Consider the following 72,089-nt stretch of genomic DNA (forward strand, 5'->3'; position numbering starts at 1 on the left):
AATAAATTAGTAGAAATCAGGGATATAAATTTACTGAATAAACTTGAACACTGAGGTTGTAACGAATTCAAATTATCAATGTCTGAACTTTTTCATATCATATTTGGAGCATTTTAAACAAAGTTTTAATGTTAAAATATGTTTGAATTTTAACTGTTACTTGTCATTTCAATAACAGTGGCAGAGTGCATGTATTTATTTCATTCCAATGCTTTTCTTCACAAGTTATATGTATCACTACAAATCTGTCATAGTTTTACATACTAGTTATCAGACTTATGAAGCTTAGGAATTGTCAAAATAAGATAGTTTTATATTTCTTTTTAGATAATCTGATACAGCTCTGCAAAAGGTTAAGCATATCTATTTCATTTTCAAAATTCCTTATGTTTACTGAGATATATGAGTATAGATATTAAACATAAATTTTCTGACTTACCACAAAAAAGTATATATATTCCTATCAGCCTCTAAGAATCACTTATGAAAACTGTCTGTAATGCACACAGATTTCCTTCTAAACATGTCCAGAATATCTGGTTGTAATTAACTTATCAGACTCATACTGTGACCTTACAGATAATGTTACAAATTAATTGATCTACAATTACCTTCTCTTATAGAAGTTCTTCAGTAACAGTTTACCAAAAGATTATAATCTTCTATAAAGTTCTTATCGCGAACATGCCGCGATCATTGGTCTTCCTGCGAATATTCCGCGAACTAGTATCAAACCAATCGGGGCATGATCGCGGTAGCAGCGAATATCCCGCGAATACTTCCTGCGAATAGGTATGTTCGCGGCATATTCGCAGCTTTTTGACCATTTCGTAAGGGTCCCGCCGCCACTTGTGATAATACTACTACTTATTCCGTACATGTGTTAACACAATTAATAACATCACGAGAATCCCGGGCTAACGAAAGTCCAATATTACGAAGGCGAGAAACCCGAGAAAAAACGCAGTCGTGTATTATAATTTATGAGAAAAACGGGCGTAAAATAGTCATGAGGATCAACAGAGTATTTCATAATCATATAGCAATTGTTAATAAATGTGGAAAAGTGAATAAAAACCGAATTAATTTAAGAATATTTTACGTCAATGGTTTATACGTAATTGTTTTATTGGTTATGTCATAAAAACAATGTTTTAAGTACGATATAAGCCTCAAACGATCCAATATGTAAAATACCGGACGGTCCTCAGCGCTAATGCGCTTCGGACAGTCCGGTATTTTACATATTGGATCGTTTCCTATACATATATATATATATATTGTTAGGTGTTATTTTTCGGACCCAGTTTGGATTTTCATGACTGTGCCAGTATTTATCAGTGAGTGTATATGAACCGGCGTGTCCAAAGTCTTTTGTTGTTTTATATGCAGCTAATCTGCTATTTGTGTTCAGCTAATGCAGCCTTAACAGCTGCAATGCTGACTCTAAACTATCACATTCCATTTTAGCATTCCCAGAAAACGTTTATACTTGATCTTGATCTTAATTTCGAAGCCTTCCGGCCGCAATAACTCATCGATGTCGTCTCGATCTCCGGTAAATATGTCTTGCAATGTAAATGTCTTTCAGGAACAAGCCATTTTGTTGTTGTTGTTACTGTTACCTTCACGAGAAAGATAAATCAAGGGAAGTAATTTCCAAATAAATTTAGTGTATTTATACCTCGTCACGGATAGCTCCAACAAAATTTTCCAAGTATAGCTAAAAGGGACACCCACTAGGTAGCGCTACACTCGTGCAGAAGATCCCAAATATTCTAAATTCTAAAGGTAAATGTGACCTTTTATAAGGAATTTCTGCCCTCGTTATTATTAAAATACATGTCTGCTCGCTTATAAACCTTTTCTTGGATGTATTTATTCTTTAAAATGATCAATCTGAGGACACGGCAATTGAAAAGCTTGTGGTTACTTGCCAACAAAATGGCGGACGCTAAACAAAAAAAGTCACTACTATTTATATACAAATTAATCATGATTTGTGTTGTAAAATATGATTCGTCCGCTTTTGAAGTTGCTCGTCATTGTGTATCATCGCTTTCATTTATAGACAGAACTTAGTCAGTTTTCAACCACTTTAGCAAGGATCATATCTAAATTTGAATTTAACAATAAAAATTTTGTGTTTGTGTTGAAAAAAAAAGATATGGTGAGTATATGAGATGTAATGTTTTTTAAGTACAGGTTTTGTGCTGCACATGGGCAGTCGAGGAAAGACCTTTGCTGGAGTTCTTAGTCTAGCCTTACTCGTTCGGCTTAAGGCATCGCCACAGTTGCAAATCAGTATCAGTTCATATTTTCAGGCCAAGTATTTTTCTCTTGAAAATTGCACTAAAGCCGTAACAGCCAGTCAAATTATCATCAACATAAGAAGCATATGATGATTTTATAGTACATATGCCGCTTGTAAAATGTTTGAGTCTCGTTTAGACCGAAAGTTTACCCTTAATATTGAAATCTTATGTGCAATCAAACTCAAAAAAAAAATATTACAAAGACAAAATTTAGTTCATTTCAAAGTACAATATGTATACTGGAAACTCTTACGGATTTTTGTCAAAATTGTTCCTGGTTATTGCATAAGACACAAAAAGACAACCCCATGTAAATTTAATTTAAAATGTTGTTTGTACATGCATTATTGACCACAGGTAGCCAGGTAAACCTGTACATAATCCTATAATATCACCTGTTTATATACATGTAAATTATGTGTAAACAGATAACACAAATTGGATAAATTGATGGTGTTGGGATTTTTGTGTGTAATTCAGTAATCAGGTAAAATTTCAAAATAATTTCTTTAGACTTTATTCTTCACGGTCTGCTTTACAATTGGCTGTAATTATCTTTTAAATGTATTGAATATACATTGAGTTTGACTGCACATAAAATTGCAAAATTTTGTCATTTTGGCAAGAGAAAAATATCGAATAAAGGCATAATACAGGTAGTGAAATGCACATCCTTTTACTTGCATATGTTCACATAGATATTTAAAACATTATTATGACAAAATTACTGACTTTATTGTCACCACTTAGTCATCTTTTATTTTATGAAAATTTGCATGTAAACTTCTGAGTCATATGGCTGCCACTGTGGGCGATGCCTTAATGGGATGCTTTATATCATGATTGATAAAGTGTCCCAGACTCACCAGTTTCGACGCACATAACAAGCAACATGGCCGCACTTTTTCATTCAGTAACATACGTGACTCTATTAGATGTTGCATGTGCACTAACCTTTTATGCATTGAATCATACCAATAACATGTTATTCTAAACAACTGACTGCCAGAAATCAAAAGGTAAACAACAACTAGTGTGGTCGGCCATACTTTTTTCTAACACACCTATTTCGACGCATCTTACATGATACTTGTTACGGAGCTTTTGATTGGCTTAAATATTTGTGCAATCACTGTAAGTAATGTGCTACACCATAACTATCATGGATGCTGCAATAAAACTTGACACAAAAGCAGATGCAAGTAGATAATCAATATTAATGCCAAATGATATAAATAAATCTGAAAACATTTTAACATTCATGAACATAAGGGGCTAAGAACATAAATAATCACTCTGCTTTTTTAAAACACACTGTCTGATGTCCCATAACTCTGACCTTCATTTTGGCCAAATTATGCCCCCTTTTGGACTTAAAAATTTTGGTTAAAGTTTTACATGCAAGTTACTATCTCCAAAACTAATGCAGATATTGATTTGAAACTTCACATGTGTCTTCGGGGTTATAAAACTAGTTGATAGCAGCAAGTCCCATAACTCTGACCTTCATTTTGGCCAAATTATGCCCCCTTTTGGACTTAGAAAATTCTGGTTAAAGTTTTGCGTGCAAGTACATACAGCTATTTCTAAAAGGCATATAGATTTGAAACTTATTTTTTCTTTTTCTAGATCAATTACCAACCTCACTGGGTCAAGTCCCATAACTCTGACATGTATTTTGAGCAAATTATGCCCCCTTTTAGACTTAGAAAATTTTGGTTAAAGTTTTACATGCAAGTTACTATCTCCAAAACTAATGCAGATATTGATTTGAAACTTCACATGTGTCTTCGGGATTATAAAACTAGTCGATAGCATCAAGTCCCATAACTCTGACTTTCATTTTTGCCAAATTATGCCCCTTTTGGACTTAGCAAATTCTGGTTAAAGTTTTGCGTGCAAGTACATATAGCTATTACTAAAAGGCATATAGATTTGAAACTTATTTTTTCTTTTTCTAGATCAATTACTAACCTCACTGGATCAAGTCCCATAACTTTTACATGTATTTTGAGCAAATTATTCCCCTTTTTGGACTTAGAAAATCCTGGTTAAAGTTTTGCGTTCAAGTACATACAGCAATTACTAAAAGGCATATGGATTTGAAACTTATTTTTTCTTTTTCTAGATCAATTACCAACCTCACTGGGCCATGTCCCATAACTCTGGCATGTATTTTGGGCAAATTATGCCCCCTTTTGGACTTTGAAAATTCTGGTTAAAGTTTTACATGCAGGTTTCTATCTCCAAAACTAATGCAGATATTGAACTGAAGCTTCACATGTACCTTCGGGGTTATAAAACTAGTTGATAGCAGCAAGTCCCATAACTGATATGCATTTTGGTCAAATTTTGTCCCCTTTTGAACTTAAAACTCTTTTGATATTTAACCTTTTTGGGTAATATATTCCTGCTTCTGGGACAATATTTCGAATAGTCGAGCTTGGCTGTCTTACGGACAGCTCTTGTTTATCGGTAAAAGTAACCATGATGTTTTCTGTCATTACACCGAGTAACTACGTCATCGGAAACCCCGAGTTAATCGAGAACGAGGTCAAAACAAAAATGGCGTCGAAATAGGTGTTCGTAAAATTACGTGGTGCGACGATGCTTTAGGGTGTAGCGGAAAGCCGACTCATTTTTAGCTCGACTATACGAAGAATATGGAGAGCTCTCCTACTCAACCCGGCGTTGGTATCCTTCCGCATCCCCACCTTGGTTAAACTTTTTTACACTTTTTCTTTTTATCTCTGTAATTACTTGATGGATTTGTTTCAGACTTAAAATAGTTATTCCTCATCATCACCCACATCATATGGCACAAGGGCCATAACTCTCACACCAATATTTCATGAATTATCCCCCCTTTTTACTTAGAATTTCAGGTTAAAGTTTTGATGCACTTTCACTCTATCTTAGTAATTACTAAATGGATTTGATTCAAACTTGAATAGAGGTGCGCGGTATTACCGGTATACCGGTAACTGTGGTACCATCTTCCCGTGGTACGATACCGCGGTACCATCGGGGAATACCGGTATTTTATCAACATTATCCCTACTTTTGTTTATTTTTAATTTACATTGTCTATGTACTATATAATGTAGCCTTCCGTAACAGCAATTGACACCATGCATGATTTTCCGATTTATTTCTCTGGAATTCCCATGCTACTATTATTAGTTTCCAAAAATAACCACCCAATGGTGCAATTGAACATGCGAACATGTATGATCGACCGCGTGATCCCCAATCAAAACCTTCGAAAACCTCCAGATTATTCCGTATAGATGGATGACGTCATGGGCGCACTTGTTTTTACTTTGAGTCTGGTAAATTCGGCAAGTCCCGACTTCTTGTTTAAATGATGATAGTTTAAAATATCCCAGTATGTATTTGCACGTATTAAAAAAGAAATAAATAGTATGGAAAATGTTGTCGAAATTTTTTATTTTTTGTTTGAAAACGATCTGATGAAGCCTTCATAAACGTTACTGGTTTATCAAACGGGTGCACGAATCGAACTTCAAACAAGCGCGGCCTATATACATGTGACCCAGTGCTTCCCTAGAGACAATATGGCGTCTTCCGACGAATACACGCTAGTAAAAAATACTAAGGGTCATTAATCTAACTAGTCATTAGTCAAGTTAATATTCCAGTGTATTTTTTTCTTTAATTCTAGTCAAGTAACTAGTCTTCTTTGTTGCTCATAATAAATTAAGTATTTCTGAGAGTTTTTCAATATTTTTATGACCACTACCATGGCTGTAAGTCTTACGATAAATATGGTGGTATACCGTGGTATATACCGCGGTAATTAGGAAAAAACCGTGGTATACCGTGGTATTTTTTTCAAGGCGGTACCCAGCCCTAAACTTGAAGTAGTTGTTCCACATCATCTCCCACATCATATGACACAAGGTCCATAACTCTGATACCAATATTTAATGAATTATCCCCCACTTTTATTTAGAATGTCAGGTTAAAGTTTTGATGCACTTTCGCTATATCTTAGTAATTACTAAATGGATTTGATTCAAACTTGAAGTAGTTGTTCCACATCATCACCTATATTATATGACACAAGGTGTATGACTCATGCACCAATATTTTATGAATTATAGCTTTATGCCCCCTTTTTGCTTAGAATTATACTTATTTAGTGTTTTGATATATTTTATCTTTATCTCTCTTATAACGTAATATTTTTGACACAGACTCGAGCTATTGTGCAATATCTTCATCCACCAGTGGAGTCATTAAACACTCCAGTTTCCTCAGATGTGCCCAGTTTCACTATCCAGCATTGAAATAGTCGAGCACGCTGTCTCCTGTGACAGCTCTTGTTCCTGCATTCCAATTTAAAGGATTGAAATTTAGTAGTTGTTTTCTGTATATCAGACAGAAAGCAGCTATTCTTTTCAAAATATTCAGCATTTAATTGAAATTCATGTGTTTTTTCTCTCTCCACCATTGTCCACAGGGTTTTTTCTAGCTAATTTGGGAACATAGCATGTACCCCCAAAATTGGGAATTTTGACGCGTAAATGTTCCAAATTGGGAAATATTTAGTGCCATAGGATATAATACGGATGTGTTTAAGCACTTTCTCATACACTTGTTTCACATTGTACAACCTCTTTAAAATACTTCCATCACAAAATTGTCCATAATTTGGTCAGTCTTTGTGTAATTTTGATGAAATTTTTTTCAGAATGTAGATTAGGAATTTTTGCACTCGTTTTGGGAAAAACACATACTTTTTGGCATTGGGAATATAACTGAATAACAGCTATAAAAACAGCCGAAAAAACCCCCCCAATTAAGACAATTTCCGAGAGCATTTTTCCCAATTCTACTGGTGTAGGTGGCATTCCCAAATTGATGAAAAAAGGGCCTGGGTGTACATGATCGACTCGGTAATCTAGTGGTGGAGCGCCTACTTTGAGTGCGGGAGGTTGTGGGTTTGATCCCTGGCCGCGTCATTCCAAAGACGTAAAAAATGGTACTAGTAGCTTCCTCGCTTGGCGCTCAGCATTAAGAGGATAGTGCCAGGACTGGTCAGTCCGGTGTCAGTATAATGTGACTGGGTGGGGTATCATGTCACGTGTCTACTGCGTGATATTCCTTTGAGACAGCATTATAAAGTTGGGCATTGTGCTCACTGCTGCAAGTAGACACCATTGTTTAATACGACTGAAATTTTTTTTGAAAAAGACATATCTGAACACACACACACACACACACACACACACAAACAGGATAGCTTTGGTCATTTTTTCCATTATTTTGTTTGGATAGGGCACCTTGGGCATTCTTCCACCATCAAAAGCTGAAAAAGTTGCCATATGAACTAAATTGTGTTTGTGTTACTCAAACCCAACAAAAAATTGAACCATTATATAGTTTGTGGTACTTATTTCAGATGCCAAACATAAAGCTACAGAGTTCAGATGGAGAGGTGTTTGAGGTGGATGTAGAGATAGCCAAACAATCTGTCACCATAAAAACTATGTTGGAAGGTATTCAAATTCAATAAAGTTTAAGCTAAGTTGCCGAGATAATATATTTCTTTTTTGGCCAGGTTGTAAATTTTCTCAGTGCAGTCTTCGACTTAAACCACAAGCTCGAAGCCCGAGTCGAGTGATTTGCAGATCGGTCGAGATCAAACCTTCACGCCTGACCGGGTGAGTTAATTTCACAGGATGACTTGACCTCTAAAACCCCTAATATCCAATATCCTTAGGACGGCCAGCACATATTTATGCAATCTCGCCAGGCATATGTATGTTTTTGACAACACAGAAAATGACGTTACTCAACCTTCAGCTATTTCCAGGAGGTAATAAAAAATGGAAGTAGAAATGCTCAACTTGAAAACGAAAAGCCACATTTGGATTCGTAGATAGTCAGAGGTCACGCGCAGGGGTCACCCAGTCTAAATGTATGCGTGTGGACTTCCTTTTAATAGAAAAACCTTGTGACCTCTCTAGAGACCATATTTTTCAATGGATCTTCATGAAAATTGGTCTGAATTTTTATCTTGATAATATCTAGGTCAAGTTCAAAACTGGGTCACATGAGCTCAAAAACTAGGTCACTATGTCAAATAATGGAAAAAACGACGTCATACTCCAGTCTTCACGAAAAACTCTCAAAGTACTAGCCAGCCGGACTACCAACATAGCAGAATTTACTAGCCCGAAAGGAATTTTGGTAGTCCGAACAGTAAATTATTAAAGGTGTATTTTTTATTTGTTTGGTGTCATTTTTATACTCTGTGTGATATTGTTTGATATTGCTTATTGCATTTTTATCATACATATGCAAATATATGAACATAACTGCAAAACAAGGTTCTTTTCTTTTTATTTTGGTTCATTATACATTTTATTCACGAGAGAACATTTCAAGCATCGAGGTGACATAATCCTCACTCATGTCACACTCTGACTCATCTGAGGAATAACCATCATCAGCATCATATTTGTCAAATAGAAAGGCTGGATTCATCACCTGAAAAAAGCAAGACATTTCTCTTAAATATTTTTGTATTGATTTGGCAAAATAATATTTATAATAGTATTTAATTTTCAAACATTATTTATTAATTCATCACACTTATTTTCTAAATTATTTAATTGAAACAGTTTCAAACTGTACCTGTACTTCCTCCTGCTGACTTACCTCCTCCTGACTGAACTCCTGCTGACTGACCTCCTGCTGACTGACCTCCTGCTGACTGACCTGCTGACTGACCTCCTGCTGACTGTCCTCCTGCTGACTGACCTCCTCCTGACTGACCTGCTGACTGTCCTCCTGAGTATCACTGGTTATCTGGCGATCCTCCTGAACTTCTGCCGCCAGATTCACAATGGTATCCACGACTGGAACAGGTTGCTGGGGAGTGGTAGTGGCAGCCCTCTCATACTGAAGTCGCCTTTTCCTGCCAGAGGGGGTCATCTGCGAAATCAATAAGTTTACAAAGTTATTATTTTAGATTAACATCTATCTAACTATATATAAAAGCGGTCAGATAAAAAAAACTTACAAATGTATGTTTAATCAAATATCATGGGTAAGTAATAACATTTCATGAATAAAACTCTTACCATCCAGTATTGGATTGCTGGATCTGGATTGAACTGTTCAATATCTGGAGATTCAAGGACAACTACCGTTAGGTCATTCAGGGTATCGTCATTAAGTCTCCCCCTTCTTTTGGTTTTGATGAGCTTCATTGCACTGAACGTGGTCTCATTTTTCACGGATGTTGGTGGTAATGAGCCCAAGAGATCCAGCACCCGGGTGACATTATTCAGTTTCTGACTTGCCAAACCCTTAAGAACTTTTTCCAATGTCAGAGTCCCACTTTGCAGCTCAGTAGCGTACCTAAAATGAAGCAGCAAAATTCAACATTAAACTATGTTATCCATTCAAAGAGCATACAGGATCCCAAAATGCAAACTGAACAGCTCTCGTGCTTAGTAATGTTTATTACCTCTTAGAAATATAATTTTGCTGAAATGATAACCTGCATTTAAGAGGAATGCATGAAAAAGAAAAGATGCCTACCTCTTGTACACCAGAGATCGCAGAATCTGCCATTCGTCCATGTAATCCTCCATGGAGATATCCTTAGCCACATTCTGTAGCTGTGTTGAGAAATAGTTTACTAAGGTGAACACTTCTTTGTCCCCAAAATCTGAAATGAACAAAATTTAACTGTCAATGAGTAATACAACACTGTTTTCATGAATTGTTTTGAAGTCGGGTAAAAAGAAACTAGGTTATATAATGAACATACTGCCAGTGAACAGAAAACAATTGTGAATGTGAACTTTAAAAATCCTGTTTATTTTGCTGCAGTTTACCTTGTAATATTCTTCCGCAATTTAGAATAATGATACTTGTGTTTGTGTCAAGAAAATTATGGGAAGAAATCAAAGAAAGTACAAGAATGAGAAAATAAACAGCAGAGCATGAAAATAAACAACAATTGTAAACATGGCTGTTTTGTTTTTTATTTTTGAATTTTGGACATGTTAATTTTTTTTTAAAAATCTGCTAAATTCAACATTATTTGAAAGGAAATTAGGCCCTTGAAGACAAAATATAAACTTAAAAATTCAAATACTTTAAGATGACAGTGGAGGATGAGGATCGTAATTAGCTTTCTGTGGCCTAAACTAGAAAAGAAAATAAGAAATCAACATATAAACTCAAAACATCTAACAAAACATATCGACTTGAACCACAACTGAACTTCTTAAAACCTGAAATTTCCTGCGATCCAGGAATGGGCCAGCTTTCAAATGCTGAGATCTGTGTTGCTTGAATGATGGGTGAAGTTTCTGGATAGCGTTTATCGAGAGCTTCAATGATGCTTTTGGTTAGTTTCGCATTTGATGGAGAGGAGGGGTTTCCTTTAAAGCGTACCTTTTCACACTGGAATTCCTTAGTCATGACAACTGAGGAGGCAGCTTCATCATCTCTACAAAGGCCGTAATGAAAATCATTGTTGAATGAAAATGAATTACATTGTGTAAATACCTAACCTATAATTTGTTTTGGATGTGGTGTCTAATGATATTAGAAATTATGCTAACCTGCCCATCATATTCAGCAGGACTGTCTTGGTTGCAGCCACTCGATTATAAGCATCAGCTAAGGAAAGTCCTGTAGTCTGCAGATACTTGGACAATTTCTGGAGATGCCGCACAACAGACTAAAAAAAGAAGAAGCATATGACACATTACTCTGAAAGTCTTTGCTTGGGAGTATATAAAAGTCTTTAGAGGTCATACACTACCTTTCAGACCACTCACCAGTTTATCAAAATTCATGGAAAAGTTTACATCTCAGGCAAAAACAAATCTATACTTGTTGGAGACCAGTAGCAGCCACTATGCCCTTGTCACTTAAGAAGTTAAAGGCATATGATTAGGACGGAACAAAAGTTAACTATGTTTAAAATACCTTCAGTAGTAGGATGTAGATGATCACGTGTCCATCTGATGCCAATTTCGCCAGTCCCTCTGCCTTTGGATTGTTGTGAGATCCGGTCTCGAGCTGAGCTCGGATAGCCCTGTAGCCACCCAAAAAAGCGTTGATGGCTCGCTCCATATGGGGCAACCACCTCGTACCACCAATCCTCGTGGGCAGAACCTGTAGAGGAACAGATGGAGAAATTGTTTGAAATTAATGGAATGAAAACTCCATGTACACACAAATATTTATACAAACACAAAAAAGTACTTTCATGTTCAAAAATGTGCATGATTTATTTGATTCTATCAATCCCATAATTTTTACAGCTTTTTAAAAGAAGTTAACAGTTTTAAGAAAATATAACCTTTTTAATTGTTTGCATACTGGTATTTATACTTAATTCATTTATCTTTTGCACTGACCTGTTTGATCTCCATTGTGGTAAATGCATTCTTCAACTGTTTTTTCATCTTTGGACTTCTACGATACAAATAGTACAGCCCAATCAGCAGCGTCAAGGTTTTGTCGTACAGTTTGCTGGTTGATGATGTTTTGATGGCATCCTTGAAAGCCAGCTCAAGCCGGTGAGCAAGACAGTGGGTAATGATACAGTATGGCTGCTGCTCCCGTATCAGTGCAGCTAGTCCAGACTTGAGGCCTGAAATAAATATAATTGTCAACCAAAGATATTCACAAATATTTTGGGTGAATAATAATAATTGATTTTAATATAAAGTTAAACCCTGATCAAATTAGACATACAAACAGGTTTTTTAGAAAAAAAAAATTCTGATGCTTTGTTCTATGTCAGAGTCAGTGCATTACCACTTTATGTCATTTATTTGCTGAGATTGATTAAAAATGTGTTAATTTATATAAATTGTTGTTACATCATGATCTCTTTTTTACATGACTTCTATAACATGTATAATAAATGCTTTTTTTTACGTATGTGATACTTTTAAACTGTGATATTTCATGACTGTGATAAATAGATCTATTTAATTATACTCGACTTTTGGCAAAATCAAACAGGCAAGGCAGAAATCTGCCCGTTAAAACTGAAACAACATGGTAATTCAGTCGCACCTTGCATGTTGGAGGCTCCGTCAGCACAAAATCCCACAAGCCTCTTCTCAAAAACATCGGAAATTCCATATTCTTCGAATACTTTTAATATCAGGTTATGAATGTCTCTACTTGTTGCAGACTCAGCGCTTCCAATATACAGGAATGTATCCTGTATCTGCCCCTGGATACAAGTTCTGACATAAATATTTTCCAAGTCCTCTCCGGTAAAGTCAGTGGCTCCATCGATGGTAAAAGAAAAAAAAGGTGACTGGCGAAGTTTCTGCAGCACTTTTTGCCTAGTAACTTCGGCAATGGCTTTAGTGAAAGAGGCTGCTGCTTTGTCGTTTAAGTAACTCTTTCCCACATCTAAGCCCTTGACCTTGTCTAACCGGCAGATGGTGTTATAGAAATTAAAACTCTGGTGTGATTTAGCAAGGGCATGAGCTGTCCTAAACTTTATAATTAATTTTTGATACTCATTTTGCTTGAGTTTTAACAGGCAATTTGCTGCCTCACTCGTTTTGGAGTGGGTGGGGGCAGATTTTGCATGATGTTCACCAGCAGCCTTTTGTTGTCCACGGCTTTCCTGGTGAGCGTTTAGTGTTTCCACTTTGAAATTAGAACACCCGGTGGTAAAAACACACTCGTTTGATGTTTTAATACAAAGGTGCAAAACATCTTGCCAGATTCAGAATTGTAAGTAAGCCACGGAAAACTTTTTTCCCAGGAAGGCTGGAAGCTCCGCGTTCTTTTTGATTCATACTTTTTTTTTGCGGATATTTTTTCCTTTTCGGATAAATGCCGCTTATTGGCCTTTCCGGGATGGCCCCGGGTGTATACATTAGTTGAAACATTTGTTTACAAATTTACCTTTCTATTTTCGTAAGGTAAAGGTCACGCTAGGTTAAACAGACTGGTTTTCCTTTTGCTTCTCGCTAAGGATAATTCAGCGAAAAGGAACGCTTAACCAGTCTATTTCCGCCGGTGCGCGTAATATCTACACTCGTGAAATAAACACCGTAGAAAACTCACGCTATGGATTTTTTGGGTAATTTTATACGTATTCTCTCGATTTTTTTTTACTAGCCTCGCGGACTAGTCACCTAGAGACAAATACTAGTCCGATCTAGGTTTTTACTAGCCTCGGGCTTCGGACTAGTGCCAAATTCGAAGACTGATACTCTGGGTCATGTGGGAAATGGTGAGCGATTCAGGACCATCATGGTCCTCTTGTTTTTAATTACTTCCCTTTTACATTACTATAAATAGCTTATATTTGGAACTTTTTTATTATTGGCCGTAGGGAAAAACCGAGACCACTTTTCTGTGGTACAACATGGATGGTACCTCCAATTTTTAGGTGCATTTTGACATATCTGTACCTTGTAAGAATTGTTTTTTCCTTTTGGTTAAATTTCTTCCCATTGTTGTTCCTGTCCCAGGGCTTTCGGTAGCTTCTGAAACTCAAGAGTCATTGACTCTTCAGCCTAAATTTTCAAGAGTCAAAATCAGATTTTCAAGAGTCAAGATCAGCTTTTCATGGGTCAAGCTACATGTATACTGTTATTAATGCAACACCCACAGACTTTATCCGAAACAAGTACATTAGTCATAACAGATTTTCTTAAGCAATTCATATTTTAGTTGTCTTATTTTGCACATTGCCTGAAAAGTGGGTGGGGTTTGGTGCTTTGCATGATTTTATTCTCAGCAAATTCTTCTAAATAAGAGCTGCTTTGGCAACAGTGATCATATTATCTCTTATATGCAGACGTTTTATTGGCTTTTTATTCAGATTATACTAGAAAAATCTTGTAAGAAATGATAAAAATGTCCGAAAATGGCGGTCTCGAAAACGAGTGACAAATACGGAAAACGAAAGTAACATTTGAAATTCTTGAAAAAATAACTGTTTTAAATTTCATTTTCTCATCTTACCACGTATAATTTCTGCTTATTTAATTTGTTTTGGCCCAAACAAAGCCTCGGCAATGATAATAAATTTGCTATAGACCGTGACGGCCGACCGGCTCATGTAATCGTATCGAGCACACAAAATAATTAACAAGTGGTACAAACACGTTAATCTAAGGCTGCATTGTTTATCAAGTAACTTTTACACATTGATCAATAAACACTTTTGATAATGACAAGGCATATTGTACTAAATACAAACCGCGAGATAATCACGTGTCATTTGGCGCGTGGCGTGACTGACATCTGTCGGTAGCTAATTAACATACGACGCTCCGCCTACTGCCATATTTCCGCTTGTGTCGGCGAACAATATTGAAATTCACTGGGATTTTGATTGACAGGGGGCAGAACTATCGGACTTGAGACGCATCAAACTAAATTACCGCGAGTCAAGCCGACGCACGTGGCGTAATTTATGCGGGTCAAATACGAGTTTTTCTCGATTTTTGCGGGTCAAAACCCGGGACCTCGGGTCAACCGAACGCCCTGTGTCCTTTGGACTTAAATATTTTTACAGATTACCTTCTTGTCCTCAAGTGCAATGATAAAAGGTGAGCGATATAGGGCCATCATGGCCCTCTTGTTTGCTATTGGGGAGTCAATTTTCAGTACTTTATTACGAATTGAAATTACCTGGGCTTTAGTACAGCATGTCAGCTTTTAATCTACGAAAAGATATTTGAGCTCTTGATAAACACAAATCCCACAAGGTACATTGATAATTTTGGAACTTCATCAGATCACTCAAAATGTCATTTTTGATGTTGTCTGAGAGTTTCAGTATATGCCTCAGATGTAAGATATAACCATATTTGAGAGCTGCAGACCTGGACATTTCAGAAATATTTTCAAAATAAGTTTCGTTTAATAAATGTTGTTTCTACGGAAGCGTGAAAAGGCCATCAGACGCTAATATGTTTTAGTACGTTAAGGCTGCGGAAAAGATATATGTCAGTTGTGTACACTTTTCATTACATTTTACATTCCACCATTTTTATGTACACTTTCGAAATTTTCAAAGGACGACAGAATCAATACACCATGACGTAACTTCAGTTAATGATGTGATTAGCTTCGCCCCGTAACTTATTGCGGTTTAACTTTGAGGATTAACAGCCTCCTAAAGACTGTCGCATTTCTTTAGATGTCATGTTTGAAGTGTGAAAGCATTGTGTTTGATTGTGTTACTGTTAGAGTTCCGTAAATGGAAACTGTAATTCAGATCAGTTAATTGACATGTTGAGAAGGTGCTAATTGCCGATAATAAAAAATACATGCATTTAGCTCGGATTTTGTTTGCTCCGAAGTTGGAAGACAATAGAACTAATTTTCGCAATGATATCGACAATTTCAGCACAAAAAATAAATGACTAAATTTTATTTGCAAATTAGTTTTTCAAAGTCAAGGTTAAAAACCTTTTTCCGATCAGTAATAAATTTGCTACTTACTTTAGTTTTTTTGAAAATTAAATCCTCCTTTTTCAGTATTAAAAAATAAAACAACTCTTCAATCTGTCTCCTATTTTAATTTAGGTTACAACTGATATAGATCTGTGTCACATTTTTATGAATAGCCTGAAATAAACATGCACATGTACAGTTAAACTTCAAAGAGACTGGCTATCAGCAGTGTCGGAAATTTTTCCTTTATTGCTTTTCGGCATTGCTCTTTTTGTGTGGGGAATCACATGATCAAAGTTATATTTTAAAGAACATGTCATTGAATAAATTTCCTGTCATGATAAGATATGAAATTTAAACATAGCCTATCATGACAGTTTGTGACTAATGAAAATTGTTAAATTATCATGTAGTTGACAATAATGATAGATATCCTGTAATTACAAACACTAAGGAAAATAATAAGTATCAGTTTTTATGCCCCCACTTGGGGGAGGGCATATAGATTTGCTCTTGTCCGTCCGTCCGAAAATGTTGTGTCGCACGTAGCTCTGAAAGTATTTGACGTAGAGTCACAAAACTTTACAGGAATGTTGGTCAGCATGTGTAGTTGTGCACCTGGGGTTTCGCGTCCGGATTCATTCAGTCATGTAGAAGTTATGGCCCCTGACTTTGTAAAAATTGGTCATTTTAATGTTGTGTCGTGCCTAGCTCCAAAAGTATATGACCTAGAGTCACAAAACTTTACAGGCATGTTGGTCAGCATGTGTAGTTGTGCACCTGGGGTTTCGCGTCCGGATTCATCCAGACATGTAGGAGTTATGGCCCCTGACTTAGTAAAAAATTGGTTGTTTTAATGTTGTGTCGCGCATAGCTCCAAAAGTATTTGACCTAGAATCACCAAAGTTTACAGGAATGTTGGTCAGCATGTGTAGTTGTGCACATGGGGTTTCAAGTCCGGATTCATGCAGTCATGTAGAAGTTATGGCTCCTGACTTTGTAAAAATTGGTCATTTTAATGTTGTGTCGTGCCTAGCTCCAAAAGTATATGACCTAGAGTCACAAAACTTTACAGGCATGTTGGTCAGCATGTGTAGTTGTGCACCTGGGGTTTCGCGTCCGGATTCATCCAGACATGTAGGAGTTATGGCCCCTGACTTAGTAAAAAATTGGTTATTTTAATGTTGTGTCGCGCATAGCTCCAAAAGTATTTGACCTAGAATCACCAAAGTTTACAGGAATGTTGGTCAGCATGTGTAGTTGTGCACCTGGGGTTTCAAGTCCGGATTCATGCAGTCATGTAGAAGTTATGGCCCCTGACTTTGTAAAAATTGGTCATTTTAATGTTGTGTCGTGCCTAGCTCCAAAAGTATATGACCTAGAGTCACAAAACTTTACAGGCATGTTGGTCAGCATGTGTAGTTTTGCACCTGGGGTTTCGCGTCCGGATTCATCCAGTCTTGTAGGAGTTATGGCCCCTGACTTAGTAAAAAATTGGTCATTTTAATGTTGTGTCGCGCATAGCCTCAAAAGTATTTGACCTAGAATCACCAATGTTTACAGGAATGTTGGTCAGCATGTGTAGTTGTGCACCTGGGGTTTCGCATCCGGATACATTCAGTATTCTGGCCCCTGACTAATGTCATGTAGTGGGGGCATCTGTGTCCCATGGACACATTTCTAGTTTGAAGTGTTCCTGATAATCAGAAGGTGGTTGTGATTGAAATCGTTGTAGTTTTAGGATACATCTATGTTGGCATATGATAGGCAGTATTTTAGATTTTCAGCAAAAGTTTCTTCAACATTATCCAATATTATTCATAAATTTATTTTGGTTTAGAGATTATTTTGATCATGTGATTCCCAGCAGTGCTTTGATGTGGGATGAAAGTTAACTGGTTGGACATTGCCAGGTGACTGATGTAATTTGACATAATTCATCAAGTGTATAAAAATGTACTTTAGATTTTTTTTGTGGATTTTCATTATGTAGAGGAAGAACAGTAAGATTATTGATTTTAATGAAATGCTGACTGTTGTTATACCTATATTAAGGTAACTTGACAGGGAAAACCAAGATGGCGTCACGAAATTAGGGTTGGTCATATTATTTACTCCTATAGACGATATGCTGCTACAGAGGTCTGAAGATGCATTTTAATCATTTAACACACACATAAACAATTGTAAAAATGCATTTAATTTATAAAAATATAAAATCAAATATTCTGAAACTCACCATGAAAACTAGTCAATTTTTGTGTGCATTTTGCGGAAAAGTTATGTATCCAAACTGAAAATAATTTATATCCTCATATCTTTGAATATGTCCTTCAGGTGCTCCACCTATGAACAAAAGAACTTATCCACTGAGTTTTATGCTATTTGCTCTGGAATTTCATCAGTAAATTATAAATTTCTATATTTTACACCCTAAAAAGTTGAAACCTGCCTGCAGTATGAGGGTCATTAAAAAAAATTCAAAGTGCATGTAAGTTTACTTTGTCCTTATTTCTGAGACTTTACATCCTCACATATTAAGAGTTTTCAGTGATGTGTTCATTTCTTAGTAATTCTACATGTTTGTATTTAAATTTTATAAAACGTTTACAATCTTTTCAATCTGTGTCCTAGTTAAAATGTGTTTGCTACTGTTTGAATATCCCTCAGTGTCAAAACTTTACTGACTTGCATGGAAATCTCATGGAAAGCGTGGATCTTAGGCCATAATAAATTAATATATGTTTAATGTAATTGATAAAGTACATTTTCTTGATTTTCTGTTGCCTCCCAAAAAATATAGAGCCAGTTTAGATGAGGATTTCTTCATTTCAACATGAAAGGGTCATAAAACATAATGTAATATACCCAAAATCAGCTATGTTTGGGTTCATTTTCCATTCATAGGACTGCATGAGTTTTACGATAAACATATTTTTGGAATTGCATAGCCCCTTGTTATTTATTTGCAACAAAATATTGAAATTTATAATTTACTGATGAAATTCCAGAGCAAATAGCATAAAACTCAGAGGATAAGTTCTTTTGTTCATAGATGGAGCACCTGAAGGACATCAGACCTGGGGTCAATTACTTTAAAATGTAATTAATTAAATTACAATTACATTGAGAAATGTCCAATTAAATTACAATTACCATTACATGCAATTTAGCAATGTAATTAATTAAATTACAATTACATGGGCAATTGTAATTAATTACATTCAATTACAATACCAAATGTGGTACTTCTTACATGAACACTGCAGCAAAGTTCTTACTTTGTACTACACAAACATGATAATCCACATGTAAACTGATTTCAGTTACTTCAAAATTGAATTTAAGCTCAAAGTAAAATCTGTGTTTGCGGGAGAACATTACTCTGTCTTTAATATTATTGCAAAAGGAGCTACAAGTCAGCCCTAATTAATAGTTAATACATCGTCTAGCAGAATTCGTCTAGCAGAATTCGGTTAGAGAAGATGCATGTAGTCAGGTAATTCTCTGAGGTCTGAATTTCTCTGAAGTTTATAGGATCATGGTTCTGCAATATGTTTCAAATTTAACTAGTCTAGTTCAGTATTTAATCATTTACATTTTAAACATATATTTTAAGTTTTTATCCTTGACACTACAAGTTATCCAAAGGACCACATTGAAAATAAGTTGTAAAACATTCATGAGTCATCCTAGAATAACTATGTCACTAAAACTGTAGAATGCTCATAATGACTACAATAATAATTAAATTTTTTATCTTGTTAGAACTGTGAAATGCTATGTTGTTTATATCATTTAATACAAACATTTTTATCACAGATAAAAAATGACTAAACTAAATGCTAAGCATTTCAATTTTTGCTCCAATAAAAATCTTAATAATAATTATGCAAATAACAATTCCAAATCCTAATTTGATAATTTTCTCCAAAAACATAGTGACAAACATCATCAAAGATTACCAGTTGGTTCTAATGAAACAAATATCAGAACAAAGGAGCTATGTCCAAGGGGTTAACACCTACCATAATATTCTATTGTTATTTTTCACAGCTATGAAATGCATATTAGCAGGTTAAAGTGAAGTGTCACTGGTAATAAACACAAAATAATAATCCAGTTTGTTGAACAAATTATATATACTACTTGTTCAACAAACTGGATTAGCATTGTAACATGTAATTGGAAAGTAATTGAAATGTAATTGTCAATTACACCCTAAAATGTTCTGTAATTAATTAAATTACAATTACATGTAATTGATAAATGACACAATTACAAATTACATTCAATTACTTGGGAAATGTAATTTAATTGCAATTAGTTACAATTACATTTTTAATTACCCCAGGTCTGAAGGACATATTCAAAGATATGAGGATATAAATTATTTTCAGTTTGGATACATAACTTTTCCGCAAAATGCGCACAAAAATTGACTAGTTTTCATGGTGAGTTTCAGAACATTTGATTTTATAATTTTATAAATTAAATGCATTTTTACAATTGTTTATGTGTGTGTTAAATGATTAAAATGCATCTTTAGACCTCTGTAGCTGCATATTGTCTAGGAGTAAATAATGTGACCAACCCTAATTTCTTGACGACATCTTGGTTGTTCATGTCAAGTTACCTTAAAACTATAAAATAGTTTACTTTAGATATAATGTTTTCTTATCATTCAACTGGTCCTTTTCTGTAAGCTCTTATGTACACATTGTTCTGAACCAGTTAAATATGACGATGATAGTACTGATGATGATGATGGTGATGATGATGAAGATAAGGGTCATTGTACAAAGTAATTCTAGGACTCTAAAAAAATTAAAAAGGACTCGAAATCTGAATATTAGACAGTCCTGACTCTTTGAAATTGAATCCTAATGCAAGCTCTGCTGTGAATGAGAAATATGATTTTAAGGATGATATGATGATGAGCCAGAGTTATCAGAGGAGGCCGTGTTTTTGTTTGTTTTGTCCTTCAGAAAATAAATGATAAAGAAACATCAACCTGTTAATGAGTTATGAGTTATTTACAGGAAAGTATTGCTTTTCCAATTCCACAGGCGCAGGTTACATTCGAAAATGATGAAAAAAGGCCTAATTGTATACTGTAAAATTATTAATATTCGTTAGGTACTTATTTTCATGGACTTTGTGGTTTAGTCAATCCCAACAAAAAAGGTCATTTCTATTCATTAGCTTGATTTTTCAAAGAATAGGTAGAGTTACTGCACGTGCCCATTTGTCGTCGTCCTGATTTGGTAATGATTTTGTATGTAAGCTGGTGTCTCAGTAAGCACTTGTAGAAATGGATTGAAATGTCACACACATTTGCTGTGATGAACTGACTTGTAGTGCTTATGTTCCATAACTTTATTTTGCATTTTCACAAAATCATGTCCCTTTTTCGAGTTTTTGGACTTTTGTATGCATTCAGTTTTCCTTCATTAGTAACAAGCCTGTTGAATAGTCAAGTGCTGTAGTCCTACAGTTCTTGTTTTATGTTCAAAGGTCAAAATTCACAAAGTCATATCCCCATGAAATGGACAGTTTGGTGAAGTTTGAAATTTCTTGTCCACAGAATTAAATGATTTCACAGCATAACAAACAGTATTTGAGTAAACTATGGAAACAGTTTACATTGTATTTGATCTTGCAGATCTGGGTATGGATGAAGATGAAGAAGAAGCTGTGCCTCTTCCAAATGTTAATGCAGCAATACTGAAAAAGGTGCGTATGGATTTATGAGGAGAAAAATTCTAGTTTGGTTTTTACCAAGTTTTCAGTTAACAAATTTGAGACGAAATATGATAAAGGTTCTTCTTGTTTTATTGCCTATAATATGGATCAGATGTTGGTGGGCAGTTTAGATAAAAAGTTCAAACAAACTTACAATAGTAACATGACTACGTAGTCAAAGTGATTTTTTTGTAATAAAATGTGAAAATGAGTTCTTAATGGTCAGTCCATTGCAGTTGAATGTAAACTCCAATGAAATATCCAAAGGTTTCTACAGCCAGGTCAACAATAAGTCAAGTTAGTATTCTGAAAGAGAATTTGAAAATTGCTTAAAAGTACAAGATTTACCTTTGTTCTTTGTATTGAATTGTTATTTTTGCATCATTTTATTGTCGAGTCTTCTTACAGTGAGCTCAATATCTATAGTTCACTTCTGGCGGGTAGGTGTATATGCGTGCATTCGTCCGTGCGTGCGTCCGAACCATAACTTTGACATGCATGGACCAATCTTGTTTATATTTGGTATGAATGTTTACCTCAATGAGGAGTGTCATGCGTAAACCCCATATTCCTATCTCAAAGGTCAAAGTCATAGTTGGAGGTCAAAGGTCAAATTGAAAACTGTCCGTACCATAACTTTGACATGCATGGACCAGTCTTGTTTATATTTGGCATGAACGTTAACCTCAATGAGAAGGAGTGTCATGTCATACGCAAACCCCATGTTCCTATCTCAAAGGTCAAGGTCACAGTTGGAGGTCAAAGGTCAAATTGAAGTTTGTCTGGAGCATTTATTCTTCATGCATGGTGGGATTTTGATGTAACTTGGCATGAATGTTCACCATTATGAGACGGAATGTCATGCGCAAGAACCAGGTCCCTAGGTCAAAGGTCAAGGTCACACTTAGAGGCCAAAGGTGCTGGCAGGCTCGACATTCTGCCCATGGGCATGCAGAATATATTTCTAGTTTTGCTATTTGATAGACAGCAAACAGGCATTGATAAGAATTTGCACTCTGTAGTTTGGTATACCTCTGTGGATAAATATTCTTTTAGTATTTCAAATTACAGTGCCACTTTGTGAATGTCAGCATAGTAAAACGGTTATGAATATAAATGTTATTACCCAATCTATAGTATTTGAATTGCATTTTTCTATTTTCTTTGCTGTGTTTTCTGTATAGAATTGTTATTTACTTGTATTGCACTATCATTCCATGTGTATACAGGTAATACAATGGTGCACATACCACAAGGATGACCCACCACCGCCCGAGGACGATGAGAACAAGGAGAAAAGAACAGATGATATCTGCTCATGGGATGCTGAATTCCTTAAAGTTGATCAGGGAACACTCTTTGAACTTATCCTCGTAAGCTGTTCTTGTATTCAAACTTTGTCGTGAAATTTATGCATAATTGAAAAAATGTGCCTGTCAATTTGGGCAGTACCACTTATTATTCAAAGGGGTATTCACTGAAAATTTACTGACTGAATAGCGAACAGTGCAGACCATGATCAGACTGCATGGATGCGCAGGCTGATCTTGGTCTGTGCTGGTCGCAAAGGCAGAATCACTTGCCGGTTAACCAGTATCCTCAGTTAATCAAAAATACGTCATCTTGAAAGTTTAAAAACAAAACATATATTAAACAGAGAAAGCTTTGATAAACATTTTAACAAGGTATCAGTCTATAAATACTAACACATCTTTTTGAGTTGGACTGTCTTTTGAAAAATTTAGTCTGTATTAAATAAATATATTATTTTGTATGGGACTATGATATGGGTATTAAATAAATGTATTATTTTGTATGGGGCTATCATATATGGGCTATGTATTCTTTGTGTTACAGGCAGCAAATTACCTAGATATCAAAGGTTTGTTAGATGTAACATGTAAAACTGTTGCCAACATGATCAAGGGAAAGTCACCCGAGGAGATTAGGAAAACATTCAATATCAAAAATGACTTTACTCCAGCGGAAGAAGAACAGGTGGGTTGCAGTTAACATGTGTCTTTTTATTTGTGTGTTCCCTCGTGAATAGATGGGGTTGAGAAGTGGATCAGATAGGTCATTGTCTGTCAGAAGTTTGGATAGGAAATCTTGGTTGTTGAGCTCCCTCTTTCATTATCTGGTGGAATTATGCAAATTATCTAAGTGCATAAAAAGAGAGGAATTCTGGACAGGGCCATCATCATTGAAGTTATGACTCTGGTATAGTAATGTGATATTTTATAAGGTGCCAATGGGTCCATTGTATTTAAAATTCAAAATTCCAAATAGAATATGTATCTACTTAAATTGTCACATGATACTACTTTGGTTTGTTTTCATGAAATATTCATGTACTTACAATTTGGAATACAGAAACAAAGAGAATATTCATATTATTCAAATTAAGTTTTCACCTGTATTAGCAGCATTATGAAAACTGCTTGATACTGTTTCCTCACAAAATGTGGCCTACTCTAGTGCTAGACTGAATTTGCACCTTCAGGTTGAGCAACTGACAGCTTAGCCTGTTATCTGCCATCCCTCCAGATATATGTTGCGGACTGCATGTATGAAAAATAAGTTGTAAACATTCTAATGAACATCTTTTATATATTTTTTGCAGGTGCGTAAGGAGAACGAGTGGTGTGAGGAGAAATGAGCATTCTGTGATCTTGACAATTGTTTATACAAACTTGTAGTGTCAGTTACTATGATATATTATCCAGTGTGTAAAGTGATACAATCACTTTAACGTCCATGTCACCGTCTCCACAACAACAACTCAAGACACAGCGGAAGCCATATTGTGATTGAAGTTTACGTTTTTTTCTCGATGCAGCTGTTGTAAAATGGAAATTGATTTGACTGTAGATTTTGATAAAGAAAATTGGGATTTAGAGTGGCCTGTTTGTACAGACATGAAAAGGAAACTATCACAACCAGTAACTCGTCACCTCAACGCAACAAAGTCGTATCTTATTATAAATTTATATAGAGATACGACTTTGTTGCGTTGAGGTGACGAACTAACAGAATACTGTCTTCTTAAAAAAAAGCTTCAAAAAATAACTGACGTAGCGTATATTTAAGAGTGCTCAGAGATGATTATTTTACAAGTTGTATATAAGTAGAGTAATATCCCCTGTACCATACTTTAGTATTGTGATCATTGCCTTATTTAATAATTCATATATAATAATTATTGTTTTACTGAGTGCTTTACATCTGTGAACATTGTAAGGTGTAAATATTTAAATAAATCACTGTCTGCCTGTCTTTAGAAAATAACATAGAATCTGTTTCACAGGTACATTTAGAATAGAAAGAGCTTTAGTAGAGTGCTATACTCTTGCACTGCATAAGAATTTGGGCACTATATCATTTTTTACTAACCAGCAACAGAAAGGTATATTAAGGAACTTAAATTAATAGAAATTTCATAAATGTATATGAAGGGTTGAAAAATAAATAAAACTTAAAATGGTAACTGTTTAACATTAAACAACCTTCCCCGACTTTTCAGAAGTGTTTGGAATTGAAATCGTTGTGTGACTAATTTTAATAAATATTTATTTCCATTTGACCATCATTTATTGTTCTTGTCGTCTTTAAACATCACCTAATCCAACCGGCTTAGCACAATAGAGAGAGTGCAGATCTATGGAAAGCTGGGCCACGAGTTCAAACTCCGGGCGAGGCGAATGTTCTACGTGACAATTTGATAAATGACTGAGACTGTGCTTGCTCTTTAAAGCATTTTGATGTTTACCAGTCTGTAAATACTATTACAGGTGAAGAACACCAGTTCATCTTTCTGTTTACCTAAATATCTGTTTTTAGCTTGCTGGAGTACAAAGTGCTCAAGGTGAGCTATTGTGACCGGTCATTGTCCGGTGTACGTTGTGTGTCGTCCATCAACATTGGCCTTGTGAACACACTAGAGGCCATATTTTTGACCCAATCTTTATGAAACTTTGTCAGAATGTTAATCTTGATAATCTCTAGGTCAAGTTCGAAACTGGGTCATGAGGGTCAAAAACTAGGTCAGTAAGTCAGATTAAAGGAAACGTTTGTGAACACACTAGAGGCCACAATTTTGACTAATCTTTATGAAACTTGGTCAGAATGTTTGTCTTGATGACCTTGGTCAAGTTTAAATCTGGGTCAAAAACTAGGTCACCTGGTCAAATCAAAGGAAAAGCTTGTGAACACTTTAGAGGCCACAGTTGTGACCCAATATTTATGAAACTTGGTCAGAATGTTTGTCTTGATGATCTCTAGGTCAAGTTCGAATTTGGGTCATGTGGGATCAAAAACTAGGTCAGTAGGCCAGATCAAAGAAATAGCTTATGAACACTCTAGAGGCCACAGTTGTGACCCAATGTTTATGACACTTTATCAGAATGTTTGTATTGATGATCTTTAGGTCAAGTTCGAAACTGGGTCAATAGGCTAGATCTAAGAAAAAGCTTGTGAACACTAAGAGGCCACAATTATGACTCGATCTTTATCAAATTTGGTCAGAATGATTGTCCTGATGATATCTAGGTCCAGTTTTAATCTAGGTCATTTGGGGTCAAAACTAGGTCACATGGTCAAATAAAAGGAAAACTGTGAACACTCTAAAGGCAACAGTTGCGTCTCAATCTATATGAAACTTGGCCAGAATGTTTTTCTTGATGATCTTTAGGGTAAATTTGAAACTAGGTCATTTGGGGTCAAAAACTAGGTCAGTAGGCCAGATCAACTCTGGTGAGCGATAAAGGGCCATCATGGCCCTCTTGTTGGTTTTCAGATGTAAAGATTTATCTGTCTGCCATTTCCACAGGTCATATGGTAGCTTCTAGCCTGGTCCCTGGCTGCATGGTTATTTTTTTAAAATACTGCAAACGTTTTTGTAAATGAATTTTAAGCCTTTAAAATAGCACACTTTATCTGATGCCTAAACCATACAAGTTCGGAGCAAGGGGCAATAAAAATGTCAATACAAAGACAACCTGCTGGAGTTACTTCCACTGTTAATGAAGACAATTTATACATGAGAAATATGACGGAACAAACATAGGGACTGGAACCAGTCTAGGCAGCTTCTAACCCAGGTGCTCCTTGAACATTATTTCCGGTATCTGGGTTGAGGATCAACCTTCAGTATGTCGGCTTGATGGCTTCCTAACAAAAGAATTTCACATCTTGGTGCGGTTTTGAACCCGCAGTGGAGAGGGACAAGTGATTATGAGTTTACGACCGTAATTATGAGTTTACGATCGTAATCACTGTCATGAAGGCCCGGAATCTTTTAAAGGCTATATTGTGGAAACCTAAAGCTCTGTTGTGTTTTTAGCCCACCATCATCAGATGGTGGGCTATTAAAATCACTCTGCGTCCGTGGTCCGTCATTCCGTCCATCCGTCCGTCCGTCCGTTAACAATTTCTCGTTATCGCATCTCCTCAGAAACTACTGGGGGGATTTTGACCAAACTTTGTCAGAATGATGTATTGGTACCCTAGTTGTGTCCCCCTGAAAATCAGACTGGTTCAACAATTTTTGAGTGAGTTATGGCCCTTTGTTTATTTCTATATTTTACATAGATTTATATAGGGAAAAACTTTGAAAACCTTCTTGTCCAAAACCACAAAGCCTAGGGCTTTGATATTTGGTTTGAAGCATCATCTAGTGGTCCTCTACCAAGTTGATTCAAATTATTTCTCTGGGGTCAAATATAGCCCCGCCCTGGGGGTCACATGGTTTATATAGACTTATATAGGGAAAAACTTTGAAAAACCTCTTGTCCAAAACCACAGGGTCTAGGGCTTTGATATTTTGTATGTGACATCATCTAGTGGTCTTCAACTAAGATTGTTCAAATTATACTGCTAGGGTCAAATATGGCCCCGCCCTGGGGGTCATATGGTTTACATAGACTTATATAGGGAAAAAACTTTGAAAATCTTCTTGTCCAAACCACAAAGCCTAGGGCTTTGATACTTGTAATGTAACATCATCTAGTGGTTCTCTACCAAGTTTGTTCAAATTATCCCCCTAGGGTCAAAAATGGCCCCGCCCCGGGGGTCACATGGTTCCTATAGACTTATATAGGGAAAAGCTTTTAAAATGTTCTTGTCAATAACTACAACATTCAAATTTGGACCACGTGTATATTTTTGAGTGGCAACATGAACCCTGACATGAGTTGACCTTGATTTTAACCTAGTGACCTACTTTCACATTTCTGTAGCTACAGCCTTCAAATTTGGACCACATGTATATTTTTGAGTGGCAAGATGAACCTTGACATGAGTTGACCTTGATTTTTACCTAGTGACCTACTTTCACATTTCTGTAGCTACAGCTTTCAAATTTGGACCACATGCATAGTTTTGTGCCCTGGAAAAAACTTTGACCTTGATTTTGACCTAGTGACCTACTTTCACATTTTTGAAGGTACAGGCGTTAAATTTGGACCATATGCATAGTTCTGTGTTTCCAAATGAAATTTTACATTGATTTTGACCTAGTGACCTACTTTCACATTTCTCAAGCTACAGCCTTCAAATTTGGACCACATGCATAGTTTTGTGTACTGAAAAAAACTTTGACCTTCACATTGACCTAGTGACCTACTGTCACATTTTTGAAGGTACAGGCTTCAAATTTGGACCACATGCATAGTTTTGTATTCTGAAATAAAATTTGACCTTGATTTTGACCTAGTGACCTACTTTTACATTTCTCAAGCTACAGCCTTCAAATTCGGACCACTTGCATAGTTTTGTGTTTCGAAATGAACTTTGACCTTAAGATTGACCTAGTGACCTACTTTCACATTTCTGCAGCTACAGGCTTCAAATTTGGACCACATGCATAGGATTGTGTACCGAAACAAACTTTGACCTTGACATTGACCTAGTGACCTACTTTCACATTTCTCAAGCTACAGCTTTCGAATTTGAACCACATGCACAGTGTTGTGTACGGAAATGAAATTTGACCTTGAGCTAGTCAATAAGTCTTGAAATTTGGAACACTCAAAAATGGCACATTGGTGGGCGCCAAGATCACTCTGTGATCTCTTGTTATACTAAGCCACTTGCACATATAAAAGCACTTTAAAATGTATTACAATTGTTTTAGAAGATCTTGCCTTGGCATATATTTATTTTGTTAATCTTATGTAATTGGTAAGTGGCCAATTGTTGAGGATGCTGTCTCAAAAAGACATGTCCTTTGCATAAGTGGGTTGGAGCCTTAGTAATATTATGGTTCAGTCCAGTGCTGGACACAATGTCCCGATATGGCACATGGGGATTTATTTCACCTTTAAAGCTGTAGAATCACCATGACATGAATTGTGTCTACTTAGAAAAAAGATAAGCCTGGCACAGCAGATAAAAATGTATGTTTTGCATTTTTAGCTCGACTATTCGAAGAATAAGTAGAGCTATCCTACTCACCATGGCGTCGGCGTCGGTGTCGGTGTCGGCGTCACACCTTGGTTAAGTTTTTCGTACCAGTCCACATTTTGACAAAGTCTTTTGAGATAAAGCTTTGAAACTTTCAACTCTTCTTAACCATCATCATGGCCAGTTATAGGCAAGAGCACGTAACTCCATCAAGGATTTTGGCTGAATTATGGCCCCTTTTGACTTAGAAATCATGGTTAAGTTTTTCATACCAGTTCATATTTTGACAAAGTCTTTTAAGATAAAGCTTTGAAACTTTCAACACTTGTTTACTATCATCATGGCCAGTTATAGGCAAGAGCACATAACTCCATCAAGCATTTTGGCTGAATTATGGCCCCTTTTGACTTAGAAATCATGGTTAAGTTTTTCGTACCAGTTCATATTTTGACAAAGTCTTTTGAGATAAAGCTTTGAAACTTTCAACACTTGTTTACCATCATCATGGCCAGTTATAGGCAAGAGTACATAACTCCATCAGGGATTTTGGCTGAATTATGGCCCCTTTCGACTTAGAAATCTTGGTTAATATTTCGTACCAGTTCATATTTTGACAAAGTCTTTTGAGATAAAGTTTTGAAACTTTCAACACCTGTTTACCATCACCATGTCCAGTTATAGGCAAGAGTACATAACTCCATCAAGGATTTTGGCTGAATTATGGCCCCTTTTGACTTAGAAATCTTGGTTAAGTTTTTCGTACCAGTTTATATTTTTTGTAAAGTGTTTGACATATGGCTTTGAAACTTTTATCACTTGTTTAGTATAATAGTCTCTATCTGTAGGAAAGAGAAAATAACTTTGTCATCTATTTTGGCTGAATTATGGCCCTTTTTGGACTTTGAAATTAGTTCTGTTTTCATACAAGTCCATGTTTTGTCAAAACTATTTGACATATGGCTTTTAAACTTTGAACACTTGTTTATCATTATGATTTCCATCTGTAGGCAAGAGTACATAACTATTTTGACTGAATTATGGCCGTTTTTGAACTTTGAAATTGGCTCATATATTGCCATTTAGTGCAAGACTTATCGAAATCATAGTAATACAGGAACATTGTTTGTCTAATCTATTTATTTCTTTTGTCTGAATATCCGTGGAAATATTTTGACCCCATTCTTAAATCAGTTCTTCGAATAGTCGAGCGCGCTGTCATCAGACAGCTCTTGTTTCACTAAGTTATTTACCCTGATACATGACCCGATTGATCCGTCCAGTAGCAGTATAATATTGTGCCACTTGAATTGTACATTACCGAGGCATCGATAGTGGTAGAGAGGCATAAAATGTGACTAATCCCCTGAAATGAACTAGTGACCAAATTGTTATTTGGTGTCATTTGATATATGATATCTTTAATTTAAGGCATGAGCCGCTCAAACACCTACTGTATCTCAATTAGAACTTCAGGAAAAACACATTTACAGCAAGCTTTAACAATAATGACTTTTTAAAAAAATTTAATGACACTGAGTAAATAGATGGCGGTCTTGTCGGATACAAGAAATTCGATAAATATGTCTAACCCACCATGACCCCGACAGTTTCAACAAGTTAGGGCAATATTACAAACACGAATATCACCCTACCACCCACCGCTTAGGCTTAAAGGGCGAGTCAGTTTAAATATGAAAGCCATCCTCAGCCTTTTGTAGCGCTGAAAAAAATTTAAAATCCGACTACTACTGAAAAAGAAATGACCGTTTAAAATTTAAGAAAATGACTGATCATGGAGGCAGTCATTATATAGTGTGTTGATGGCGTCATTTGCACACTGCTGAATTCTAACCATTAATAGAGAATATTACGTGAGTGTTCATATTGAATTTAATAAATGAGTTGAATAAAATAATACAATGCGAGGCTCTTTCGAGCATTTTATCAATTTTATTCAACGAGTTTATTAAATTCAATGTGGAAAACCACAAAGGTAATTATTTTTTTTATCACAAGTTAGCTTTTCTTCCCGAAACACCAACCATTATTCTTGCTGCAACTATTATAATGCACTATTGTTTTATCACGCGACGTCAAACGTGATAAAATAGATTAACTTCCAAAGTTTCTTGAGTGTAAGATGTAAAACATTGTAGATCTAGTTTCTTTCATTTTACGTGGAAAAAGTAGACATAATTTTACAGAAATAAATAAATACAATTATTTAAATCTAATAAAACTGCCATGATGTCTAACTTTGCCATGGAAACAAAATGGTCGTCTATTTTCATCAAAATTGAAATGTCAATAACTTCCTCATTTTACCGCTGATTTTGACAATCTCTTTCTCTTCTTTGAATAATATTAGAAATCCCAGCAGGCGAACTTAAGATACGATAGTAGAGCGCAACCTTCGATATGTACAAACCCGTGAGAAATATCTGGGATTAGTTGAAAGAGAATAAAGCTACATTATCACCGAAGAAAAAACCAAACCGGTGATTTTGTTTACAATCCTCAAGGAACTAGGCTAAATGTAAACAACAAGAAAATGGCAGAATCCGTTCCCAGTCATCTAAAATCACTCAATAATGACACTCCGACATTTGTACAGTTTGTCAATAGTTCAGATCGTATGGTATATCTCTTCTGGTTGGATTATACGGGAAAACTCGTCAGATACGGTTGTATACCACCACATAGGGTTATGGAAATGAACACATATGTCACTCACCCGTGGGTCGCACGTGATACTGCTACATGGTACCCGTTGCTGTTAAATGGAGAACAGATCTTCTTCCCACAGATTGAGAGGGGAGAACAACTGTTCCACGACCAGAATAGAGAAAGGGTCGACATACATATACCAGGTAAGTTAACATTATTACTCAATAATTTACTGTTTTTATATAGATCTACTATATTCTATTTTTAGTGATAAAACTGACATTACCGATTTTTGATATATACACGCTAATCAATGTACAATATGGCTTTGTATATACCAGGTAACAAACAGGTTCATATATTCGCTATACACACACCAGATAATAGCATGTATTACAAGAGTCCACATAATTATTACCAGGTAACGTACAGGATTATACTAAAGTCGATATATAAATACATACATATATTAGGTACTAATGACAGAATTATTTTTGAGTCTATATGCACATACTGGGTAATAACAGGATAATTATATTCTGCATTTACCATGTTTAACAGTATAATAACAACTTAAACATTTTCCGATGTTTCTAATTCTTGGGTTCGGACAAGATTGGATGCTGCGTTGGAGCTTGTGTTTACTGGTGAAAGATGCAGATATTTAACTTTTGTGGTGATTTCCTATTGATATTAACGGCCCGACGATATAGATAGATAGGCTAAACTAAGAGTGTTTACAAACATTTCCCATTTATTTATATGTTGATCGTTTTCATATGTAGTACTATATTTATTGACAGAAAATGGACATAATTTAAGTTTTGTAAATATTTCAGTGTTCCCACTATTTCGTCGATGTCTTGAAGTTGTGTACCTATACTTCCAAAAAGAGACGATCGCATGGACAAATATACCAAAGAATATAAAAGAAGTTCTTTTGAAAATGTCAACGCCAACTGAGTTTAACGATTATAAGCATTTTGATTCAGTGATTTATGGACGTTTACACGGAAATGACGGTGTAAATTATGATAACAATGATGATGATGAAGAGGATGTTGAAGATGATGATGTTGACAGTGACGAGGAAGATGATGAAGAAGAAAATGATGATGATAGTGATGATTTAGAAGAAAATAATGGTAATCATAACCGTATTGAAGAAGATAATAATGAAAATGACATAATGCATATTGATGAAATTGACAATAAAGATGACGATGCTGATGGCAACATAGTTGATAGAGATGGAGAAGGAAATGAGGATAAAGTTGACAGTGCAAATGATAACACTAGTGACAAAGAATTTAACTGTGATGTAAATGAGATATTTCATGATGCCAGAGATGCTGATGTTGATAATGTTGACAGTAATAACTTCGAGGCAAGTAAAAATGTTAGGCCTAACAGTTTGAACAATGACGATAGTGAAGGCGATGGATTCTTCGATGCTGTTGATGACAGTAACAAAAACAAACCGAAATAATCTGTCACTGTAATTAGCAGATTCATTTTACTTTAAAGTAACATGGTATATAGTTAAGTGTCGTTAAGTTCAAGTGCCAGAAGACTAGAATTTGTAGATTTTTTTTTGGAAAAAAGATGGACACCGACACTATTAACATATTGGTCTGTTGCAAGGAAATTTATTCACAAAATAAAGACACATTACTTGTATATTATTAATACTTTGGATTTATATAATTAATGAATCAGCAAAGGATCGTACCGTTTAAAACTTATTTGAGACTTCAGTAGGAAAGAAATAATTGCAATTGACACATTTGTGATTTATTTTAAAGACCCACCACAACCTAGTGACCTTCTTCTTCCTTCCCGTGAACTTCGTGAAAGTCATTCTGATAATACTGGTATAATATAGATATACTACAAGATTTAGGCCTTCCTTGGACAAATATGTTTCCACAGCTTCAGCTGCAAACTAATTTAGTTAATATCTTTTCAGTATCGTTTTAAAAACGTAGATATTAAAATAACTGTCTTACTCTGCAGTGACAGAGTGAAGACTAAGCTCAGCTTAATACATCAAGTACTGTGCATATTGCTATTATGATTTAATAAAATATTTAGATATTAACTATATTGTCATGGCCTAGCATATCTCATTGTCGGTTTGTAACTGGTGTCTTTCATTTTTCGCCATGCAAGTCACCTTGGAAATACAAAACAATGCAGTTATTCTGTGGCGCGTCTTTAAGATTAATGATAAGTTTATGCAAGTTGTTCTGTATTAACGTTTTAATTAAATCGGGAAATAACATGGCGATCACATACAAGTACGATGGAACACGCACGTCTATGTAAATATCACCATGGCAATTCTGTCCTTGTTTTGTCATAAGTCCACAACTGATGAGCCAGATGAGATATTAAAGACAATGGTCAAGATGTTGTCTAAATTCAAATTTCTTTATTTTTCGAAATTGAACGTCCTAAAATGAAAGCACATTGCCGGGGTTTAACACTTAATATGAATCAAAGTTATAACTAAGATTGTAAATATTCAATTTCACTGCTTGTGTTTCCCAAACTTCGTATATGTTCAAAGATTTGTAACATAAAGCATTAGTGCCAGGTGTATGTTTTCATTAATTTGAAGTTGCGAGATAATAAAAACCATAATCAACGTAGATGTATAGGTCCTTGTATTAGGTACCTCGTGTAGCCATCGGATAGCTCCAGGGATTCGTATAAGAAGACTGGACACCGCTCGCTACTGAAGTTATCACGATTTCAGCAGTAGAATTTAAGTTGGGAAGAATTTCAACCAAGTTTGAGCCCATATGACAGCCTACATGAACGTGTATTTATGAGTCCGACCAAGACCGGGATCCTGGATAGGTCTAGAGTTTGAAAATACGTCATAGAAGGTGACCGTGTCGTGTTCAAACTTGAATATTTCACTATTTTGGTTTTCTGCCTAGTTCTGTCTCTTACCATTGGAACATACTAAACACGAAAATATATAATATATTATATACTGGATTCAGTTTGGGATCTGGAGAAGCTCTAGAGGCTATGGTAGATTATACATTGATTTACAGTAGAATATGTTGTAGTTCATACTGCTGGTTACAATATATGTACGTACAGTTAGATGTATCCACTTTACATTTTTTACTATTTAAGAGTCAACAAGAATAACCTAATCACGTTTTTTTTTGTTCAGACATCAAATTTTATTGATAAAAGGCAATATACGAAGTCACACTTTCGATTAAGTAGCTTGAAATTTTGAGTAAACCGGACACTATGCTCTTCCGCAGAAATGCGAAATTCGGTTTTTGTTTTTTATTTTGGTAAATAGATTGTTTTACCCTTTGCGCAATCCTTAGAAACAGGAATAAAATTTTGCGCATTCGCACTCTACGTAGGGCAAGAAGACATGACCGCACAATATAAACTATGTTAAAGTTATATCACATTTCAATCTAGTTGATCAATACGAGTCTGTATTATAATAAATTACCACTGCAGGACAAAGTAAAATATATGAAAATCTTTGCACATCCACAACTGCTCAAACCTGTTGCAATTAGTTTACATAATATCACTAAAAGTTGAGTAGTTGATGTATGGCTTTTAAAAATTCAAAAAAAAAAAAAAAAAAAATCGACCGTGTTACAGATTTATTCCAACTGATGTACCACTCTACCATCTCACCACCCCACATGGTCAGAGACCACCAATTCAAAATGTACAGGGAACTTACCCAGAATGAAGTAAATTAGCTAGGTACTGTTTGTCCGTAAGCCAAATGTAGCATGACCATTTTAAAAGCAGCATATATATATATTTACAAAGAGAGTTATAAAATTGAAAGAGTAATTGATTCTGTTGTAGTCGAAGTAAATGCGAATTGAATATATAACATTTTTGGCCTTAACCTCAGGCTGCGAACATTTATCAATACAAGGCTAACTAACCATCCCAGCATAAATGAATTTGCGTATGTAGATATATCACATTGCCTTGAATGTTCTTGGAAATAGCTGTACGGATCCACTCTGATTGTAGTCAATAACAGCATGTCTGATAACATTGAAAAGGGAAATTTGTTTGTCACTTTACTATAAGAGGCTAAACTATGAGTACTCTTCAGAAGTACTACAGAATGTCAAAGGAGCGTCAGTTCTATTTACGACGTGTCTCTCCCAAAGTAAATGGTTTGTCAGAGTTCTTTTAACCCGTAGATAAGGTTGATTTGGTGTAGATGTAGGTGTAAAACGAGGATAAAGATCCACAAGGCATATGCATGTTCCAAAAATGGAGGCCCTATAACGGAACCTATGCTCGCATATCGTAGGTCTACCATCGTCTCGTCACCCTGATAAACTGTGGGCGGGGAATGACGAATCCTTGCATACAGCAGTGAATGTATGCAACAGAGCAGGTGATTTTGAACACAATACTAGCATACATGTATTTTCAGTGATTTCAGTGTGTTATTGTAACAAATGTTAGATTTGAGATCAGTTATTCTGCTACATTAGTTCAAGACGGCAAGTCTGTTATTTTAAAAATTAGTTATACGGCAAAGACAGTCTGACAAAAACGTTACTTCTTTATGCTGTCATATATCTCGGAAACAGATACAAATTTGGTTTGATATTTGACCATGTATCAGCAAAAAGTCAATATCTACACCCTTGTATCCTTGTAAATGATATTTGCTCGTCTTATAAAACACTAGGCCTACTTTTATGTGTATTTTAGTGACTCTAAAAATGGACAGAGGTCATAAAATGGATTAATTTGCATAATATGACTCCATGTTATTAAAAACACACTGTATTTATAAGAAATTTGATTAATCAACTGTTAGAATTATAAAAGATACCGCCAAAATATCGAGGGGGCATAAGCAGTTTCGATTAATATATGTATAATATTTACATGTAATTATACATTTAAACATATTAATAAAAGTCACTTGTGCAGTAAAATATATATAAAAGTTTTCAGGAAATGGTAATGCTTTACTATTTGCTAAAAACCTTTCGCATAATATTATATACATATATAAAAATACATAGACAAAGGGTACAACACATAGAGCTACACAATAGGGCAGCTCCTTGGAACGGTCGATCACAAAGCACTATTTTGCCAGTGGTGAGTATAAACCTGCACAGATATTATTCACTCTTATTCTGTCAATATTTCAAACCAGCTTGAAGCTCTCCGTATTAAGATTTTACAGTAATTTCAACTTCTTATGCCTTCAAAATTCCAGTCTTAGTGTTGTTATTGTTAAGAGATATATCAGTTATGAGACATATCAGTTATTCTATATCTTGGCGTTGCTAAACTCTTATAGGAGTATTTTTGTCAAGGATTTTTATACCTTAGCTTAGTTTCTCTTTCCGGGAGTAATTTTGTTATAATGCTACATGTAGCTATTGCCTTTATACACTAGAACATCCCTTTACCTTCTAGCGTATCTAGGTCAAAACATTAGTAATTCAAATGGTCGCTTAGTTCCTTTACTTTAAAGCATATATTTGTTATGGACATGTCTATTCCATTTTTTTAGAACATTGTTTTCTGAGTATAAATGTTAACAATCTATCTCCAGCTATTTCCCGCCAAATATGTTTTTCGTCTACTTCATGTCAATTGTCTTGTCTGTTTGCTATCTTTTTTTGAAGCAATTAATCTTTTCTCTTTTTTTGAATTTGCAGTTGTACATTTAACATTGAATACTTGTGTATGGTTGTTTATCTAAATCCTTATGACATAAAAGATAGAGATACATCAAAGAAAATTCCATCCTCTGCACTCTGCACGATACTGTTTAGAGTGACGACAAACAAACGTGCACTATTTGTGAGGCATTGTTCCAAATAAAAAATCCTTTCCCGTAAGCATCAATTTCAAACAAAGCCCTTACTGTTAAAATACAATTACCGGTATTATCAAACTCATTTCTCCAGTATATGATAGTAATATCTAATGTATATTCGCATTGTAACCGTGGCCGAGTTGTTCTGGGTGTGATACGATGACTAAACGTTGATAATGCTGCAATTCTCATTTTTCAGCATTAAGAGATACGGATGAAAATGAACATTGGCTTGAAAATTAAAGAAAATTAAAAGGTAAGAAGGGCATCATTTATGTATGTTGTTGATAATTTTTATCAGTTGTATGCAGTTGCACATAAACATTTTATTTCTTTAACATCAAAGTTTTTTTTAATGAAGTTTATCATTAAAATTGTATTCTCTGGGCTTGTTGTTTATTCAAAGGCATACGTACCATATTTGTTTAAATTCACCATGATAAGGTAAAGTAAGTAAGTAAGTAAATGTTCATTTATTATTGTGACATGTGCAATTTACAAATAAATAATACAATTTTCATATAACAAATTATTTGCGCCCGGCCCTGTGTGCCTATAAGTCACCTCATATTTTAACATATATAAAGATGTAGTGTGAACAGAGGTATCAATACATTTGTAGCAACTACAGTTTGACGCAGTCTTATCATGTTATAATAATAAATAAAAACAATTTAAAGTGTAACGAGGACATCTTTCGTCATACATATAAAAGAAATGTTTCACATTTTATACACAAAAATAGAACACGAATTATCAGTGAAACAGACAATTTTTACGCTTTAAATATGCATCCACTAGGAACTTAGCTAATCTTCTTGGGTAAATGTTCACAAGATATACAAGTTTCTTAGAGTCACTCATACTTATGTAAATATCCCCTAAAACAATGCCATTAAAGTGTTGCAACCTTAAATTGTTGTAAAAGGTACAGTTGATAACAAAATGGATTTCGTCTTCAATTAGGCCCGTATGACACATTTTACAGAGTCTTTGCTCAATGCGTTCTCCTATATATCGCCCAGTCTCTACTCGAATTGGTAAAATTGGATACATTTAGTAACGTGGGTTTCACACTTTGACTTGGGTGTGAATTCATTGTCTGTGTCGCATTCTTTTGTCAGGGCAACATGTATGCACTGGAATCCGGGTATTACAAACAGAAAAGACAGTACGTTAAGAGCTGTAAGAGATTAGGTACACGAAGAATAATTGGAATAAACGATGATTTGAATTCCTTTTCAAGCCAAATGAATACCTCTAAGATTCACATTTAATTTAGCTTTCTTAGAAATCTGATAAAACATTGTTACACTCCACAGTTATGAATTCAACTTACTATTTGATCTACCAAATGCGTAACGTCCTTTTTTTCTAAACGGCTTTATTTATTGGTAGGCTACTGATAAAAGCTTACACATCCATTCTGAAAGCCCCTAGGGGCAGTAGTTGGATGTTTGTCGATTTTTAACATATCTATAATAATGTAAATTTGATACCTAAAATCAATTTTCCCTGTGTAAAATGAAACATTCTGAACATTTGTTTTCAAAATTTCACTAAATGTTTTCTTTTTATGCTAACAACACCGTCTTGTTGATGAAAACATTTCTGTTAAATAATAAGAATGCTCCTTGCATGTCAGTAAAGACGTAGTCATACTCCAAAGTGACATTTGACTCCTAATGACCTTTGACCACCAAGTATGAGCTTGACGCTTTGGCATGGCACTTGCGTGACACTCCGTTTTAATATGGCAAATATTTCTGCCAAATGAAAAAGAATTGTTCCATGCATGCCAAAATTACGGCCCGTACACATGTTGAAATGGACAGAATATTTCACATATAAAGGATGAGATTTTGTGATGGCAGTAGAAACGTATGACGTAACACATTAGTGGCCAAAACAAAACTTTACGTCATAAATTTCATAGAAAAGATGTTAGTGAAATTGGAAAAAATGCAATAACTTCATTGCTTCTGGGCATAAAAAGTACTTGTGTAATTATTTGTTTTCTTAATTTGATCTTTTTTACAGTGGTGAAGTCCTGTAAAAAAATTGTCGGGGAAAACACGTTTTCATTTATTTTGGTGTCAACATTCTAAAAATTGTTTAATTGCACTTGGAATTTATATGAATAGTAAATTGTTTCTTATATTAAAAGAGAAATTGAGAAACCTTATTGCTGAAAACAGCACATTCTGTCTGCTGCTGCCTCAACTAACCCATACCCTGCTAAATTTCTATAATGAACTTGTTCGTCTTTCAATTTGGACAGTACCATCAACTGTTAAAAAGGGTGCTTACCAAAAAGATACTGACAAATGGCGAACAGTGTATACCCTGATCAGACTGCACGGATGCAAAGACAGAATCATTTGCCGCCAGAAGGCTAAGGGCTAAAATAATGTCAGCTAGCTCTAGTTGTATCTTTGTGGTATTATCTGGGGTTGCTGAACTGTTCGATTTTGTTCTGACGATATCCTTGTACTATCAAGAGATTCTAATAAACATCCTAGATATTGTCTATATGTTGTGCTCAGAAACATTTTTATAACACTATAAAGAATATGCCAAACACGGAAGTTTAAAATTAATTTTCTTGGAAGATAACGACAATACCACAATACTTTTAATCACGCTGTCACAAAGCAAAGGAAAGCTGGTGAAGAATAGCAGCTGCGATAATGTCACGAATCCCTGTGATTCTTTTATTATTTCAAGATAAAGGTTATACCACATGTTCAACTAAAAAACACTCCTTTACGTGCACTTTTAGCAAGGAATGGCAATAATATATAGGGAGAAATGCTATTTAAAATACTAAAAATTACACAGAGATCCGTTGAATAAAATCTTATTACGTGTAGTTATATAACATATTTCTTTTTTACCACAGAAGTTACATTTACATGAAGATGATGACATTTACTGATATAGAGATGTCTAGTTTAGTAATTGTAGCAAAATAGATATAAAATTAAAACAAATGTGAAATAGTTTACTGCCGGGTAAAATTTAATAAACAAATCTTATTGCAGTGTTATTTCTAATGAATATATCTGACGATTAAAATTTAATGAACAGAACTGACTGCAATGTACAGTTCAGTGAACAGACTTGACTGACATATGAAGTTTAATGAACAGATCTGACTGCAATGTACAGTTCAGTGAACAGACTTGACTGACATATGAAGTTTAATGAACAGATCTGACTACCATAACTTACGCTTTTCACATGAAAATGTATAATTCTTATACCTTACGCTGTTGTGATTTGAATTTTGCCGCTTATATCTTCATCATCTGTCATTCTCTCAACAACAAAACAAAGTTTAGCTTTTATCATAGATTTTTCGGTCGTGTTACAACACACAATGGCGTTGTTGGCATTTTTGCAAACTTTGTGCTTATTAGATATTGTTTTTCTCCTGAATACACCACTTTTGGTCCAACTGCTATGATCTTGGTATTTATTAAAAAGTGATAATGTACATAAAGATTTATACTTTTTTTTGGTTGTCATTGTAATGGAAGGAATTCCTTCTAATTTGTCATTTGATGTTCTTAAAGAGTTATCAACTGTTTTCACTTGTCGTTAAACTATACATTTTCCCCAAATGTAATAATGATAAAACTGTACAACTATACATTTTCCCCAAGTTTCATATTGATAAACTATACATTTTCCCCAAGTTGTATCAAACTGGAATATTTCTGTTACTGTTATTTAGATATCTCATAAACTCTATCTGCTTTCTCTTCAATGAAATAAAATACCGAGGAATTATTTCTGAATAATCTAAATTGATTTGTCCGCAAAAATCAAATGTTTCTTACAAATGTCACTCTTAATAGAAGTATTTTAATCGTCTTACACACATTATTAGCTTTTCTACAAAGGAGTTAAATGTTTCGGAAAATGTTAACAGTAGGACATATGGAAAGAAAACTCATTAAATTTACGTCTAGGAGCAGGTGTACTTGGTTTAATAATATCTTAGAAATGTTGCATTTTATATTATTGTATCTTGTATTGTTCCTTTGACACGTAAAGATACAAATGGGAGCATAAGATAGAAAACACGGAAGGTTTAATATCAATTACGGAAAGCAACGACAGTATTGTGCAAAAAGTAAATTTCAAAACATTAGAAGTTTAATTTTGGTTTACAAAATATTTATGATCACAAATTACCAGAGTTATAAGAGAAGAAAAGATCATCAGAAACAAATTACTTCAGCAATTGTGGTCAATAAAGCCTTCCAAAAACAGTTCATGATTTAAATAGGAACTAGCTGCAAAAATCTGATAGCTGTAAATGCTTTAGGTAAAATCATTTTAGTGTGTTGCACGGTTCGCATGATTAATCATTATATGACGTGCCTTCTTATATATATCATTGTGAAGAAAGAAATAAACTTTATTACAAATTACTTGATCTAAAGAGACTTTGTAAGTCTGCCAGCTTACAGAATATTCTATAGAGATGATTTCTCAAATACAAAGTGATAGTCTTGTAAAATATATTATCTTCTTTTAGCAAATATAGTGCCGTGACCAGTTTATGTAAATAATGATTTGATAGTTATCATAAAATAACTTCGGAGAATGCCTGTCATTTTTATTGTCTCATTTAATCATTGTTGATTGTTTGCTTTTGTGTCTCCTTGTCGTTTGATGTAAAGATAAGCTAGTACAATCAAAATTACTTAAACGTATGTTTTCTTTGAAGTTATATATTTTTGAATGGAGACAAAACACTCTTTCATCTCTGCATAGAAGCAAAATAAATGGCTATATAGAGGGTGGTTCGACCTTATTTATTCAGGTAATAGATACCTTTCACAATTAAAAAAATGTTATTGTTGGGCTATTTGTCGATCTGGCTTGTTGAAGCTCTTTGAGCTCATCGACAGGCAAGAACGCCAAATTAGCTTGCCGATATTTCATGTTAAAACATGATTATAATGACACACGACCTTCCTCACAAAATGAAATTTACAAAAATATTGTCTCAGTATTTATTTCCCGGAAAACATTCTTTTTAAAATTGTTTTGTCGTTATACTGACACTAAGCCTGTAATCAGTCGCCAGCTTACTTTGTAGGATTTATGCACCTGTCAATATTTTGCCCACCCGGGGGAGCGGCGGGCATACACGGGACTTTAGACAGAAGACCATTCCCGACAGGCGGAAATTTGACAAACATTTGATGTACCAACCAGGCTCTAGGGTGGGATTTAGACAGAAAAGGTTGTCTCTTGGGTGGGGATTTAGACAACAAAATTTTTGAAATGCCAAATTCCCCTGGGTCAGCCCGCCGCTCCCCCGGACGGGCAAAATATTGACAGGTGCATTATGAAAAATTCCTATGTCGATCAATTGGATCCAAAAACTAAGAATTTTCTGTTTCCTATAAATGACATTATTCAAGATAATATTAAGTTAAAGGGCTAAAACACATGACACTCTGGCACCACTGCCGGACGTCTGGCAAATGATTCTTAAAATCCTACTTATGTATGTTTAAGCAAAATTACTATCTGGTAAAATGAAATGTACGCTGTGTTTCACTTTTGCATATTCTACTTAAATGGAAGTCCAGTCTCAAGTGTAATAATTCACTTTTGAAAATAGGTATTTAGTGTAAGGTCATATAGCGTCTTTCAAGCTTTGACGGTGCTGGGAGATCCCAGGTGCCCCTCCTGACAAAAGTTCAGGCACGAGCGTTCTCCTGGATAGAACCAAAGACGGCAAGAAAGCCAGTTGGATGGTTTCCTGACATGAAATAATTCTAGTGATCTACACCAGAAAGCAAGTTTTCGAACCTTAAGCGGTGACAGGGAAGTGTGATTCGAAATCAACGACCATAAGCAATCGGGAGTTGACGTTGATTTCAGTCGAGTAAGCTATATATTTTCAAGTGGAATACATGAAGTTAAAAGTTCTAAATAATAGCAAACAATGAGCGATTTAATCCTGAAAACAGACGTTGTTTCTCATTCTCTTAAAATTACCTTATATAATAGCGAGGAAATGCGTCTATCTAATTTCAAATTGGCTAATTGAACATGTTTTACCTTTCAATAAAACTCCTTCCAGAACAAAAATAGTTTTGAGGTCCATGACCGATAAGTGCTTCTTGGCGTAATTTGGCCTATAAATTGTTTTCGGGTAAAATTCTATTTTCCTTTGTTCTGCATACAGGAAACCATTTAACAAAGAAAGTTTGGTCATTTCATAGGTCTTCCAATACGATAAAAAATAAAATGTTGCAGTTTTTGCTTGACTAAGCCTGTTCATAGACGGCAGTGGAAGTGTAGGCTTTTGTCTAAGCCCTCTAGCCCAGGGTTGAGCAGATCTCAACATTTGTATATTTTACACCCGACGGCGGCATGCGTGGAACCTTCAGTTACACACTAGAGTGCTGCAATTCAATGAAAAAGGCGTATGATCACCAGTTAAAATAATGGACTGAAAACAGATAAATTAAAGTATAAAAACATAAAATGTCATATATATTGAATTAAAAAACACTAAACGTTTACCGTCTGAATTTGTCGTGAATTTCTTTCTAATTTTGTAAAAAGATTCTTGAACAGAGTATGAGCATGCTGTCAATTAATAATGCTGAAAATAGAGACAGAACTATGTCTGGGATTAGTGTATTTCTGTATATATTATTACATATTTACAGCCTCAAGTCTAAATCTGATAATGTACAGATGTAGCCGCCAATGAAAGACGACAACTTCACTCCATATACTGTAATATTCGATAAATTACACTAAACTGCAGACAGTTTATTCTGAGATTACTGACAATATTTCTCTTGTGAAACAATACTGATTAGAGATAAACGAGAGTAATAATGTAATTAGGTCTTTCCACCTAAATCAAATACAGTCCTTAACCTAATAGCAAAAACCATTTTCAGTATTTCACCAAAGTATAATAACTCAAAACAAATACAGTTTCTATCACAATTTGAATTTTCATCAATTCATTATTTATTTCAAAACACTTATATGCATTCCAATAAACACAATTCGCATATAACAATAGGTAAACAATGCAAATTATGAGACGATCAGGCTATGGAACTGGTCTGTTACTGTGAGGAATCAGTGTCAGTTCAAGTGGTTATTTAGTATTGATACAGAGCACATAGGGTATAAGCATAGCAATGCGCCCATGATGTCAGGATGGACGCTAGCCAATGCCTTAATTTCTTAATGCCTTAATATAAGCATTTCTAGTACGGTATTTTCTTTGAAGCTCTTCAAACTCGATTTATAGCTTACCAAGCGGTGTAAGAAAATGAAAAAGTGGAAAACCACAGGTCGCCCAACACGACATAAACGAAAATGTTGCAGGATCGGTTTGGTTGAGCCTGTTCATAGACGGTAGTTGAAATGCAAGCTACCGTCCACGCCCTCTAAGAATATATTTTATTAACGCGATTATACTAAATTATACTAATTTTTGCGACGACAAACCTAGGAAATTGTAGAGGAAACCCAGTCGTATTTTATTAACCTGATTTAAATATTTATTATCAAAAGAGGACAGGCTGTTTTTGTTTGGTCAATTTCTGCTAAGAATATTTTGGCCCACTATCCTCGTTTTAATGGAAAAAAGTAACCCAGCAACTATGGCAGTCTTCCCAAATGAGGACACAATATCTCACAGGGAATTTGTTTATTTGGGTTTTACGGCGCACCAACACAGTATAGGTTATATGGCGCCAAACATGACTACAAATTTTGGCTTCACATCTCATTTACATCGAAATAAAACATGAGGTATGGAATGAAAATTTGCATACCTGCTGGAATCACAGAGTTACAGCAAGTGTTAAGACCCTATTAGTCGCCTCTTATGATCATGCAAGACTAAGGCAGTGGTTCCAATTCTTTTCAAACATAGATCGTCTCAGAACCACATGGGGCCTAACAGGGAAGGAAAATTCCAGGAAATTAAGCATTTAATTGTAAACTGGAAAAAGAAACCACTATTTGGTTATAAATTAAATATAAATGAAAATTAGCGATTACAAGCAGTTTCCTTCAGCATATATTAACATTGAAACCTAACTGATTTCACTACAGCAAAATATAGAAATACAAATCCCGAAATAATTTTCTTTTGCTTACACGTTTACCTATAATAAAACTCTGTACATGCAATTCTATATTATGTTTTTAATTTTCTCAACTGAAGTCTTGTATGTGTTGGCCGTAGTTGTGACTATTGTTTATATAGTTATTTAACATGTTGTACTGCTCGTTGTTATGTACTGACATAACTCTTCTAAAAATTCCTAGATTCTGATAAACGTCTTTGATATTCTCAACTTGTTGTACTCTAAACCATTCTCATACACTGTAAGCATTTTCACCATATATTAACCAGACCGTAGTTCAATAGCATACACTTACTGAATGTCTTGCCGGTCAATATTAAAGCTATTGTCCGAGGTCCGAAGCGTTTTATTAAATGCCATAAGAAATTTGAAATTAATTGACATTTTCGTTTTATAATGTTTGGAATACTAGCCCAGTAAACATGTGTTGAATATTGACCAGCCATATAACAAAAACTTGGACTGGCAACTTATAAACTGAGTCAGAGTCAAGTATGGGATGAAGTCTAAACTAGAAGGAAACAGACGAAAATGCATTCCTGATGTCATGTAATTTAACACTTAAACGGCTTGCTTTTGTTTCATGAAGGTTTTAATATTTTCACTGCAAATTAATATATATATATATATATATATATATATATATCGTACATGCACTTAATTTTTGTAATGTGAACCCGCTTTCACAAGTCGGTCGAACCTACCGAAATTGACGAGATGTACGCAGGTGTTTATATTTCAATAATTTGTAATTTGATATTTATGCACTTAGATGTTCAGAGAGGAGTTCATGAATTAGTTCCTGTTTTAATATTACCGTAATTGTCAATTCATTTTATAATATTTTTCAAGATGTGTACTGACATTTAAATCATGTTCTAAGCATTGAAGTAGTAATCAGATTGGGCCCAAAGGGTAAGCTAGTATATTTCTCTTTTTTATGAGGCAAGAGACGCTATCGAACACCACATATGAACCTTTTTTTTGGACCGTAATCAATAGTAATTATTTCATGCTGCTGAGCTAATACCAGTGAGATGCCGTTTAGGTAATTGCAATGTTTAAAGATTTCTGCAAGTGTCAGTTTTATAGCATGTAGGGCACCTGCGGAAATAATTCATTTGGTTTTTGCTTTAGAAAGAATAATTAGTGGCACATTTGAGAATTGTCCGTTTCATCTTAAACCTGTTTCAGTAATTCTTACGGACAACGAAAACAAATGAATATATGTCCATGTCATTTTTTTATATTGGCTGCAGTATTCACATTTTCCGCTTACAGCGTTGTAGTATCTTACGCCAGATAATTTTTATTACAGTGCCTTGAATTGGACTGTTATTAAATTGCATTGTAGTTGCTTAACACACAGCGGACACAGTGGTTCATAGGTAACACTGTCTAACTACGAAATCAAGGTTCGTGAACCATCCAATCAAAACAGTTACTAACATTGTTATAAGAGTCCCGTGTATGAGTGTTTTCCACCTGGCACGTTAAAGAAACAAGAAAGATTCTGGAATTTGAACGTCTACTGTATTTAGCACTATCTCCCATCAACTTAACCATATGTATTTCCGTTGGCGAATTTAAATAAGGTTACAAACAAACAAACAGTTAACAGACAGGAAAATTCTGCAGTTGAACAACTACACTGTTTTAAATAATACATCTGAACATACAACATGAGACCAGCGGAAAAAGATCAACAACTGAAAATCATTAAATATGCAATTGTAGCCAGCCAACTAAACTGGCATCAGTCGTTAGAGTCCTTTAAAATAAATATATCTGCTATAAAATCCTCTCAAATAGCACTTCCTGAAAAAATTACAATATCCCTTAATTGTCTCTGAATGTTGAGATGAGACTAGAAAGAAAAGGGTTTTCTTAGAAATTATGAGTGTCATTGTGAAGAAAAAAATAAACTTTATTACAAATTACTTGATCTAAATAGACTTTGTAAGTCTGCCAGCTATTAAAATATTCTATAGAAATGATTTCTTAAATACAAATGGGTAGTCTTGTAAAATATATTATCTCCTTTTAGCAGACATAGTGCCGTGGGCAATTTATGTAAATAATGACTTGGTAGTTATCATAAAATAACTTCGGAGAATGTCATTTTTATTTAGACAAAATAGCAGTCTAAGTTAATCACTGTTTAGTGTCTTTTTCTGCGTCTCCTTGTCGTTTGATGTAAAGATAAGCTAGTACAATCCAAATTACCTAAAAGTTTTTTTTTTAATTTTATATTTTTAATGAAGACAAAACAGTCTTTCATCTCTACATACAAGCAAAGTAAATGACTATATCGAGGGTGTTCCGATCTAGTTTATTCAGGTTATAAATACCTTTTTACAATTAAGAAAAGTTATTGGTGACCTGAATTACAGAAGCTCTTTGAACTCATCAACAGGGAAGAACGACAAATTAGCGTGCCGATACAACAAATGCAATAAACGTCGTATTCGCGCGCTAGTTTGTCGTTCTGCTGTGTTGACATTTTGCCGTTCTTCTTTCGCGCCAAAACGCTAGAACGAAGTCGTCAAAAACCGTAACCACAGCGGGTTTTTTTTTGGTGTAGCTAACAAGGGTACTGTGCGAGGGCATCGCATTGTCTAATCTGTAAAGCTGGTTTAAAAAAGTCTTAAGATATGCATAATTAAGCGAAATCAATTACAAAAAAATGAATAAATAAGGGAATTAGTCTGGAAAGCAGATTTTTCAAATACGAACAGAATACGCCCCAATGTCATTCATTCTTGACCGAATACCACAATTAAAGGAAAGAAAATTTGAGCTATGATTCCATCATGTCTACAAAAAAAGGTTAAGAAAGAACTTTAAAAAAAGGTTCCAGTGGTAGTTTAACATTTCTTTTGGTAATGCCATCAACGTTAGCCCCAAACTCTGATATCTTAAACTTTAAAAAACATCTGGTTTATTCAGCTCAATTCAGTTTTAAGATTCGGTTTTATATTAGTATAAAACACTCAAAATATAGTCTTCTTTTAAAAATGTTCTCGTATTATTATGTCGACCTTGGGAAACATGTAATAAGGCATCTCGTCAGTAAAGGGTTCTCTCGAAATAAGGAACTCGGACTCAATAGATGTTTTCAAAAAGAAGTTGAAAACTCATTATTTTGGAGATTACTTTGCACTCTTTTAGAGACTGTGACTGTAATTTTTAAGAAACTGAAGTAACGTGAACTGGATGATTTCATTGTGTAAATACATTTGAAAATGAACTATATTATAACAAATACAAAATACAGTTGTTTGTAATAACTTCTGGACATGTCGCAATAACCCACTTATTCTTACTTAATAACAAACAGCTGTCTTACTGTATCTTGATATTCTAATATTTTATTAATCTTATTTGATGTCTGATCTTTTCTTTTCTTTTTTTTTTAATGCTTACTAAATAGTTTATTCACAATGGTATTTATGCTCATTTATGTTATACGTCATTAAATATCTTATTTTTTTTCGTATTTTTATGTATTTGTAAAACGCCATTGAATATGTTTTGCGTAAAAATAGGCGTTTTATCAAATGAAACAGTTTCAGTTTCAGTTTAGTGCAAGTAAAGATGCACAAGTCGAAATTCATTGGCAACAGTTCGATTCAATATTTCTTCTGAGACACAGAAGAATAAGTTTTATGGACTCATTATGGGTCTTTCAACTATAATGATATCGGTTATTTTATTCTCAGTTTTATTGAAGCCAGACTTCAAAACCATTGAGATGTCTTTCAATAATGCAAACTAAAACAATAAAATGATAACATATTTGGCAACAAAGTGTTCTTTTTTCCACATTTTTCGTTGTAGAGCGTCCTTTGTAAAAACATTTTGTAATAAAATGGATTAAAAATGTTCTAATCAATTTCCATTGAGACTTTTAATTTTCGTCCTCATAACTAAAATACTCCCAGTGCAATACCAAGTCCTGCTATATGCAAAACACGTACATTTTGCACGGGGCGCACTTTGCAACCGGTCACAAATATTGCTTTTGGAAGATTTTAACAGTGAAACAGTGAAAATATGGTGGTAAAATTATTTTTATCTGAACACCAAACAAGAATACTGATTTATGTTCTTACAATCGCGACAAACTAAAACTTCTTTACCTTTGTCCTTATGTAAGAACTCTCTCTGTCTGACAGAAAAAAAGAAAAAGAAAGAAAGAAAAAAAAACACAAACCAAAAACAAACAAACCCAAAAACAACAATACTTGTATTACAACATTTAAGACACAGACAATTATTTCATTTCATGTTAAAATATGATTATAATGACACACGACCTTCCTCACAAAATGACATTTACAAAGATATTGTCTCGGTATTTATTTCCCGGAAAATATTCTTTTTACAAATTGTTTTGTCTTAATACTGACATTTAGCCTGTCATCAGTCGCCAGCTTACTTTGTAGGATTTGAGAAGTTCCTAAGTCGATCAATTTGAGCCAAAACTAAGCATTTTCTGTTTCCTATAAACGAAATTATCCAAGATGGTATTTAGTTAAAGGGCTAAAAGACATGACACTTTGGCACCACTGAAGGACGTCTGGCAAATGATTCCCAAAATACTACTTATGTATGTTTAAGCAAAATGAATATATGTTCTATAATGTTCTTTTTAATGACTATAAAATGAAACGTACGCTGTGTTTCACTTTAGCATATTCTAGTTAAATGGAAGTCCAGTCTTAAGTGTAATAATTCACTTTTGAAAATAGGTATTTATTCCCATGTGTATGGTCATATAGCGTCTTTCAAGCTTTGGCGGTCATGGGAGATCCCAGGTGCTCCTCCGGACATACGTTTAGGCACGAGCGTTCACCTGTGTAGAACCAAAAACGTTTAGAATGCCAGCTGGATGCCTCCTAACATACAATGATCTTAGTGGTTTACACCAGAAAACGAGATTTCGAACTTAAAGCGGTGACAGTGAAGTGTGATTCGAAGTCAACGACCATAACTCACAAGCACTTGAGAGTTGACGTTGATTTCAGTCGAGTAATCAATACATTTTCAAGTGGAATACATGAAGTTCAAAGTTCTAAATGAGAGCAAACAATGAACGATTTAATCCTGAGAACAGACGTTGTTTCTCATTCTCTTAAAATTACGCTTATATAATAGCGAAGAAATGCGTCTATCTAATTTCAAACTGGCTAATTGAACATGTTTTACCTTTAAATAACAATCCTTCCAGAACAAAAAAAGATCTGAGGTCCATGACCGCTAAGTGCTTCTTGGCGTTATTTGGCTTATAAATGTTTTCGGGTAAAATTCTATTTTCCGTTGTTCTGCATATAGGAAATTATTTAACAAAGAAAAGTTGGACATTTCAAAGGTCTTTCAAAACGAAAAAAAAAATGTTGCAGTTTCTGTTCATGGACGGCAATGGAAGTGTAGGCTTTCGTCCAAGCCCTCTAGCCCAGGGTTGAGCAGATCGCAACATTTGTATATTTTACACCCGACGGCTGCGTGCGTGGAACCTTCAGTTACACGCTAGAGTGCAATTTAATGGAAAAGGCGTATGATCACCAGTTAAAATAATGGACTGAAAACAGATAAATAAAGGTATAAAAACATAAAATGTCATATATATTGAATTAAAACACACTAAACCTTTTCCGTCTGAATTTGTTGTGAATTTCTTTCTAATGTTGCAAAAGATTCTTCAACAGAATATATATGAGAATGATGTCAATTAATGATGCTGAAAATAGAGACAGAACTATGTCTGGGATTAGTGTATTTCTGTATATATTTTTAAATATTTACAGCCTCAAGTCTAATTTTGATAATGTACAGATGTAGCCGCAAGTGAAAGACGACAACTTCACTCCATATACTGTAATATTCGATAAATTACACTAAACTGCAGGCAGTTTATTCTGAGATAACTGACAATATTTCCCTTGTGAAGCAATACTGATTAGAGATAAACGAGAGTAATAATGTAATAAGGTCTGGCCACCTAAATCAAATACAGTTCTTATCCTAATAGCAAAATCCATTTTCAGTATTTCACCAAAGTATAATAACTCAAAAGAAATACAGTTTCTATCACAATTTGAATTTTCATCAATTTATTATTTATTTCAAAACACTTATATGAATTCCAATAAACACAATTCGCATATAACAATAGGTAAACAATGCAAATTATGAGACGATCAGGCTATGGAACTGGTCTGTTATTGTGAGGGATCTGTGTCAGTTCAAATGGTTATTAAGCATTTATACAGAGCACATAGGATATAAGCCTAGCAATGCGCTCATGGTGTCAGGATGGACGCTAGCCAATGCCTTAATTTCTTAATGCCTTAATATAAGCATTTCTAGTACGGTATTTTCTTGGAAGCTCTTCAGACTCTATTTTTAGCTTACCAAGCGGTGAAAGAAAATGAAAAAGTGGAAAACCACAGGTCGCCCAACACGACATAAACGAAAATGTTGCAGGATCGGTTTGATTGAGCCTGTTCAAAGACGGTAGACAAAGACAAGAGACGCTATTGAACACCACATATAAACCTTTTTATTGGACCGTAATCAATAGTAATTATTTTATGCTGCTGAGCTAATACCAGTTAGATGCCGTTTAGGTAATTGCAATGTCTGAAGATTTCTGCAAGTGTCAGTTTTATAGCATGTAGGGCACCTGCGGAAATAATTCATTTGGGTTTTGCTTTAGAAAGAATAATTAGCGGCACATTTGAGAATTGTCCGTTTCATCTTAAACCTGTTTCAGTAATTCTTACGGACAACGAAAACAAATGAATATATGTCCATGTCATTTTTTTATATTGGCTGCAGTATTCACATTTTCCGCTTACAGCGTTGTAGTATCTTACGCCAGATAATTTTTATTACAGTGCCTTGAATCGGACTGCATTGTTATTAAACTGCATTGTAGTTACTTAACACACAGCAGACATAGTGGTTCAGAGGTAACACTGTCTAACTATGAAACCAGCGTTCGTGAACGAGTCACGTGTATGGGTGCCTTGCACCTAGCACGGTAAAGAAACAAGAAAGCTTCTGGAATTTGAACGTCTACTGTATTTACCACTATCCTCCCATCAACTTAACTAACAGTCTTTCGGAGAAATCCCCATATGTATTTCCGTTGACTAATTTAAATAAGCTTACATACAAACAAACAGTTAGTTAACAGATAGAAAAAAATCTGCAGTTGAACAACTACAATGTTTTAAATAATACATCTGAACATACAACATGAGACCAGCGGAAAAAAACAACAACTGGGAATCTTTGAATATGCAGTTGAATATGCAATTGTAGTCAGCCAACTAAACTGGTATCAATCGTTAGAGTCTTTTTAAATAAATATCTCTGCTATAAAAGCCTCTCAAATAGCACTTTCTGATATTTTTTTTTACAATATCTCTTATCTCTGACTGTTGAGATGAGTCTAAAAGGATAGGGTTTTCTTATAAATTACCAGTGTCATTGTGAAGAAAGAAATAAACTTTATTACAAATTACTTGATCTAAATAGACTTTGTAAATCTGCCAGCCATTAGAATATTCTATAGAAATGATTTCTCAAATACAAAGTGGTAGTCTTGTAAAATATATTATCTCCTTTTGGCAGACATAGTTCCGTGGCCAATTTATGTAAATAATGATTTGGTAGTTATCATAAAATAACTTCGGAGAATGCCTGTCATTTTTATTTAGACAAAATAGCAGTCTCAGTTAATCATTGATCAATGCCTTTTTTCTGCCTCTCCTTGTCGTTTGATGTAAAGATAACTTAGTACAATCCAAATTACCTAAATGTATTTTTTAAGTTTTATATTTTTAAATGAAAAGAAAACAGACTTTTATCTTTACATACAAGCGAAGTAAATGACTATATCGAGGGTGTTCCGATCTAGTTTATTCAGGTTATAAATACCTTTTTACAATTAACGGTACAACAAATGCGTTAGACGTCGTATTCGCGCGCTAGTTTGTCGTTCTGCTGTGTTGACATTTTGCCGCTCTTCTTTCGCGTCAAAACGCTAGAACAAAGTCGTCGAAAACCGTAGCCACAGCGTTTTTTTTTTTGGTGTAGCTAAGGAAAGCAGATTTTTCAAATACGAACAGAATTCGCCCCAATGTCATTCATTCTTGACCGAATACCACAATTAAAGGAAAGTAAATTTGAGCTATGACTCCATCATGTCTACAAAAAAAAAAGGTTAAGAAATAACTTTAAAAAAAGGTTCCAGTGGTAGTTTAACATTTCTGTTGGTAATGACATCAACGTTAGCCCAAAACTCTGATATCTTAAACTTTAAAGAACATCTGGTTTATTCAGCTCAATTCAGTTTTAAGATTCGGTTTTATATTAGTATAAAACACTCAAAATATAGTCTTCTTTTAAAAATGTTCTCGTATTATTCTGTCGACCTTGGGAAACATGTAATAAGGCATCTCGTCAGTAAAGAGTTCTTAGTGCAAGTAAAGATGCACAAGTCGTTTTGGTGTATGAAATTCATTGGCAATAGTTCGATTCAATATTTCTTCTGAGACACAGAAGAATAAGTTTTATGGACATGATATGGGTCTTTCAACTATAATGATATCGGTTATTTTATTCTCAGTTTTATTGAAGCCAGACTTCAAAACCATTGAGATGTCTTTCAATAATGCAAACTAAAACAATAATATAATAACATATTTGGCAACAAAGTGTTCTTTTTTTCACATTTTTCGTTGTAGAGCGTCCTTTGTAAAAACATTTTGTAATAAAATGGATTAAAAATGTTCTAATCAATTTCCATTGAGACTTAATTTTCGTCCTCATAACTAAAATACTCCCAGTGCAATACCAAGTCCTGCTATATGCAAAACACGTACATTTTGCACGGGGCGCACTTTGCAACCGGTCGCAAATATTGCTTTTGGAAGATTTTAACAGTGAAACAGTGAAAATATGGTGGTCAAATTATTTTTCTCTGAACACCAAACAAGAATACTGATTTATGTTCTTACAATCTCGACAAACTAAAACTTCTTTACCTTTGTCCTCATGTAAGAATTCTCTCTGTCTGACACAAAGAAAAAAGAAAAAGAAAGAAAAAAAAAAAAAAAAAAACCACACACCAAAAACAAACAAACCCAAAAACAACAATACTTGTATTACGACATTTAAGACACAGACAATTATTTCATTTCATGTTAAAATATGACTATAATGACACACGACCTTCCTCACAAAATGACATTTACAAAGATATTGTCTCGGTATTTATTTCCCTGAAAATATTCTTTTTACAAATTGTTTTGTCTTAATACTGACATTTAGCCTGTCATCAGTCGCCAGCTTACTTTGTAGGATTTGAGAAGTTCCTAAGTCGATCAATTTGAGCCAAAACTAAGCATTTTCTGTTTCCTATAAACGATATTATCCAAGATGGTATTTAGTTAAAGGGCTAAAACACATGACACTTTGGCACCACTGAAGGACGTCTGGCAAATGATTCCCAAAATACTACTTATGTATGTTTAAGCAAAATGAATATATGTTCTATAATGTTCTAATTAATGACTATAAAATGAAACGTACGCTGTGTTTCACTTTAGCATATTCTAGTTAAATGGAAGTCCAGTCTTAAGTGTAATAATTCACTTTTGAAAATAGGTATTTATTCCCATGTGTATGGTCATATAGCGTCTTTCAAGCTTTGGCGGTCATGGGAGATCCCAGGTGCTCCTCCGGACATACGTTTAGGCACGAGCGTTCACCTGTGTAGAACCAAAGACGTTTAGAATGCCAGCTGGATGGCTCCTAACGTACAATGATCTTAGTGGTTTACACCAGAAAACGAGATTTCGAACTTAAAGCGGTGACAGTGAAGTGTGATTCGAAGTCAACGACCATAACTCACAAGCACTTGAGAGTTGACGTTGATTTCAGTCGAGTAATCAATACATTTTCAAGTGGAATACATGAAGTTCAAAGTTCTAAATGAGAGTAAACAATGAACGATTTAATCCTGAGAACAGACGTTGTTTCTCATTCTCTTAAAATTACGCTTATATAATAGCGAAGAAATGCGTCTATCTAATTTCAAACTGGCTAATTGAACATGTTTTACCTTTAAATAACAATCCTTCCAGAACAAAAAAAGATCTGAGGTCCATGACCGCTAAGTGCTTCTTGGTGTAATTTGGCTTATAAATGTTTTCGGGTAAAATTCTATTTTCCTTTGTTCTGCATATAGGAAATTATTTAACAAAGAAAAGTTGGACATTTCAAAGGTCTTTCAAAACGAAAAAAAAAATGTTGCAGTTTCTGTTCATGGACGGCAATGGAAGTGTAGGCTTTCGTCCAAGCCCTCTAGCCCAGGGTTGAGCAGATCGCAACATTTGTATATTTTACACCCGACGGCGGCGCGCGTGGAACCTTCAGTTACACGCTAGAGTGCAATTTAATGGAAAAGGCGTATGATCACCAGTTAAAATAATGGACTGAAAACAGATAAATAAAAGTATAAAAACATAAAATGTCATATATATTGAATTAAAATACACTAAACCTTTTCCGTCTGAATTTGTTGTGAATTTCTTTCTAATGTTGTAAAAGATTCTTCAACAGAATATATATGAGAATGATGTCAATTAATGATGCTGAAAATAGAGACAGAACTATGTCTGGGATTAGTGTATTTCTGTATATATTTTTAGATATTTACAGCCTCAAGTCTAAATCTGATTATGTACAGATGTAGCCGCAAGTGAAAGGCGACAACTTCACTCCATATATTGTAACATTCGATAAATTACACTAAACTGCAGACAGTTTATTCTGAGATTACTGACAATATTTCCCTTGTGAAGCAATACTGATTAGAGATAAACGAGTGTAATAATGTAATAAGGTCTTTCCACCTAAATCAAATACAGTCCTTAACCTAATAGCAAAAACCATTTTCAGTATTTCACCAAAGTATAATAACTCAAAACAAATACAGTTTCTATCACAATTTGAATTTTCATCAATTCATTATTTATTTCAAAACACTTATATGCATTCCAATAAACACAATTCGCATATAACAATAGGTAAACAATGCAAATTATGAGACGATCAGGCTATGGAACTGGTCTGTTACTGTGAGGAATCTGTGTCAGTTCAAGTGGTTATTTAGTATTTATACAGAGCACATAGGATATAAGCATAGCAATGCGCCCATGGTGTCAGGATGGACGCTAGCCAATGCCTTAATTTCTTAATGCCTTAATATAAGCATTTCTAGTACGGTATTTTCTTGGAAGCTCTTCAGACTCTATTTTTAGCTTACCAAGCGGTGTAAGAAAATGAAAAAGTGGAAAACCACAGGTCGCCCAATACGACATAAACGAAAATGTTGCAGGATCGGTTTGATTGAGCCTGTTCAAAGACGGTAGTTGAAATGCAAGCTACCGTCCACGCCCTCTAAGAATGTATTTTATTAACTCGATTATACTAAATTATACTAATTTTTGCGACGACAAACCTAGGAAATTGTAGAGGAAACCCAGTCGTATTTTATTAACCTGATTTAAATATTTATTATCAAAAGAGGACCGACTGTTTTTGTTTGGTCAATTTTTACTAAGAATATTTTGGCCCACTATCCTCGTTTGAATGGAAAAAAGTAACCCAGCAACTATGGCAGCCTTCCCAAATGAGGACACAATATCTCACAGGGAATTTGTTTATTTGGGTTTTACGGCGCACCAACACAGTATAGGTTATATGGCGCCAAACATGACTACAAATTTTGGCTTCACATCTCATTTACATCGAAATAAAACATGAGGTATGGAATAAAAATTTGCATACCTGCTGGAATCACAGAGTTACAGCAAGTGTTAAGACCCTATTAGTCGCCTCTTATGATCATGCAAGACTAAGGCAGTGGTTCCAATTCTTTTCAAACATAGATAGTCTCAGAACCACATGGGGCCTAACAGGGAAGGAAAATTCCAGGAAATTAAGCATTTAATTGTAAACTGGAAAAAGAAACCACTATTTGGTTATAAATTAAATATAGATGAAAATTAGCGATTACAAGCAGTTTTCTTCAGCATATATTAACATTGAAACCTAACTGATTTCACTACAGCAAAATATAGAAATACAAATCCCGAAATAATTTTCTTTTGCTTACACGTTTACCTATAATAAAACTCTGTACATGCAATTCTATATTATGTTTTTAATTTTCTCAACTGAAGTCTTGTATGTGTTGGCCGTAGTTGTGACTATTGTTTATATAGTTATTTAACATGTTGTACTGCTCGTTGTTATGTACTGACATAACTCTTCTAAAAATTCCTAGATTCTGATAAACGTCTTTGATATTCTCAACTTGTTGTACTCTAAACCATTCTCATACACTGTAAGCATTTTCACCATATATTAACCAGACCGTAGTTCAATAGCATACACTTACAGAATGTCTTGCCGGTCAATATTAAAGCTATTGTCCGAGGTCCGAAGCGTTTTATTAAATGCCATAAGAAATTTGAAATTAATTGACATTTTCGTTTTAAAATGTTTGGAATACTAGCCCAGTAAACATGTGTTGAATATTGACCAGCCATATAACAAAAACTTGGACTGGCAACTTATAAACTGAGTCAGAGTCAAGTATGGGATGAAGTCTAAAATAGAAGGAAACAGACGAAAATGCATTCCTGATGTCATATAATTTAACACTTAAACGGTTTGCTTTTGTTTCATGGAGGTTTTAATATTTTCACTGCAAATTTATATATATATATATATATATATATATATATATATATATATATATATATATATATATATATATATATATAATAAATAAAAAAGAAAAACATCCAATGGGTTTCCTCTATCTGTATTTCTGTCTACCTACCGGTTTCATGTCATAATCATCAGGGCAGACATATAAAAAATGTGTAGTTGCTACGCAACGTCACATGTGTACACATGTGTACGCAACGTTATTTTATGACGTCATCAATATTTGTTTAGTTTTGGTTTAAATATATCAAAAAAGTAACGTTCCTTAGACAACCTAGCTGAAACATTATTATTATGAAATTTATAAAAAGGAAAAATTAAATACTGTGGGTCCATTTTAGAGCATAGATCTAAATGTTCACTAACAGGCAATTGTCTTGTTGATGGGTCTCTTATTTGCTGATCATGAACTGTTCTTCTGTTTCTTAATTTATCACCTGTTTGACCAATGTGTTTACATAACCCACAACGTGGCTCATTACATTTTTTAACTGAAGGTGGGGTGACATTTTCATTAAATTCTGATTTAACAAGAATACGTTTAAGGTTGGGTAATTGTCTTTTGCACTTAATTAATTTGGTATTATCTATTATTTTCTTCATGGTGGAATCAGAATTTAAAATTTCCATGTTATTTTTTATAATTCCAAATAATTCTCTATTTTTAGGATTAAATGTAGAAATATATGGCGTGATGTTTTCTTCTTTATTTTCCTTTACTGATAATAAAGTACTTTTAGGTATTTGCATAGCTTTTATGATTCCTGTTTTTATAACTTGTACTGGGTATTTATTTTTAATCAGATTAGAAGCTAATTCTATTAATCTTGTGTTAAGTATATTTTTGTCCGAAATAATAGTACACAGTCTACGAGCTAAAGAAAAAGGAATATTAGTTTTAGTGTGCTTAGGGTGACAAGACTTAAAATTTAAGAGTTGTTTAGAATCAGTAACTTTAAAGTAAATATCTGTAGAAATTACTGTCCCTTCTTTTATAACTAAAATATCCAGAAATGGCAGACTACCGGCACTCTGTTGCTTTTTAAAACTTATATCTTTATGAAGTGAATTCAGCATTTTTTCAAAAAGTTCTAAATCATCAAATGATAGTTTCCAAAATATAAAACAATCATCCAAGTATCTTTTCCACTGTTCAATGATATAATAAGCAAATTGTTCATCCTTTACCTGTTTCGCATTTTCATATAATTGTTCTTCCAAAAAACCAAGGACCAAAGTGGCATATGTAGGTGCAACTTTTGTGCCCATAGCTGTGCCTTTAGTTTGATTAAAAAACAAAGAATTAAAAGAAAAATTGTTATTACTTAAAACAATTTTCAAACCATCAAGAATAAAGTGTTTATTGAACCTCTCATGGAGTAAATGAGGATGTTTATTCAACCAAAATGATATGGCTTCTAGACCTAATTCATGTGGAATGTTAGAATATAAACTAACAACATCGAATGAAACTAATATAGTGTCTTTTGGCACTGTTTCAGGTAAAAAATTAAGGAATTCTATATTATCCCTTAAATAACTTTGTACTTTATTTAGAAATGGTTTAAGTAAAATATCTAAAAAGCAGCTAAGGCGATTTGTTTCACAGTTAGGGCCAGCTACTATTGGACGAAATTTTAAATCTTGAGGATCTACCACCTCAATGTATTCAGAATTAATATTTTTACAAATGTTTTGAATTAAAGTGCTTTTGTGAATTTTTGGTAAACCATAAAATGTGCTAGATCTGCAGTCAAAATCTAATAGGAAATGAATTTCATGTTTAGTAAGATTTGTAGTTTTATTAACAAGACTTCTTATTTTAGAAAATATTTCTTTTTGATTACCACTTGGTATAGATTTATAATACGACTCATCAGTTAACATTTCCATAATTTTGCTTTTATAAAAATCTATATTCATTAATACAATACCACCTCCTTTATCAGCTTCTTTAATAATAATAGATTTATCTTGCGCTAATGACTGAATTGCTTTTCTTTGGGCTAAAGTAATGTTATGTTTGATTTGTTTATTTTCAGTAGAGATATTTAAACACATTGTTTTGGTTGTTGTTATATATGTATCTAGTTTTTCATTGCGTCCACTTGGAGGCATAAAATTTGACTTATTTTTAATTAAAGAATTGTTTGTACATACTTCATTCTCAAAATATTCATTTAATCTAATTTTACGAAAAAATTCCTCCATGTCATTAATTAATTCAGCAGAATTATGTTTTTCAGATGTAGGGGTAAATTTAAGACCCATCAACAAGACACTTTTTTCAACATCATTAAGTTTAAGATTAGAAAGATTGTAAATTTTTGTAAAACTTTTATTTGTTTCAGCTAGGTTACCGTCTTTTATGATTGGCTTCTCCAGTTGTGGTCCGCCTCAGAAAAGAACGATAGTTATCAGGCTTGACCCTTCTTCTTCACAAATTATTTCAGAGTTATTAGATCTGTCTCCTTGTCTTCCACGATATGAATTTCTTTCCCAAGGTCTATTTCTTTGGGGCCTTCTTTGTTGCTGGTTTCGTCTTTCTTCAGGTTGATTATTCTTGTTAAAGTTTGATAATAATTGTCGTAGCAGAGCTTCCATATTTACATTTTTGTTTTGCGTGTTTTTAGGAACATTTTGCTTTACAGCTTCTGCGTATGTTTTCCGATCCCTTTGTGTATTTCCTTGGTATGTATCTTTATTCTTAAAAAATGGATTAGCATTTTGATACTTTACTATGAATTCTTCTTCATATGATTTTAACCAACGTTCATTATTTATCCATCTTTTATGACTAATTTCTTCATTTCTGGTAACTTCATTTCGCCAAAGTTCAACTAAATAGTTGGCAACACTGCCATAAAATAACGTTGCGTACACATGTGTACACATGTGACGTTGCGTAGCAACTACACATTTTTTATATGTCTGCCCTGATGATTATGACATGAAACCGGTAGGTAGACAGAAATACAGATAGAGGAAACCCATTGGATGTTTTTCTTTTTTATTTATTATATACTTGTCCAGGAGTAACTTTTAATATTTTCTATTATATATATATATATATATATATATATATATATATATATATATATATATATATATATATGCACTTAATTTTTGTAATGTGAACCCGCTTTCACAAGTCGGTCGAACCTACCGAAATTGATGAGATGTACGCAGGTGTTTATATTTCAATAATTTGTAATTTGATATTTATGCACTTAGATGTTCAGAGGGGAGTTCATGAATTAGTTCCTGTTTTAATATTACCGTAATTGTCAATTCATTTTATAATATTTTTCAAGATGTGTACTGACATTTAAATCATGTTCTAAGCATTGAAGTAGTAATCAGATTGGGCCTAAAGGGTAAGCTAGTATATTTCTCTTTTTTATGAGGCAAGAGACGCTATCGAACACCACATATGAACCTTTTTATTGGATCGTAATCAATAGTAATTATTTCATGCTGCTGAGCTAATACCAGTGAGATGCCGTTTAGGTAACTGCAATGTTTAAAGATTTCTGCAAGTGTCAGTTTTATAGCATGTAGGGCACCTGCGGAAATAATTCATTTGGTTTTTGCTTTAGAAAGAATAATTAGCGGCACATTTGAGAATTGTCCGTTTCATCTTAAACCTGTTTCAGTAATTCTTACGGACAACGAAACCAAATGAATATATGTCCATGTCATCTTTTTTATATTGGCTGCAGTATTCACATTTTCCGCTTGCAGCGTTGTTGTATCTTACGCCAGATAATTTTTATTACAGTGCCTTGAATCGGACTGCACTGTTATTAAATTGCATTGTAGTTACAGACACAGTGGTTCAGAGGTTACACTGTCTAACTATGAAACCAGCGTTCGTGAACCCTCCAACCAAAACAATTACTAACATTGCTGTAAGAGTCCCGTGTATGGGTGCCTTGCACCTAGCACGGTAAAGAAACAAGAAAGCTTCTGGAATTTGAACGTCTACTGTATTTACCACTATCCTCCCATCAACTTAACTAACAGTCTTTCGGAGAAATCCCCATATGTATTTCCGTTGGCTAATTTAAATAAGCTTACATACAAACAAACAGTTAGTTAACAGATAGAAAAAATTCTGCGGTTGAACAACTACAATGTTTTAAATAATACATCTGAACATACAACATGAGACCAGCGGAAAAAAACAACAACTGAAAATCTTTGAATATGCAATTGAATATGCAATTGTAGCCAGCCAACTAAACTGGTATCAATCGTTAGAGTCCTTTAAAATAAACATCTCTGCTATAAAAGTCTCTCAAATAGCACTTTTTGATATTTTTTTTACAATATCTCTTATATCTGACTGTTGAGATGAGTCTAGAAAGAATAGGGTTTTCTTATAAATTACCAGTGTCATTGTGAGGAAAGAAATAAACTTTATTACAAATTACTTGATCTAAAGAGACTTTGTAGAAATGATTTCTCAAATACAAAGTGGTAGTCTTGTAAAATATATTATCTCCTTTTAACAAACATAGTTTCGTCGACAATTTATGTAAATAATGATTTGGTAGTTATCATAAAATAACTTCGGAGAATGCCTGTCATTTTTATTTAGACAAAATAGCAGTCTCAGTTAATCATTGATCAGTGCCTTTTTTCTGCGTCTCCTTGTCGTTTGATGTAAAGATAACTTAGTACAATTCAAATTACCTAAATGTATTTTTTTAAGATTTATATTTTTGAATGAAAACAAAAGTCTTTTATCTCTACATACAAGCAAAGTAAATGACTATATTGAGGGTGTTCCGATCTAGTTTATTCAGGTTATAAATACCTTTTTACAATTAACGATACAACAAATCGAGGGCTTGGCGCAAAACTATTATATCTTGTTCTTTATTTATATACACTAACAATAGTTTTGCACCAAGCCCTCGAAATGCGATAAACGTCGTATTCGCGCGCTAGTTCTGCTGTGTTGACATTTTGCCGCTCTTCTTTCGCGCCAAAACGCTAGAACGAAGTCGTCGAAAACCGTATTCACAGCGTTATTTGTTTTGGTGTAGCTGAGAATGGTACTGTGCGAGGGCATCGCATTGTCTAATCTGTAAAGCTGGTTTAAAAAAGTCTTAAGATATGCATAATTAAGCGAAATCAATTACAACAAAAAAAAAAAAAAAAAAAAAAAAAAAAAAAAAAAAAAAATAAGGCAATTAGTCTGGAAAGCAGATTTTTCAAATACGAACAGAATACGCCCCAATGTCATTCATTCTTGACCGAATACCTCAATTAAAGGAAAGAAAATTTGAACTATGACGCCATCGTGCCTACAAAAAAAAAGGCTAAGAAAGAACTTAAAAAAAGGTTCCAGTGGTAGTTTAACATTTCTTTTGGTAATGCCATCAACGTTAGCCCCAAAATCTGATATCTTAAACTTTAAAGAACATCTGGTTTATTCACATTCAGTTTTAAGATTCGGTTTTATATAAGTATAAAACACTCATAATATAGTCTTCTTTTAAAAATGTTCTCGTATTATTCACTAGACCTTGGGAAACATGTAAGAAGGCATCTCGTCAGTAAAGGTTTCTTAGTGCAAGTAAAGATGCACAAGTCATTTTGGTGTGTAAAATTCATTGGTAATAGTTCGATTTAATATTTCTTCTGAGACAAGAAGAATAAGTTTTATGGACTCATTATGGGTCTTTCAACTATAATGCTATCGGTTATTTTATTCTCAGTTTTATTGAAGCCAGACTTCAAAACCATTGAGATGTCTTTCAATAATGCAAACTTAACAATAATATGATAACATATTTGGCAACAAAGTGTTCAATTTTCACATTTTCCGTTGTAGAGCGTCCTTTGTAAAAACATTTTTTTAATAAAATGGATTAAAAATGTTCTAATCAATTTCCATTGAGTCTTTTGATTTTCGTTCTCATAACTAAAATACTCCCAGTGCAATACCAAGTCCTGCTATAATTTTATGCAAAACACGCACATTTTGCACGGGACTCACTTTGCAACCGGTCGCAAATAATGCTTTTGGAAGATTTTAACAGTGAAACAGTGAAAAAAAACCAAAGAAAAAAAAATAAATAAAAAAAATAAGGAAACAAAAAACAAAACCCAGAAACAACTATTTATTTCCCAGGAAAATATTCTTTTTACAAATTGTTTTGTCGTAATACTGACATTTAGCCTGTCATCAGTCGCCAGCTTACTTTGTAGGATTTGAGAAGTTCCTAAGTCGATCAATTTGAGCCGAAACTAAGCATTTTCTTTTTCCTGTAAACGACTATCCAAGATGGTATTTAGTTAAAGGGCTAAAACACATGACACTTTGGCACCACTGAAGGACGTCTGGCAAATGATTCCCAAAAAACTGCTTATGTATGTTTAAGCAAAATGACTATATGTTCTATAATGTTCTAATTAATGACTATAAAATGAAATGTACGCTGTGTTTCACTTTAGCATATTCTAGTTAAATGGAAGTCCAGTCTCAAGTGTAATAATTCACTTTTGAAAATAGGTATTTATTCCCATATGTAAGGTCATATAGCGTCTTTCAAGCTTTGACGGTGATGGGAGATCCCAGGTGCCCCTCCTGACATAAGTTTAAGCACGAGCGTTCACCTGGATAGAACCAAAGACGTTTAGAATGCCAGCTGGATGCCTCCTAACATAAAATAATCTTAGTGGTTTACACCAGAAAACGAGATTTCGAACTTAAAGCGGTGACAGTTAAGTGTGATTCGAAGTCAACGACCATAACTCACAAGCACTTGAGAGTTGACGTTGATTTAAGTCGAGTTATCAATACATTTTCAAGTGGAATACATGAAGTTCAAAGTTCTAAATAAGAGCAAACAATGAGCGATTTAATCCTGAGAACAGACGTTGTTTCTCATTCTCTTAAAATTACGCTTATATAGTAGCGAAGAAATGCGTCTATCTAATTTCAAATTGGCTAATTGAACATGTTTTACCTTTCAATAAAACTCCTTCCAGAACAAAAAAAAGATCTGAGGTCCATGACCGATAAGTGCTTCTTAGCGTAATTTGGCTTATAAATTGTTTTCAGGTAAAATTCTATTTTCCTTTGTTCTGCATATAGGAAATTATTTAACAGAGAAAAGTTGGACATTTCAAAGGTCTTCCAATACGACAAAAATAAAATGTTGCAGTTTCTGTTCATGGACGGCAGTGGAAGTGTAGGCTTTCGTCCAAGCCCTCAAGCCCAGGGTTGAGCAGATCTCAACATTTGTATATTTTACACCCGACGGCGGCGTGCGTGGAACCTTCAGTTACACGCTAGAGTGCAATTCAATGAAAAAGGCGTATGATCACCAGTTAAAATAATGGACTGAAAACAGATAAATAAAAGTATAAAAACATAAAATGTCAAATACATTGAATTAAAAAAAACATTAAACGTTTTCCGTCTGAATTTGTTGTGAATTTCTTTTTAATTTTGTAAAAAGATTCTTCAACAGAATATGGGAATGCTATCAATTAATGATGCTGAAAATAGAGACAGAACTATGTCTGGGATTAGTGTATTTCTGTATATAATATTACATATTTACAGCCTCAAGTCTAAATCTGATAATGTACAGATGTAGCCGCCAATGAAAGACGACAATTTCACTCCTTATACTGTAATATTCGATAAATTACACTAAACTGCAGGCAGTTTATTCTGAGATTACTGACAATATTTCTCTTGTGAAACAATACTGATTAGAGATAAACGTGATTAATAATGTAATATGGTCTTTCCACCTAAATTAAATACAGTCCTTAACCTTATAGCAAAAACCATTTTCAGTATTTCACCAAAGTATCATAACTCAAAACAAATACAGTTTCTATCACAATTTGAATTTTCATCAATTCATTATTTATTTCAAAACACTTGAAAAACAATCCCAATAAACACAATTCGCATATAACAATAGGTAAACAATACAAATTTTGAGACGGTCAGACTATGGAACTGGTCTGTTATTGTGAGGAATATGTGTCAGTCCAAATGGTTATTAAACATTTATACAGAACACATAGGATATAAGCCTAGCAATGCGCTCATGGTGTCAGGATGGACGCTAGCCAATGCCTTAATTTCTTAATGCCTTAATATAAGCATTATTAGTACGGTATTTTCTTGGAAGCTCTTCAGACTCTATTTTTAGCTTACCAAGCGGTGTAAGAAAATGAAAAAGTGGAAAACCAGAGGTCGCCCAACACGACATAAACGAAAATGTTGCAGGATCGGTTTGACTGAGCCTGTCCATAGACGGTAATTGAAATGCAAGCTACCGTCAACGCCCTCTAAGAATGTATTTTATTAACGCGATTATACCAAATTATACTAATTTTTGCGACGACAAACCTAGGAAATTGTAGAGGAAACCCAGTCGTATTTTATTAACCTGATTTAAATATTTATTATCAAAAGAGAACCGGCTGTTTTTGTTTGGTCAATTTCTACTAAGAATATTTTGGCCCACTATCCTCGTTTTAATGGAAAAAAGTAACCCAGCAACTATGGCAGCCTTTCCAAATGAGGACACAATATCTCACAGGGAATTTGTTTATTTGGGATTTACGGCGCACCAACCAGTATAGGTTATATGGCGCCAAACAGGACTACAGATGTTGGTTTCACATCTCATTTACATCGAAATAAAACATGAGGTATGGAATCAAAATTTGCATACCTGCTGGAATCACAGAGTTACAGCAAAACCAAGTGTTAAGACCCTATGAGTCGCCTCTTACGATCATGCAAGGGTAAGGCAGTGGTTCCAATTCTTTTCAAACATAGATCTTACCAGAACCACATGGGGCCTAACAGGGAAGGGAAATTCCAGGAAATTAAGCATTTAATTGTAAACTGGAAAAAGAAAACACTATTTGGTTATAAATTAAATATAGATGAAAATTAGCGATTACAAGTAGTTTCCTTCAGCATATAACCTAACTAATTTAACTACAACAAAATATAGAAATACAAATGTCAAAAGAATTCTCTTTTGCTTACACGTTTACCTATAATAAAACTCTGTACATGCAATTCTATATTTTGTTTTTAATTTTCTCAACTGAAGTCTTGTATGTGTTGGCTGTGGTTATGACTATTGTTTATATAGTTACTTAATATGTTGTACTGCTCGATGTTATGTACTGGCATAACTCTTCTACTAATTCCTAGATTCTGATAAACGTCTTTTATATTCTTAACTTGTTGTACTCTAAACCATTCTCATAAACTGTAAGCATTTTAACCATAATTATATTAACCAGACTGTAGTTCAATAGTATACACTTATTGAATGTCTTGCCGGTCAATATGAAAACTATTGTCCGAGGTCCGAAGCGTTTTATTAAATGTCATAAGAAATTTAAAATTAATTTACATTTTCGTTTTAAAATGTTTGGAATACTAGCCCAGTAAACATGTGTTGAATATTGATCAGCCATATAACAAAAACTTGGACAGGCAACTTACAAACTGAGTCAGAGTCAAGTATGGGATGAAGCCTAAATTAGGAGGATACAGACGAAAATGCATTCCTGATGTCATGTAATTCAACACTTAAACGGCTTGCTTCTGTTTCATGGAGGTTTTAATATTTTCACTGCAAATTAATATATATATTTCGTACATGCACTTAATTTCTGTAACGTGAACCCGCTTTCACAAGTCGGTCGAACCTACCGAAATTGACGAGATGTACGCAGGTATTTATATTTCAATAATTTGTAATTTGATATAATTCATGCGCTTTGATGTTCAGAGAGGAGTTCATGAATTAGTTCCTGTTTTAATATTACCGTAATTGTCAATTCATTTTATAATATTTTTCAAGATATGTACTGACATTTAAATCATGTTCTAAGCATTGAAGTAGTAATCAGAAAGGGCCCAAAGGGTAAGCTAGTATATTTCTCTTTTTTTTATGAGACAAGAGACGCTATTGATCACCACATATAAACCGTTTTATTGGACCGTAATCAATAGTAATTATTTCATGCTGCTGAGCTTATACCAGTGAGATGCAGTTTAGGTAATTGCAATGTCTGAAGATTTCATCAAGTGTCACTTTTATAGCATGTAGGGCACCTGCGGAAATAATTCATTTAGTTTTTGCTTTAGAAATAATAGTTAGCGGTACATTTGAGAATTGCCGGTTTCATTTTAAACATGTTTCAATAATTCTTACGGACAATGAAAACAAATTGAATACATGTCCATGTCTTCTTTATTGGCTGCAATTTTTACACTTTTCATCTGCAGCGTTATAGCAGTCTTATGTCTGATCCTTTGAATGACAGTACCGTAAATTAGACTGTTTTTAAATTGACCGTTTCAGTGTAGTTACTTAACACACAGCAGACACAGTGGTTCAGAGGTAACACTGCCTGACTACGAAACTAGGGATCGTGAACCCTCCAACCATAACAATTACTAACATTGCTATAAGAGTCCCGTGTATAGGTGCTTTCTGCCTGGTACGTTAAAGAAACAGAGAAGCTTCTGGAATTTGAACGTCTACTGTATCTAACACTATCCTCCCATTAACTTTACTAACAGTCTTTTCGAGAAATCCACATATGTATTTCCGTTGGCAAATTTAAATACGCTTACATACAAACAAACAGTTAGTTAAAAGACAGAAAAATTCTGCAGTTGAACTACTACACTGTTTTAAATAACACCTCTGAACATAGGACATGAGACAAGCGGAAAAAAAACAACTGAGAATCATTGAATATGCAATTGTAGCCAGCCATCTAAACTGGTATAAATCGTTAGAGTCCTTTAACATAAATATGTCTGCTATGAAAGCCTCTCAAATAGCACTTTCTGAAATTTTCTTTTACAATAGCTCTTATCTCTGACTGTTGAGATGAGACTAGAAAGAAAAGGGTTTTCTTAGAAATTATCAGTGCAATTGTGAAGAAAGAAATAAACTTTATTACAAATTACTTGATCTAAACAGACTTTTTAAGTCTGCCAGCCAACAGAATATTTTATAGAGATGTTTTCTCAAATACAAAGTGATATTCTTCTAAAATATATTATCTCCTTTTAGCAGATATAGTGCCGTGGGCAATTTATGTAAATAATGATTTGATAGTTATCATAAAATAACTTCGGAGAATGCCTGTCATTTTTATTGTGACAAAATGACTCATTTAATCATTGTCGAGTGTCTGCTTTTGTGTCTCCTTGTCGTTGGATGTAAAGATAAACTAGTACAATCCAAATTACCTAAAAGTATGTTTTCTTTGAAGTTATATATTTTTGAATGGAGACAAAACACTCTTTTATCTCTGCATACAAGCAAAATAAATGGTTATATCGGGGTATGTTTCGACCTTATTCATTCAGGTAATAGATACCTTTCACAATTATAAAAAAGTTACTGTTGGGCTATTTGTCGATCTGTCTTGTTGAAGCTCTTTGAGCTCATCAACAGGCAAGAACGACATATTAGCTTGCCGATATTTCATGTTAAAACATGATTTAAATGACATACGACCTTCTTCACAAAAAAAGATTTACAAAGATATTGTCTCAGTATTTATTTCCCGGAAAATATTCTTTTTACAAATTGTTTTGCCGTAATACTGACATTTAGTCTGTAATCAGTCGCCAGCTTACTTTGTTTGATTTATGAAAAGTACCTAAAATAAAAAAGTGGAAACTTCACAGGTCGCTCAACACGACAAAAACGAAAATGTTGCAGGCTGGGTTTGATTGAGCCTGTTCATGGACGGTAGTGGAAATGCATGCTACCATCCACGCCCTCTAGCCCCGGGTTGAGCAGAACTCAACATTTACACATGCTAAAAGTACAAAAAGCAATTTAGAGACATCCGCAGATGTATTCAAACGGCGGTGAACATGGAACCTTCAATGATACACGGGTTGTGGCGTGTAATTCCATGAAAAGCGGCGTTTGGTCCCCAGATAAAGTAATGGGTTTGCCCCAAACGAGAAAACAATGGACAGAACTAAACAAACTGGAATTTAGAAAGGGGATCTGAGGTTACGGAGCCTGCATATCACAGGAACTGTCAAAAGACAAAATTAAAAAGCAGGCACCATATCCAAGGGGTGATCATACAATACCAAAGGCTATAAAAGCGGGAGTATTGGAACCACCCTGGCCGAAATGGTCATGCTGAGAAACTAAATAGTACCACTAACACGACATAAAAGTCGTGCTGAACGATCTGAGAAGATCGAAATATAACAGCCCTGACTGAATGTCCGGGGAGACATTTTACGGCCGCCACACGGCACAAACAACGCTGCTGTGATAATAAAATAAAAAAGTGGAAACTTCACAGGTCGCTCAACACGACAAAAACGAAAATGTTGCAGGCTCAGTTTGATTGAGCCTGTTCATGGACGGTAGTGGAAATGCATGCTACCGTCCACGCCCTCTAGCCCCGGGTTGAACAGAACTCAACATTTACACATGCTAAAAGTACAAAAAGCAATTTAGAGACATCCGCAGATATGTTCAAACGGCGATGAACATGGAACCTTCAATGGTACACGGGTTGTGGCGTGTAATCCATAAGTCGATCAACTGGATCCAAAATCTAAGAATTTTCTGTTTCCTATAAATGACATTATTCAAGATGGTATTTAGTTAAAGGGCTAAAACACGTGACACTCTGGCACCACTGCCGGACGTCTGGCAAATGAATCCCAAAATCCTACTTATGTATGTTTAAGCAAATTTACTATCTGGTAAAATGAAATGTACGCTGTGTTTCACTTTAGCATATTCTACTTAAATGAAAGTCCAGTCTCAAGTGTAATAATTCACTTTTGAAAATAGGTATTAATTCCCATGTGTAAGGTCATATAGCGTCTTTCAAGCTTTGACGGTGCTGGGAGATCCCAGGTGCCCCTCCTGACAAAAGTTCAGGCACGAGCGTTCTCCTGGATAGAACCAAAGACGGCAAGACAGCCAGTTGGATGGTTTCCTGACATGAAATAATTCTAGTGATCTACCCCAGAAAGCGAGATTTCGAACTTAAAGCGGTGACAGAGAAGAGTGTGATTCGAAGTCAACGACCATAACTCACAAGCACTCGAGAGAGTTGACATTGATTTCATTCGAGTAATCTATATATTTTCAAGTGGAATACATTCAGTTGAAAGTTCTCAATAATAGCAAACAATGAGAGATTTAATCCTGAGAAAAGACGCTTGTAGAATAGTGAAGAAAGGCGTCTATCTAATTTCGCTAATTTAACATGTTTTTCCTTTTAAACACAACCCTTCCAGGAAATATAATTCTGAGGTCAATGACCAATAAGTGCTTCACGGCGTAATCTTGCTTATAAATTGTGTTCGGATAAAATTCTTTTTTCCTTGCCTCTGCATGTAGGAAATTGTTTAACACAGAAATGTTAGGTCATTCCATAGGTCTCCAACACGACAAAAATGTTGCAGTTCCTGTTTGACTGAGCCTGTTCATGGACAGCAATAGAAGTGTAGGCTATCGTCCACGCATATATTCTAAAACACTTAAAGTTTTCCTTCAGAATTTGCAATTTTGATGACAGGTCTTTTTGTGATTTTTTGTTCTAATTTTGTAGAAAAAGGATTTTCAATAAAATATGAGAACGCAAACAATTAATTATGCTGGA

At 34.4% G+C, this 72,089-nt stretch overlaps 3 protein-coding genes across 3 annotated transcripts; 2 read left to right on the forward strand and 1 right to left on the reverse strand.

Annotated features, from left to right (window-relative positions):
* Window positions 1–1,704: 1,704 nt before the first annotated feature.
* Window positions 1,705–24,451, forward strand: LOC123537153 (S-phase kinase-associated protein 1). Its single transcript, XM_053528875.1, has 6 exons — window positions 1,705–1,791; window positions 7,744–7,840; window positions 21,424–21,494; window positions 22,733–22,876; window positions 23,361–23,501; window positions 24,127–24,451. The coding sequence occupies exons 2-6, from the start codon at window positions 7,744–7,746 to the stop codon at window positions 24,160–24,162; spliced, it is 489 nt and encodes a 162-aa protein (XP_053384850.1). The 5' UTR covers window positions 1,705–1,791; the 3' UTR covers window positions 24,163–24,451.
* Window positions 8,671–11,044, reverse strand: LOC128545857 (uncharacterized). The gene is made up of 5 exons (XM_053528874.1): window positions 10,928–11,044; window positions 9,894–10,023; window positions 9,431–9,710; window positions 9,006–9,281; window positions 8,671–8,834 (listed from the first exon to the last, which is right to left on the reverse strand). The coding sequence occupies exons 2-5, from the start codon at window positions 9,944–9,946 to the stop codon at window positions 8,709–8,711; spliced, it is 735 nt and encodes a 244-aa protein (XP_053384849.1). The 5' UTR covers window positions 9,947–10,023; window positions 10,928–11,044; the 3' UTR covers window positions 8,671–8,708.
* A 6,944-nt stretch (window positions 24,452–31,395) lies between the features above and the next one.
* LOC123537222 (uncharacterized) lies at window positions 31,396–33,353 on the forward strand. The gene is made up of 2 exons (XM_045320860.2): window positions 31,396–31,774; window positions 32,411–33,353. Exons 1-2 carry the CDS (start codon window positions 31,456–31,458, stop codon window positions 33,058–33,060), a joined length of 969 nt encoding a protein of 322 aa, XP_045176795.2. The 5' UTR covers window positions 31,396–31,455; the 3' UTR covers window positions 33,061–33,353.
* The last annotated feature ends 38,736 nt before the right edge of the window (window positions 33,354–72,089 follow it).

The sequence above is a fragment of the Mercenaria mercenaria genome, chromosome 17 (assembly GCF_021730395.1).
Source record: "Mercenaria mercenaria strain notata chromosome 17, MADL_Memer_1, whole genome shotgun sequence".
Lineage (NCBI taxonomy): Eukaryota > Metazoa > Mollusca > Bivalvia > Venerida > Veneridae > Mercenaria > Mercenaria mercenaria.

Bases quoted from the DNA above. Each gene is read 5' to 3' on its own strand.
- LOC128545857 (XM_053528874.1), bottom strand. From the start codon at position 9,946: ATGGAGGATTACATGGACGAATGGCAGATTCTGCGATCTCTGGTGTAC. The intron at 9,711-9,893 runs GTAGGCATCTTT...GCTTCATTTTAG, and splicing joins CGATCTCTGGTGTACAAGAG to GTACGCTACTGAGCTGCAAA. The intron at 9,282-9,430 runs GTAAGAGTTTTA...TTGATTTCGCAG, and splicing joins CAGCAATCCAATACTGGATG to ATGACCCCCTCTGGCAGGAA.
- LOC123537222 (XM_045320860.2), top strand. From the start codon at position 31,456: ATGGCAGAATCCGTTCCCAGTCATCTAAAATCACTCAATAATGACACT. The intron at 31,775-32,410 runs GTAAGTTAACAT...TAAATATTTCAG, and splicing joins GGTCGACATACATATACCAG to TGTTCCCACTATTTCGTCGA.
- LOC123537153 (XM_053528875.1), top strand. From the start codon at position 7,744: ATGCCAAACATAAAGCTACAGAGTTCAGATGGAGAGGTGTTTGAGGTG. The intron at 21,495-22,732 runs GTGCGTATGGAT...ATGTGTATACAG, and splicing joins ATGCAGCAATACTGAAAAAG to GTAATACAATGGTGCACATA. The intron at 23,502-24,126 runs GTGGGTTGCAGT...TATTTTTTGCAG, and splicing joins CTCCAGCGGAAGAAGAACAG to GTGCGTAAGGAGAACGAGTG.